The 55,730-nt window shown below is 51.0% G+C and overlaps 1 protein-coding gene across 3 annotated transcripts; it reads right to left on the bottom strand.

Annotated features, from left to right (window-relative positions):
• Nucleotides 1-358: 358 nt before the first annotated feature.
• On the bottom strand, nt 359-53,002 carry CTNNBIP1 (catenin beta interacting protein 1). Of its 3 annotated transcripts, none has more exons than XM_079697975.1 (6): nt 52,907-53,002; nt 30,106-30,190; nt 28,708-28,810; nt 19,578-19,696; nt 18,903-18,993; nt 359-1,089 (listed from the first exon to the last, which is right to left on the bottom strand). In XM_079697975.1, exons 4-6 carry the CDS (start codon nt 19,671-19,673, stop codon nt 815-817), a joined length of 462 nt encoding a protein of 153 aa, XP_079554101.1. In that variant the 5' UTR covers nt 19,674-19,696; nt 28,708-28,810; nt 30,106-30,190; nt 52,907-53,002; the 3' UTR covers nt 359-814. The 3 variants fall into 3 exon arrangements, with proteins under 3 accessions (XP_079554101.1, XP_079554102.1, XP_079554103.1); XM_079697977.1 differs by lacking the exon at nt 359-1,089 and adding an exon at nt 2,146-2,830; XM_079697976.1 differs by lacking the exons at nt 28,708-28,810; nt 30,106-30,190; nt 52,907-53,002 and adding an exon at nt 20,311-20,351.
• Nucleotides 53,003-55,730: the final 2,728 nt, after the last annotated feature.

Raw genomic sequence — 55,730 nt, forward strand, 5'->3', positions numbered from 1 at the left:
ACAAGCATTCTAAGACCATTGCCATCATACAGGATGTTGGGGTGTCTAGGATAGACGGGGTGCTCAGTGCCTGCTTAAGAGCATGGAGGGGGGAGGCCACGTCTGAGGATTACTGACCTCAGCCCAACTAGGACAATACTGGGAACCTCCAGGTCACAAAGGGGGCTCACCCTTCCTACAGACGTGTCAGCTGGGGTGGGTAGATCTGGGAATTCTCTCAAACCCCCAGCTCCACTCCAGGTCATAGACAATTCAACTAGCAAACATGGTGTTTTCGCCCCTCGTTGGGGAGGGTGGGCCCCAGCAGCAGAGTCCACGTGATGCGGAGAAATCAGCTCACGAGCCAAACTATTAAAAATCTTTATTGTTAATTATTTTCTTCAACAGAAATATTTTTAGTTGAAATACGAAGCCACAGCAACATTTCCACTTTTCTTCTGCAGAAGATGAGACAGACCAGGGCCATCGCAGTTACAAGAGGGAGGCCCATGACCCTGACAAGGACAGACTGGGGCAGGAACACACCATCAGCCAGGACGCGGACCCTTGACGGGAGCTACAGGTACAAGGAGAGGCGCCAGCAGGCAGCACTGGCAATGACAGCTGATCACAGATGTTACAACCTGGGTGGTGGGGAGAGACTGAACAAAACTCACCTTTCCCCAGGGGCTCAGCTGGAGCTGCAGGCCACTGAGCTGGGAACGAGTACAGACACACATGTGTGCGTACATGCACTGCCCCTCCTGGAGGAAGATGCTCTCAGGCCCCTGCTGGGGGCCACACAGTCCTCGTCCCCTGGGGATCAACGGCCTTTTCAGACTAATGGCCAGCTAACCAGGGTGGGGGCCCGTGTGTGTAGGAGGATGGGGTGTCCAGGTCGTGTCAAGTCCTCCGCTGGGGCAAGGCTCAGAGGAAGCTCAGAGCACAGTGTGAACGGCCACGGGGCCATGGGGCTCCCGGGGGCTGGGGCCCGGGACACGCTGGCGTTCAGCTCCCTTGCTCCACGACAGTCCCAAGCCCTGAGAAGGGGGAAGTTTGGCTCTGAGCGTCTTCTCCTGGCTCTGGGCGTCTTCTCCTGGCTCTGGGTACCTGGGGTGAGAAGGAGGCCTCAGCCATCTACTACCTCCAGGATGGGGGTGGGAGGTCGCGGTGGGGGTGTGGGGAGGCTTCCCCTCCCCAGGCCCGCATCTTCCTCCAGCTCCCCACCCAGATTCCACTCCTGCGAGAGATGCAGGGAGCAGGACAGGCCGCCTCCAGGGGGAGGAGGGCAGGTGGGAAGACTTGGGGCTCCTGCAGCCCTTCAAAGACCACTGCTCTGCAATGTCTTTCTGAGGGCGGGGTTGAGGGCCAGCCTGGTGGGACCCGCTCATTGAAGACCCAGCCAGCGGTCCCAGTGGGCACTTCATAAATAATGACACTGTCCCTTCCAGGCTGCCGTGGAGAGAGACCCTTCTGAAGGCAGTGCGGTGAAGGGCACGGCCTCGGATGAGAGAGCTCCCAGGGCTGGTCAGGACCCACTGCGCTGGCAGCACACACCTCGGGAGGAGGCTGGGGGAGGTGGGAGGGTGCGTTTCGCGTCAAAGGCCTCCTGGCCCTTGTGAGCCAAGCTGGGGCCTTTGTGTGGGTTCTGGGCTCTCGGGCAGAGACCTCTGCTATGTTTTGGGGTCTCTGAGCTGGGAGCAGCTCCTGCCCCTTATAAGAGGAGGCCCCCCGATGAGGCCTCAGGAAGTAGAATATGGAGGGAATGGCTCAGCGCGGGCAGGCTGGAGAGGCCCGGATGACGCGTGTGAGCAATTCCATTCTCACCAAGGGATGCTGGCTGGTTGCCAACTCATGAAGTGATGTGTGTAAATCCTGGCTAATGGTCACCTCTAAGCTCTGGGCTGCTCGTTCAGGACAACACAAACCTCCTCGGGGCCCTGTTTTCCAGCTGTGGGCCCTGCTTGGGCGTCCTAGGGGTCCCCTTGCTAATGGAGCCTGGTGTGGTCATTAAAGCAAAAGCACTCTCTAGGTGGACCCCCGGGCTGGAGAGGGCCTGCACGCAGCAGGGGGGTGGGCAGCCCATGGCAACAGGAGTCATGGGTGAGCCAATGGGAAACCAAACACACATATCGAAAGCCAATCAAATGCAAACACAAACAAAAACACGTCAAAGCAGCAGCAGCAAGCTCTTTGTGTAATAAATATTGCAAAGCGCACTTGGTTTCTTTCTTTCTTTCTTTTTTCAAGTCAAATATAACAACCAACGTCCCAAACCCTGTTTTCAACATTCAAAAGAGAGGAGCTGTTGCCATCAGCAGAACACCTGCAGCCAATCAAAGAAAAAAAACCGTTTCCCATTAGCCAGCCAATCAAAATCCTTTTCCAGTTTAAGCAGCCAATCGGACCTCTTCACGTTCCTAAAAAGTGACCGAAATAAAGCACCAGAGCTCGGAGAGCTTCCTGAGAAGCCATACACCGAGGCGCAATTAAAAAAAAAAAAAAAAAAAAAAAGAAGAGTCAGAAATAAAAATAAAAAGGTTTGCGTTGGTCGAGATTTAAAAATAAAAAGGTTTCTTCCCTCAGCCAATCATGAGTCCGTCCCTTTAAGCCAATCGTAACTGCACCACTGGTGTCTCCCTCGAGGATTCTGAGTGGCCGTGGGGCGGGACGGGAAGGGATGGGGTGGGGGGGTCGGGATAGGGAAGGTGACCCTCTGCCACTCAGCCGGTGAGGTCCACACAGATCTCCTGGCCTTTGCCAGCCTCCAGGGTATTCCAAGGGGTTTGCAGCTACTGCCTCCGGTCCTCCGTCTCCGACCTGGAAAACGCCATCACCACATCCTCTGCACCTGCAGACCAGGGCAAAAGAATTGCTGCTGGATGGTCCTCTGGCCCTGGGCTGCAACCTGGGACAAGGCGAGGAGGCTGCGGTCCCCGATGCAGTGTCAGTCCACTGTAGCGGGGTGCTTTCCGAGAACAAAGTGCTTCTGGGGAAGCCCACCTCCCCTCTGGGCCTGGGCCTCCCCTACAGCCGGCCAGGGTAGGCCAGCAACCCTGCTGCACGGCTGTGGGCTGCAGGCTGCAGGGGTGAGGCTCAGAGGCTTGCTCAAGGCTACACGGTGAAGAGGTGAGCGTGCCGAGAACACAGGCTGCTGTCCTGGAGCAGGGCTCTGCTTGTGACCCTTGCTCCAATGTCACTAAAGCTGGGGGCCCTTGGGAACCTCTCTCTTCCTTCTTAAGACTCCTGTTTTGATCCCTTTGGAGGATCTTGCTCATAATTCCTAACAGGCAGTCCTCTTTGCCCAAATCCAACACCTGCTCAGGGGAGCACAGCCAGGCCCATTTCCAGCCCGTGGTCGGCCCGGCTCCCATGGACAGATAATGGCCATAATCTTTTTGTTGTTATTTTTAATGGTGGATTTGAGGATTCTGGTCCAGGCACTCATGAAATCACTTCCTTTGTCTTGTTTTCCATAAGACAGGCTCTGACATGCAGCCAGAAAAGGCAGGAAGGAGGAGGGAAAGAGCCTGAAATGCTGACCTGCCTCCCCCACCTGAAGCTGCTGGGCAGGAAGGACTGAGTGGCAGACCATGCAGGGCAGGTGAGGTGACCTACAGGTCCCACCCCACCTCCTGGGCCCGGACCCTGCCTGGGCCCAGCCACTTTCTCCCCTTCCCCCCCACCCTTTTTTTTTTTGGCTGCACAGCATGTGGGATCTTAGTTCCCCGACCAGGGATCAAACCCGTGCCCCCTGCAGTGGAAACGCAGAGTCTTAACCACTGGACCACCAGGGAAGTCCCGCTCTCCCCTTTTTCTAAAGGATGGTTCTTGGTGGCACCCTGAACGTGAAGTGACAGTCAGTTGCCCATGGCCTTTTAGACAAACTTCTCTTCTGTTCTGCTGGAGGAATTCTTCCCGGGGAGGGGAGGATCAGAGCAGCAGAAACAGGAAAGGCCACTGAGGGGGGCGCAGGCAGCCGGGCGTGGTGGAGCTGCTGACATGTGAAACGGAGTCAGGGAGAGGGCAGGATTCCACCACGGCCGGCCCCCATCCCGGGGCGTGGGGTCGGCCACCTCCGTCCACGCTACAGGGAGTCACCCCTTCCCACTGGCAGCCTCGTCCTGACCTCCTTCCTAACTGCCCTGCCACATGGAGGAGGCATGCAGCCACGGGTGCTGTAGAAGGAGGGCCCGTCCACAAGGATATAACATTACAGACGTGTCCTTCAGTTTGGCAGCAGAGGGCCAAGGTGCTACCCAGGGGAGTAACCCTGCCACACATGCCCCATCTGCCTTGATGGGGTTCTGCTGTTACCAGCACAACCTCTACTCCTGCAAAGGGGAACGAGCTTCCAGAAAGGACCTCAAATCGTCCGACTCTCGGGATTGGGCTCCTTTGCTTGGGAAGCCCTACCAATCCTTCCCCTGTCGTCCCGGGAACATTCTGTTCTCGCCTCAGTCCTCGGACCACGCAATATCACTGCAGGCAGAATTTTCCTAGCAACCACAGAATCCAAGGTTACATCATACCCTGCACGGCAGCTGAGCTGGTTACCTAACAGATGCCGGCTTTTCCCGAGTGCCGCCTCTCCAGCTCGCTGAGCAGGAGGGGGCTGGAGAGAGACCACGAAAGGGGACTTGTGAGCAAAAGATGCAATGAACAGGGACAGCCCACTCACTTCTTTCCTTGCCTGTCTCGTGGGCTTTCTCAAAGGGACCTTGGGCCTCTGTGCTGAGCTGCAGGCACAAAAATAGCACCGGCTGCCCCAGGAGGGAAGAGTGAGTCTGCAGAGGGAATGGCCACTGGCTCCTTGGAGGAGCCCGGACTCAGGGGCTGCCCAGTGCGTGTAGCTGGGCTACACCCTGAGAGGTGGAGAAAGAAGTCACCTCCTCAAGGTCATGCAGGGACGCCAACAACTATTTAGCAAGATACCTGAGGCAGTGCTGCAACACCAGCTGGTGGCCCCCATCCCTGGCTGGGGTGGGGAAGGCTAGGAATCTGCAGCTCCCATTTATAGAGCCTCCCACTCTGCTGCTAGCTGGGTGCGGCAAGGGCCCACAGAGCTGCTGCCCATCCGTACTCTGTTCTGTTCCTAAAGGACTTGCTGTTTCCAAGGCCTCACCACCAGGGATCTGCTTTCCTCTGGGGCCCAAGAGGGGGGCAGGCTCTTCCAGAGCATTGTCTGACCTGTCCTTATCACTGGCTGGCCTGGTACTCATCACTCAACAAGGGCCTCACCTGAGCCCCACAGGCCTCCCGGCGAGGATGCTGCCCTTCCCTTTCCTCTTTTCCACGGAACTTGGGCCACTTACCTAACAGGGAGGGTGAGCTGCTTAGTTAGTTATTAAGATTCAAGCTCTTAGAGCTTGAGAGCCAGGAGGGGTCTCCAAGGTTAACCCTCATGGTCCCTCCTTCTCCCTTAAAGGCTAGGATGTGGGGGCTCCCTCAGATGCTCTCACTGTCCTGGAAACGCAGGGCTCACAACAGGAAGATGCTACAAGGAAGCCAGCAGGCCGAGCCCACTGCCTCTGCGCCGTCAGCTAGGTTTACTATCCCGTTTTACCGACAAGGCTGGTCCACCCCACTGGTACCTCTGCTGACGCTGTCTGGACTTGGGTTCAGAGTTTGTCCTTTCTGTTTGTCCTTTCCCACCAGATGCCGTGAGCACAGGAGGGGAGAAGATGACCAGTCTCTCGTGTTCCACACTCTCTGACCCATTAAAAGATAAAGAAAGCCAAAACCAGATGAAGACATCGCAAGGAAAGAGAACTACAGACCAGTGTCTCTTATGAATATAGATATTCATAATACCTATGATGTGCAAAAATACTCACAAAATACTAGCAAACGGAATACATCAACATATAAAAAGGATTATATACTCTGATCAAGTGACATTTATCCCAGGAATGCAAGGTTGGCTTAATATCCAAAAATCAATTAATGTAATATATCCTATCAATAGAAAAAAGGACAAAAACCATATAATCATCTGAATAGACATAGAAAACACATCTGGCAAAATTCAATACCCCTTCATGATAAAAACACCCAACACACTAGGAATAAAAGGGAACTTCCTCCATCTGATAAAGGGCATTTACTAAAAACCCACAGTTATTATCACACTTAATGGTGAAAGATTGAAAGCTCTCCCCCTTCAAGATTAGGAACAAGAAAACAAGGTCCACTCTCACCATTTCTATTCAATACTGTGTTGAAGTTTCTATCCAGGGCAATTTGGCAAGAAAAAGAAATAAAAGGCATTCCAATTGGAAAGAAGTATTGATAAAACTGTATTTGTAGATGACATGGATCTTACATATAGAAAATCCTAAGGAAGCCACTAAAAGACTTTTAGAACTAATAAACAAGTTAAAGTTGCAGGATATAAGGTCAATGTACAAAAATCATTTGTATTTCTATAAACTAGAAATGAATAATCTGAAAATGACATTAAGAAAACAATTTCATTTACAGTAGCAGCAAAAATAATAAAATACTTAGGAATAAATTTAACAAATGAAGTATGAAATTTGTACTCTAAAAAGAGCGAAACATCAATGTCTAAAACATCGCTGAACAAAATTCAACACAATTTCTATCAAATCCCCGCTGCCTTTCTTGCAGAAATTGACAACCTGCTCCTAAAATTCATATGGAAACGCAAAGGATCCAGAATAGCCAAAACAATCTTGAGAAAAAAGAACAAGAAAAAAGACCCACGCTTCTGAATTTCAAAACTTACTACAGGGGCTTCCCTGGTGGCACAGTGGTTGAGAGTCTGCCTGCCAATGCAGGGGACACGGGTTCATGCCCCAGTCCAGGAAGATCCCACATGCCGTGGAGTGGCTGGGTCCGTGAGGCATGGCTGCTGAGCCTGCGTGTCTGGAGCCTGTGCTCCACAACAGTGAGGGGCCAACGTACCGCAAAAAAAAAAAAAAAAAAAAAAAAACTTACTACAAAGCTACAGTAAACAAGTTTGGGTGGAATTGGCATAGATCAATGGAATAGAATTGAGAAGCTGGAAATAAACCCTCCCATTTATGGTCAATTAAGTTTTGACAAAGGTGCCGAGGGTTCAATGGGAAAGAACTGAACAAATGGTGCTGGGACAACTAGATATACTCACATGTAAAAGATGAAGTTGAACCCTTACCTTGCAGCATATACAAAAATTAACTCAAAATGGAGGAATGACCTAAATATAAGAGCTTAAGTTATGAACCTCTTAGAAGAAAACACAGGAGTAAATCTTCATAGTCTTGGGTTAGGAAATGGTTTCTTAGATATGACACCCAAAGCACCATCAACAAAAGAAAAAAAAAATAAATTGGGCTTTATCAAAGTTAAAAGGCTTTTTTCTTTTTTTCCCAATTTGGCCACACCACGTGTGCGATCTTAGTTCCCCGACCAGGGATCAAACCCGCACCCCCTTCACTGGAAGCACAGAGTCTTAACCACTGGACTGCCAGGGAAACCCCCAAAGTTAAAAGCTTTTATGCTTAAAAAAACACTATCAAAAAAATTGAAAAGACAACCTACAGAATGGGAGAAAATATCTGCAAATCATACATCTGGTAAGGGACTCCTATCTAGAATATATAAATAACACAACTCAATAATAATAAAAAGTCAAACAACTCAATTTTTCAAATGGGCAAAGAACTCGAATAGACATTTCTCCAGAAAAGATACATGAATGGTCAACAAGGGCATGCAAAGACGCTCAACGTCATCAGTCATTATGGAAATGCAAATCAAAACCACACTGAGACACCACTTCATACCTAATGGACAGCTGGAATCAGAAAGACAGACAATAACAAGCATTAGCAAGGATGTGGAGAAATTTGAACCCTCAGACTTTGCTGGTGGAATGTCAAATGGTGCAGCCCCAAGCCTGCTCCACCTGCAGCCTTCCCCATCTCAGCCGATGGCACCTCCATCCCCTGGTTGCTCAGGTCAAAAACCCTGGGGTCTTCCCGATTCCCTCTCTCACACACACACTCTACGTATAACACATCAGCAAATCCTGCTGACTATACTTTTAAAATGTATCCTGAATACATGACCATTTCCCCTAATACCACCCTGGTCCAAGCCACCACTACCCCTCTCACTAGCCTCCTGTACCCTCTTTTCCTGGATCTCCCCTCTCTGGACCCGAAGGGTCCATTCTCCACATAGCAGTCAGAAGGAAGTTCTTAAAAGTATGAGTCAGGGGGCTTCCCTGGTGGTGCGGTGGTTGAGAGTCCGCCTGCCGATGCAGGGGACACGGGGTTCGTGCCCCGGTCCGGGAAGATCCCACATGCCGCGGAGCGGCTGGGCCCCTGAGCCATGGCCGCTGAGCCTGCGCGTCCGGAGCCTGTGCTCCGCAGTGGGAGGGGCCACAACAGTGAGAGGCCCGCGTACCGCAAAAAAAAAAAAAAAAAAAGAGTCAGATCCTGCCACTCCTTCGCTCAAAACTCTCCAAAGGTGGCTTAGTCTAAGATTTCTCATCATACTCAAGGGAAACTCCAAACTCTACACCGTGGCTTCAAGACCCACCACGATCTGGCCTCTCACTGTCTTTTCACCCCTTTTTATATGCCTCCTCCCACCCCTCACTCCGCTCCAGCCACATGGGCTCCTGGCTGTCCTTCGGGCACAGGAATGTGCAACCCAGGACCTTTGCACCTGCGGTTTCCTTTGCCTCAATGCTCATCCCCCCAAGTCTATCTCACGGCTCTCGCACTTCATGCCAGTCTGTGTAAAATCACCTCCCCAGGCCCTCCCTGACCACAGCGTCTAACATAGTGATACAGGATGAATCGCTATAGATGAGGAGCCTGAAGCTCAGAGAGATGAAGCGACTCGGTGAATCAGAGGCAGAGGGAGGACCCGACGCAGGCTCCGAAGACCAGGCTACACTACACGTTTTGTCGTTTTCTATTAGGAAACGGAAGTAACAGTCCTGCTCCAGTTACCCTGAGCACTGAGACTGCTCAGGCCTCCTGGCAGAGACTGCAGTAATCCATCTGCTCCCATCAGAATGGAACCAAGACCCAGGATTTATAAAGCAACACCAGAGCAGCCCTGGGGTATCTTGGAGAAAATTCAACATGGAATCCAGAAGGCCAACCTGGGAGGAGCCCAGACACCCACCCCCTGCCCCCACCTACTGTTCTGCCAGGTGCCCCCCTAGTCCCATGGCTCCCCTGCCACGGGGGGGCAGGGCCAAGGCGCTGGCGAGGGCACAGCTCTCTGAACCAGGGCAGGGCACCGAGGGGGCCATTCCACCCCACGGCCCGTGCCAGCGCTGCCCCTTTAATGGAGTCCAGTCAAGTGACTGGGGAGAGAAAAATGACAAATATTCAGGAGCTTAGAAAAGGGAGGCTGGCCCCTAGCTGGGGGCGGGAGACAGACAATGGGGTCACTGGTCTGTCTGCAAGCTCAGGATGAATTCACACCAGCAGAATCACAAGCCCAGCCCAGGCTCCACACACCAGCACCATCCTCAGCCCACGTCCCGCTCACCGAAGGGAACCAGCACGCTGCCATCGGGAAGCCAGCTCACTACAGGGTGCTGGGGCACAGGGGGCAGGGAGCAGTGTGGTTTGGAGAAAGGCCCAGGAATGAGAAAGAACAGGAAAGAGGAACAGGGAGATGGCTGCAGCCCTAAGGTGATGGACGGAGTAAGGGGACGCCCAGCCTCTATTTCTCAGACCTGGCCGGGGACATCCTAGTGGAGCCCTTTGCCCTTTTCCAGGAAAGGCACAGACCCTGGAGCTCACATGGAGCTGGGCCCGGTTCCAGGGTGGACGAGGACCGCTCCAGACACCACCACCACGCCCTCTCCAGGAGGGACCCTGCGGAGAGAGAGACCAGGCAGCGGAAGGAAGGGATGAGGCCTCCTCGGGCAGCAGGGATGTGCTAACCGTGCTGGTCCAGCCTACAGCCCAGCAAAGCGCCTGGCTGCGGGGGGACAGGCTGCGGAGAGCTCTTCCAGTTCCTGCAAAGTCCAGCCGGGAGGAGGATGCTCACAGGTGGCTGGAGAGAGGCAACAGCCCTGAGAGTAGACCCTCCCCAAGAAACCAGCACAAGGTACAAAAGCCTGGGCCAGCTTCCAAAGCCTGCCAGCCCCAGCGCCCCACAGTTCAGGACACAGCCCGGTACAGATGTCACCAGAGAAAAGGGGGGGGACTCCCAGCACCAGCATCAGCCACAGGTGGGGACACCCACGTCACCCGATTCAGGGTCATGGGCTCCTCCAAGGGCGGCAGCCCCCCAGCCTCTCTGAAAGCCTAACGCCCACCCCTGGCCGGAGCTGAGCAGGACTACTCCATTCTGGACTCGGGGATCTCATGACCTCCTGACCTCCTAATGGGCCTAACACCTTCCAGTGAGGGCAAATGACTGGGGCCTGGAAAACTCCGAAATATGACCCCGACACCCCAGAGTCTCCCAATTCCTGCTGGAGGTTATCTCTGGAAGTTAACTCTGGCAAAGTTACCTTTGCATAGGGAGTTAACTTTGGCAAAAGTTCTTCAAAACTGTCCAGGGAACCCGACCTGCCAAGCCCGGGTTATCCACCATGCACACGGCTGACCGGCTGAAGAGGAAACACGGCCACATGCACCAAAGCGTCCAGGGTGATTCCCATTCCCGACGTCTGCCCTTTGTCTGACCACATGATTTGGGGCTTTGGTACTTCCTCTTTGCCCCCTGAGCTCACTATCTTGCTGTGCATACCAACCAGCATCTGCTACTCGGCTACCCACCTACCCGAAAACTGCACGGCTCAGCTACTGGCTCTGGGGTGATGAGCCAGGCAGCGAGGCTCCCGGCAAAACAGGTCCCAGACAGTCCTGCAAGGGCAAAAGTCTCCACGGGGGTGAGACTCGGGCACCAACCTGGACTAGGTCTCCCCCCAGACCAGCCCAAACCTGCTTGGCGGCATGTGCTGCTTTTAGCAGCCGTGGCCTAGGAGCCCAGGGGTGCTATACAGCTCAGCTCTGCCGCCCAAAGTTCCCAGAGGATGGCATTTACCCAGAGACAGACACTGGTCGCCATGGGGCAGCACCCCGGATCCACCAAGGTCTCAGCAGCCAAGGCAGGCTCCAGGCTTGGTGGCACCTACTGGGCCCAGGTGTGAGGCGGCTCCTGGCAGAGGTCCTGGGCCTCCTGACAGACCAACGAGGGCCTCCCCAGGCTTGGGCTCCCTTGGTGGATCGCGGTACCTGGGCCTGGGTCTGACCCCTGCCTACCCGTGCGATACTGGGCAAGTCCCTGCACATCCACCTCCGTTTCCTCACCTGCAAAGCACACGTATCCTGCCCATCTGACTGACCCGGATAATGTCCACAGCATAAAGCATCACAAACAGCATCTTGTGGGGTCACCCCTCAGGGTTCTGGTACACCTGCTCTGCTCTCATCCCACGTGCCCCAAACCCACCTCACCCCCCCATACCCCCCTGAGCCCAGCACACACATCCTACCTCTGGGCTTTCTAGGGGGGTTCCCTTCCCTCAGGGTCAGTCATCCTGTGATCTGCACCCAAAATTCTTTACGTGTTTGCTCCTGTTTCCATTGCCCTGCTGGGTGGCAGCTCGAGGCTGGGGACCGTCGCCTGGCATCCAGATCAATGGGCTACTGTGAGCGGGACTGTGCCATCGCTGGCCCAACTGGCCCTTGATGCTTTTCTCCGGGACAGAGGTCTGCCTCTTCTGGGTGTCAGGAGGTGGGGGCAGAGGTGCACAAGGGCTCGGAGGCCCCTGCTGTCAGCTCTACACAGTAGAACCCATCACGCTGGTGAAGGAGGGTCAAGGCGGCCCTTTACCGGCCGGAACCAGAGGCTGAACTGAGCAACCGGCCCTGCTCTTCAGCTCTTTCCCTTTCTTGGGGTTATTTTTTTAAATTAACTTTTATTGGAGTATAGTTGCTTTACAATGTTGTGTTAGTTTCTGCTGTACAGCAAAGTGAATCAGCCCTACGTATATATATCTCCCCTCTTTTTTGGATTTCCTTCCCATTTAGGTCACCGAAGAGTACTGAGTAGAGTTCTCTGTGCTGTACAGTAGGTTCTCATTAGTTACCTATTTAATACATGGTATCAATAGTGTATATATAGTGGTATATATGGTATCAGTAGTGTATATCGCAATCTCCCAATTCATCCCCCTCGACACGGGGTATTTTTTTTTCTTTTTCTGTGACACAAGTTATCATGTACCAAGTCTTCTGGTTGATTTTTCAGTCGGATTCAATGTATATGAGATTTTTGGGTTCAATTTTATTATTATTAGGTTACAGGTAATTCTCATGAAAGTGTTGATTAAAGTTTAAAAAGATTAGCTTCCCATCCCACTGACTGGAATTCTCCCGGGGCCTGACAGTAATTTCAGTCCAGAGTTGGTTATCAGCTGGAGCCTCTGGGAGAGAAGCCTCAGAGCCTCACGTGAGCAGATGGGGGTCCCGGGACACCGGCAGCTGGTCCGCACAGAGGGGGAGCCTCGGTCTACACAGGGATCTGACAGACCCCACTCTGTGCCAGAGCTGGACCACGGGGAAACGTGAGACTGTGAGCACAGCACGGACCCTGGCCCCTTGGGGCTCCTGACCTGACGTGATAACCGCTACAGGGAAGGAAAGATCCACAGGCAGCTCAGGAGTCAGAGGAGGAAAGCGGGCCGACGCTGGAAGGGCAGAGAGGGCGGCAGAGGAAGTGAAAGAGCAGAGGCCAGATGGTGTGGGAAAGGATTCCAGGAAGAATGCTGGCTGTAAAATGGAGATTGTGCCAGCACCCCACTCGAGGGCCGCTGAGAGGCTCAAGTGGGGTGGTGAGCAGAGGGGTGAGCTTGCTTGGTCCCTGGAAGAGCCGTGCACTGGGTGGGCCCTCCCCTTGGGCCGCTGGCTCCCTGCTGCGTTGCCCATGACCACAGCTATTTTAACAAGGTTCTCAGTGTAACCCTGAGACCAAATGACCTATTTTAGGCTTGCTGGCAGCGGACCCTGAGCCCGCAGCCTTGGCTTCCGCAGGGGAAAGCCGGAAGAGCCCTGGGACCGCCCAGCTGGCTCAGGCTGGGGACCTTCCCTGGAAAGTCTCTTCGAGAAAGAGTGTGATCAGACGGAGGCTGGAACAGGCCTGGGGAGCCAGCATGCCAGCACCGCAGCTCCAGGGCCAGGAAGAGGGGAAGAGAAAGGACGAGGGCTTCCTTAACAAAATGGGCCACAACAAGACAGGGTCCCTCCAGCCCTGGGACAGCTGGACAAGGGTCTATACGAAGCATGACTCGAGGATGGTAGTTCTGCAGGCGACTGACCACGAGGAGGCCTTTGCCAAGTGCACCAGGGGCCTGGAACTGGCACTCGCCGCATCCGTCCCGGGTGTGGTGCTGGGGCAGGGAGAGACCTGGAGCTCAAACAGAACCAGCACGTTCAAAGGCACCTGGAGGTGAAAGGCCCAGAAAAAGAAGGCAGCAGGAAACCCTTCCAATTTTCTCAGGCCCCCCTGGAATACCATGCTAACTGCCTACAGGACACCTGCTCCTCTGGTAAAACACTGTCCTGCTTAAAAATGCACATGGCCTGTAAGCCACTCCTAGACGGTCTTTGTTTACCACACCCTGGACCCACATGACCCGTTCTGTGACCTTGAGCATCTTACCCAACCTCTCAGGGCCTGTTTTCTCATCGTGAAAGTGGGCCTGTGACAGTGGCTGCCTCACAGGGCTGTCATGAGGATTCTCTGGGATAACTTTATATGCTACTTGACACGGAACCTGGCACATAGGAGGAGCTCAATAAATTAAATTAATTATAATTAATAGCAAAAATGAAAAACAAATATCGAGTAGGAAAGGATCAGGGGACTTCCCTGGTGGCGCAGTGGGTAAGACTCCTCACTCCCAATGCAGGGGGCCTGGGTTCGATCCCTGGTTGGGGAACTAGACCCCACGTGCATGCCGCAACTAAGAGTTCGTGCGCCGCAACTAAAGATCCCGCGTGCCACAACTAAGACCCGGCGCAGCCACAGAAAAAAAAAAGGTAAAGGATCGGTCAAAAAATGATAGCACAGCCACATGGCTGCATATCATGCGACTGCTAAAATGTTTTCTTGAAAATCGTTTGAGGACATGGTAAATTTATCATAAGTAAAAAAATGGATGTTAAAATGGATATTACAACGTTTACACTGTATGGTCTCAACTCTGTAATGAAAATACATGCATTTTTAAAAAAATCTGCTGGGAAATTAATGCAAGGGAATAGTGATTCTAGCTACATGGTAGGAGTCAATCCTCTAAGCTTTTCTGCTGTTTGTCTTTCCCAATGACTTTCCACAATGACTATGCATTCTTTTATAGCCAGGAAAAACGATCGACATATGTTATGGAGAGAATAGCACTGACAACAAGAAAGGCACGAACTCAGCATTCTGTTGAGCCTGCTTTGGAAGCTACAGCTCTCCGCCCCCGAGCCTACAGCTGGGGCTTCTCAGCAAGGCGACCTTCCCAGAGAAGCAATGACTGCCTTTGGTTCAAAGTCAGTCCAGCGAGGATGTCAGGTCTGCTCGGCCACCCTGGGGACCAGGAGACAAGCGCTCCATGTTCCTGCCTTTCGGGGGGACTATGGGCTCCCAGACCCAGAGCCTGGTCCATTCATTCACCCAAGAATATGCTGGCGCCCTGGGGGGCCCAGCCCCACAAATACAAAGAGGGAAGCCACAAGGGGCTCAGAGTTGGTCAAGAGATGGACCAGGAGACAGTGTGCGGAGTAGCAGGGCCGAGGTACACGTGTGTGGTGGGGATCACAGGAAGGCCTGGCCCTGCCTGTGGGAGGCAGGGGAGGGGGTGGGCTCAGGGCCGGGCTCCTGGCAGCCGAGAGGCAAATGCAGGGACGGAAAGGCGTGAACGCACGAGGCCTGAGATGGGAGCTGAAAGCCATTCACTGTGGCTGTTTGTGGAGCATGAGGTCCTGGTGTCGGGTGGGCAGGGGTCCTGCTCATCACGCTAAGGGGTTTGGATTTTATCCTCAAGGCAGTAGAGAGCCACTGAAAGATTTTAAGTCAGGAAGAGACCCACTGATGTAGCCTTCGATACTCACTCTGGGTACAGGGTAGAAAGTGCACGGAGAGGGCAAGACGAGAAGTCAAGGTGCCAATTAGGGGTTGTTTGTGGTGATCGAGACAAGAATTAACACGGGCTCAGACCAAAATGGGGGTTCAAACCAAGATGGGGAAGACAAAGCAGATGTGAGGAGCATTAAGGCGGGAGAATCAAGAGGACTTGGTAACCTCCTAGATACCTGGGGAAGACAGGAGTCAGTGGTTGGTCCCCAGGACACTGGGTTCATGGGTGGCACATCCTCACGACAGAGAATACAGGCGGGAGCACAGATCCCGGGGCGGGGAGAGGTTACGACCCTGGACCTGCTGAATGTGGGGCGTGTGCGGCCAGACGGCCCGTAGAGAGCGCGCATCAATCTGGGGGTCAGCAGGGGGTCTGGGCTGAGGGGGTGTATTTGGAAGGCGTCGACCAGAGCTCTGCTGGAGTCACGGGAGTGTATGTGACCTCCCAGGGAGAGCGTGTGGAGAGGATAGAATATGGAGAACACCAGCATGACCGTGGTGAGGGGAAAGGAGGCGCTGGCGGGGGGGAGGCAGTGAGCAGAGAGAAGCAGAAAATGGGGGAGGGGGAGGGGGGGTCTCAGGGAAGACAAGGGAGGGAAAGGAGGGCTTCCAGAAGGAGGCTTTCGAGGGTGGTCTTGGAACAGCACAGGCCAGGCAGGTCTACCCACTGTCCAGTGCAGTACCGGGGGGCCTGTGGGGCCCTCTCCTGGAACCATCTGGTGAGGCCCTATGGTGCAGGCCCGTGCACCAGGGTCTCCAGCACCTACCTGGTCCCAGCAGATACTGAACACGTGTTCACCGAGGGAAGAATGGGATGGGGGGCGGCCGGGAGGCGTGGGCTGAGGGATGCCCAGACTGCCGCTCTCCTATCTGGGTCTGGGGAGGGCAAGCGGGGCTCCCGGTACCAGACCCCTCCAGCCCCAGAGGGGAAGCGTGTGCGGGTCCAAGGTGGTGGGCAGGACCCCGGGACGGATGGCCAAGCACTGACCCATTGGTGGGGCGGCCTCAGGCCCTCCACTGAGGGCAGCTGGAACAGCATAGGTCAGAGTTGCGGGAGCCGGCGGAGCAGCGCACAGGCATTTGCTGAGAGACAGTGCCGCCTAGTGGCAGGAGGCGCTCACACCAGGCTTCTATGGGACGGTCCCGCCCATCACCCCGAATGCTCCTAGGCCTTTCTGGGCCTTTTTCATGCTGGGGTCCTGAGCACTGGAAGCAATGATCCAGGGCTCTTGCCACCTGGGTGGCACCTGAGACTCTGACAGCAACATGCCCTGTGGCATCAGCTGAGGTCGGCTCTGCCAACGGGGAAGGTGGGCAGGCTAGAATTTTATCAAAGCCCCATTTGGCCCCACGGCGTGGGCAGAAATGTAGGGTCCTGCTCTCAGGCTTGAACCTCCATAGTGGGAGAGACTGGACTGCTTGCTGTTTCGTTGGCACAAAGAAAATACAGTAAGCCTGTGAGGCTTGTCGCTGGAGGTGACTGTGGGGCGAGGAGCAGGCTGAAGGGCGGCCCAGCAGCAGAGAACCATCTCCCCAGAGGCTCTCACCCGGCTCCAGGTTCACTCCCAGGAGCCTGCTTCCCGGAGACAAGTACCCAAGGCCAGCCTGTCTGTCTGTGGACGCCCCACACCCAGGAGGGCCTGGATTCCAGGGCCACGAAATCACAACCACATGCCCACGGCTCACTCCTGACTGCTCAGCAGGTTCAGGCCAGGTGAGGTCACCGTGACCGCCTTAAAGAACTCAGCAGAGCTCATTTTTATTTTCAGTTGTTGGTTTAGCTGAGCAAGACAAAAAGAGTTCTCTTAAAAACACTTTTTAAAACTTCCCCTTTAAACAACAAGGTCTTACAGTATAGCACAGAGAACTATATTCAATATCCTATGAGAAACCATAATGGAAAAGGATATTTAAAAAAAGAATGTATATAAGGGTAAAACTAAATCACTTTGCTGTACAGTAGAAGTTAACACAACATTGTAAATCAACTATACTTCAATTTAAAAAAAAGAAAAAGAAAAATAGGAAACCAAAAAACCCATTCAGAATCTAAAAAAAAAACTTCCCTTATTGTAAAAGAAATGTATGCGCAATGTTAAAAAAATTAGTTTTACAAAAAAATGTGTGACTTGGAAAGTCAAAGTCCCTTATGTGGTTCCACCCTCTATCAAAATTTTCTATAAACAACCTGGTAAATATTCTTTCAGCTTCTTTTGCTCTATACACATACATCCGTGCGTGTGTGTATATGGGTGGGGGGTGGGCAGTGTATGTGGTGGTGTTTTCTACACTGACATACAGTTCTATAGCTTCTTTTGATTTTTGTCCCATTAACAGCTTTCTACTTAGAGGCATTCTTACCCCTGCAGCTCAAATTCAGGTTAACCCAGTGACCCAAGACCAGGCTGGGAGAAAAGGTGATGCCCCAGGGACTCAGAAGCCTGAGGGTTTCAAGTGAATGTGGTTGGCGAGCAGGGGAGAGGGACCCACGCTAAAACCCAGATCAGCCCTGGAGGAGAAAAGACCTCTCCCGTAAGAAATATCCCAGGACGGGGTTGGGGGGCAGACTCCACACCCTTTATCTCCTCCTCCCCAGCGGTGGCTGACAGCACAGCTGGCGCAGACAGGCTGCAGCACGAGGGTGGCCCGGGCGAGCGGCTGTCCCCGGGAGCTGCTGGGGCCACGGGAACACCCTGTACATTTCTGCTGACTTGGGCACACAGGCTGGGTCACACCCAGCGTCAGAGCTCGGGAACCGGGCCCTGCGCCAGGGCAGAGCCCTGCGTGTGACATCCAGGAGAACAAGGGCAGCCTCAGGAAAAGCGGTCCCGTGTGCCAGGTCTGCTCACCTCCCTGGCCTCAGGGATCAGCAAACACGCCCATCAGCACTCTGCTCCTGGGAGCCCACTCACACCAGACAGGCCACCGGCTGCATGATTCAATGGCCAAGAATTCCAAGCAATTGGAAATTGGTGGTCAGGGTCCTGGGCTACAGGGTCAGGATAAGGCTTCCAGAAAGGGAGAGCCCATTTAGTGCCCAGCAGCTTCCTGTGGCTCCAGGACAGACAGACAAACCCAGCTCTGCAATCGGGCTGCAGGTTTGCATCCTGGGCCCCCCAGCAACAGGCTGCAGTGGCTTATTGCTTCTGAACCCCCGTTTCCTTGCCTGCTAAGTAGAAGTAATACAGCTGGCAGCTCGAGCCTGCTAGACAATAAACACTCAGTATTACCCACTACCATTATTACAACTGGCTGAGGGTACTCAAAAGAGAAATAACTCCCTTGGGCACATGGAGACCTCCAGGGCCACTGGAGCCACCTTCCTGGGCACAGCCAGGAACACAGCAGCCACCGTGCAGCCCGCACCTAGAGCAGGCCCTTGCACACAAGGGTGGTTTCCTTGTCCCTGAACAGGGTACTGGGGGAGGGGGGGTGCAGGGGGCAGGCAAAGGCTGAAGAAATACAACCACCAGAGCCTCTGCAGCTACGGGGCCCCCAGACACCTCCGTTTCTTCCTCTTCCTCCCCCAGGCCTAGAAAGGGATCCCCCCCACCGCCATTACCTGATCGGGTCCTTGGCTCCCAGCTGGGGAAGGAGAAGGGACCGGCCTGGAGGCTCTGGAGGCTCTACGTCTAGAAGCTGCCGCCACCCGGGGCTCAGCTCTGTGGGTGAGGGAGCTGCAGCCCCGAAATCTCTCTCTCATGGACCACCCATCTGGAAGGGCTGGAGCTACGCTTTCTAAAGGAACCACAACTTGCTGTTGCTGGCCACGCGGGCCCTCGACTCACCCTGGTCGATGGACTCACCCTGGTCGATGGAGTGCGGGGGCAGCTGGCTGAGCTGGCTGTTGACCACCCCCGCGTAGGTGCGCAGGAACTCCTCCTCGCTGGCCGTCAGCTGCAAGGGCGAGAGGGCTGGGTGAAGGGTGGCCCGCACCCGCTCCCTGGGCCTCTGCTGTTGAGAACTGACCTTTTAGTTCCAGGGTGAGCACCCTCTCCCCTCTGCTCCCACCCCTGAAACTTGGTCCATGGGACCCACAGGCCTTGGCACCGGGATCAGACTGGGGACGGGGAGTCCAGCGTAGGGCAGGCCCTGCTTGGGGAGCCCCTCCCTCTCCTGTTGAGAAGGGCCACTGCACATCTGCTGCCCTCTCAGTGGCTGTCCTGACCCCTGGTCACCCCTGGAAGAAAAGACTCCCAGGAAAGGGGAGGAAAGGAAGGTGAGGGCCTTTAGGATCCTCACCCACTTGGCCCAAACTTGGCACAGGGGGTGGGAAGACTACCCCAGCAGGGCCTGCCGAACTGGACATGCTGGTGCCTATGCCCGGGAGGGAGCCTTGAATTAGCCACAGTCAAGCCAGAGGCCTGGCATCCCCTTCCCCAGACCACAGCTGCTATAGAAGGTGGTTACAGCCCCTCTGCCCGCCTGCATCAGGCACCCTCCCTGGGGGGACTGCTGCTCGACGCCCCGAAGGCACTCACGTTGGAGCCCATCTTCCTCAGCATAAGCAGCACTCGGACTTTCTGCTGAATGTACATCTCCTCCGGACTCTTCCCGGGGGCCCCCTCGCGGTTCATCCCCTGGCCAGCTCTAGGGACTCCTGCAGAGCGAGGAGAAGCATGGGGTGGGGCGGTGACAGGACGACACATACCCGCATACCGGCACGAGTTGTCAGGCCGCCCATGCTGCATCAGGGGCTCGTTTCTGAGAGCCCAGAGCAGGTGGCGAGTTGCCCGTTCCTCCCTCATGCCTGCTGGCCCGACAGCCAGACTGAGCAGGGATCTCCCCGGAGCAGGCGCTGGTGGCCAGCCCCCTCTGTGTGTGGAGCTGTCAGGCCCAGGTGGCTGAACTGACCCAGACTTCTGGCCAGCTCTACCTTCCAGCCACCCCTCAGCAAGGCTCCTGCTATGAGCCCAGGAGATGTGCTGCATGAAACCCAAAGTGTCCCCGTCTTTCAAAGCCAGCAACTTTCATGAGGAGCAAAGTGGCGTGATCAGAGGCAGCCGGCTGGGGCCTGTAGCTGGAGAAGCCATGGGATCAGTACCCAGCCCCCAAACACCAAGACAGCTCCCTCTGCAAAAGTCCCTGACGAGCTCAAGAGGCTGCCTCCTGGGCTGGGCTCCAAGGAGTCCCTCGATGGGGACGGTGAGCCCGGGGCTGCAGGCACACTCACCCGCCCGGGCTCGCTGCCGCCACCCTCACAAGCCCACCCACCTGTCACAGGGTGGCTCCTGCACGCGGCAGCTGCGTCCAGGTGCAGCAGGGACCCGACCTGCAGAAAGGTCCCAGGAGAGAAGTCCCAGGGTTTCCTCCCTCCAGGAGGAGCTGGGGGGGAGGAAGCCGGGCGTGGAGGGGTTTGGGTTACACACTTGTAACTCCTGGATGAGTCAGAAATAACGCAGCAGCTGGTGGGGGTGGAGCCCTGGCAGCCCTGGTGCCAAGGAGCTGCGCTCGGAGGACCAAGGGAGCCGGGCTTGCGGGCCAAGGACACTCCTCACACCGTCCATCCCTCAGGGGCCAGCAAGCCTTGGACCAGCAGGCTCTCCCAGGTGAAGGGCCGACTCAGAAAGGCGCCAGAGCCCTGGGCAGCAGCCTCCCTGGAGGCTCCTGTCAACCGCTCAGTCCCCAGAAGCTGACAGGGGCTCCGGCCCTAAAAGCCTGAACAATAGGGCAAAATGTGTATTGCGTAGCAACGCAGCTGTGTACTCAATGCAGTGCCGTCTCCTTACAGGGCCTTCCTTTCCACCACCAAAGCCCAGGCTCCCGCTTCTACTGTCTGCTACCCTGTCACCTCCTCCTGGTCCAGAAAAAGGTCTAATTAACCACTGGTAACCAGGAAGGAGGGGTGAGCTGCCTGCAGAATGACCTCTGGTGAGAGGCAGCCAGCCGTCCCCTGGGGCCAGGTGCACGAGCACAGCAGACAGCCCTCAGTTCCCAGCACAGCTGAGTGGGGAGGCTCGGTTCTGGGGGATCACTCCTCCTCCTGTCCACCCCTCTCACTTCCTTCCACTCCACCACCCAGTGCAAGTAGCCGGAATGATCTTTTTATTTTTTTTAATTTTTTTAATAAGTTGTTTGTATTTTTTTTATTTTTTGAATTTTATTTATTTTTTTATACAGCAGGTTCTTATTAGTCATCAATTTTATACACATCAGTGTATACATGTCAATCCCAATCGCCCAATTCAGCACACCACCATCCCTACCCCCCTGCGGCTTCCCCACTTTGGTGTCCATATGTTTGTTCTCTACATCTGTGTCTCAACTTCTGCCCTGCAAACCGGTTCATTTGTACCATTTTTCTAGGTTCCACATACATGCATTAATATACAATATTTGTTTTCTCTTTCTGACTTACTTCACTCTGTATGACAGTCTCTAGATTCATCCACGTCTCAACAAATGACTCAATTTCGTTCCTTTTTATGGCTGAGTAATATTCCATTGTATATATGTACCACAACTTCTTTATCCATTCGTCTGTCGATGGGCATTTAGGTTGCTTCCATGACCTGGCTATTGTAAATAGTGCTGCAATGAACATTGGGGTGCATGTGTCTTTTTGAATTACGGTTTTCTCTGGATATATGCCCAGTAGTGGGATTGCTGGATCATATGGTAATTCTATTTTTAGTTTTTTAAGGAACCTTCATACTGTTCTCCATAGTGGCTGTATCAATTTACATTCCCACCAACAGTGCAAGAGGGTTCCCTTTTCTCCACACTCTCTCCAGCATTTGTTGTTTGTAGATTTTCTGATGATGCCCATCCCAACTGGTGTGAGGTGATACCTCACTGTAGTTTTGATTTGCATTTCTCTAATAATTAGTGATGTTGAGCAGCTTTTCATGTGTTTCTTGGCCATCTGTATGTCTTCTTTGGAGAAATGTCTATTTAGGTCTTCTGCCCATTTTTCGATTGGGTTATTTCTTTAATACTGAGCTGCATGAGCTGTTTATATATTTTGGAGGTTAATCCTTTGTCCGCTGATTCCTTTGCAAATATTTTCTCCCATTCTGAGGGTTGTCTTTTCGTCTTGTTTATGGTTTCCTTTGCTGTGCAAAAGCTTTGAAGTTTCGTTAGTTCCCATTTGTTTATTTTTGCTTTTATTTCCATTACTCTAGGAGGTGGATCAAAAAAGATCTTGCTGTAATTTATGTCAAGGAGTGTTCTTCCTATGTTTTCCTCTAAGAGTTTTATAGTGTCCAGTCTTACATTTAGGTCTCTAATCCATTTTGAGTTTATTTTTGTGTATGGTGTTAGGGAGTGTTCTAATTTCATTCTTTTACATGTACCTGTCCAGCTTTCCCAGCACCACTTATTGAAGTGACTGTCTTTTCTCCATGGTATATATATCCTTGCCTCCTTTGTCATAGATTAGTTGACCATAGGTGCTTGGGTTTATCTCTGGGCTTTCTATCTTGTTCCATTGATCTATATTTCTGTTTTTGTGCCAGTACCATATTGTCTTGATTACTGTAGCTTTGTAGTATAGTCTGAAGTCAGGGAGTCTGATCCCTCCAGCTCCGTTTTTTTCCCTGAAGACTGCTTTGGCTATTCGGGGTCTTTTGTGTCTCCATACAAATTTTAAGATTTTTTGTTCTAGTTCCGTAAAAAATGCCATTGGTAGTTTGATAGGGATTGCACTGAATCTGTAGATTGCTTTGGGTAGTATAGTCATTTTCACAACGTTGATTCTTCCAATCCAAGAACATGGTATATCTCTCCATCTGTTGCTATCATCTTTAATTTATTTCATCAGTGTCTTACAGTTTTCTGCATACAGGTCTTTTGTCTCCCTAGGTAGGTTTATTCCTAGGTATTTTATTCTTTTTGTTGCAATGGTAAATGGGAGTGTTTCCTTAATTTCTCTTTCAGATTTTTCATCATAGTGCATAGGAATGCAAGAGATTTCTGTGCATTAATTTTGTATCCTGCAACTTTACCAAATTCATTGATTAGCTCTAGTAGTTTTCTGGTGGCATTTTTAGGATTCTCTATGTATAGTATCATGTCATCTGCAAACAGTGACAGTTTTACTTCTTGTTTTCCAATTTGGATTCCTTTTCTTTCTTTTTCTTCTCTGATTGTCGTGGCTAGGACTTCCAAAACTATGTTGAATAATAGTGGTGAGAGTGGACATCCTTGTCTTCTTCCTGATCTTAGAGGAAATGCTTTCAGTATTCACCATTGAGAACAATGTTTGCTGTGGGTTTGTCATATATGGCCTTTATTATGTTGAGGTAGGTTCCCTCTATGCCTACTTTCAGGAGAGTTTTTATCGTAAATGGGTGTTGAATTTTGTCAAAAGCTTTTTCTGCATCTATTGAAACGATCATATGGTTTTTATTCTTCAATCTGTTAATATGGTGTATCACATTGATTGATTTGCGTATATTGAAGAATCCTTGCATCCCTGGGATAAATCCCACTTGATCATGGTGTATGATCCGTTTAATGTGTTGTTGGATTCTGTTTGCTAGTATTTTGTTGAGGATTTTTGCATCTATATTCATCAGTGATATTGGTCTGTAATTTTCTTTGTTTGTAGTATCTTTGTCTGGTTTTGGTATCAGGGTGATGGTGGCCTCATAGAATGAGTTTGGGAGTGTTCCTTCCTCTGCAACTTTTTGGAAGAGTTTGAGAAGGATGGGTGTTAGCTCTTCTCTAAATGTTTGATAGAATTCACCTGTGAAGCCATCTGGTCCTGGACTTCTTTTTGTTGAAAGATTTTTAATCACAGTTTCAATTTCATTACTTGTGATTGGTCTGTTCATATTTTCTGTTTCTTCCTGGTTCAGTCTTGGACAGTTATACCTTTCTAAGAATTTGTCTATTTCTTCCAGGTTGTCCAATTTATTGGCATAGAGTTGCTTGTAGTAGTCTCTTAGGATGCTTTGTATTTCTGCGGTGTCTGTTGTAACTTCTCCTTTTCTATTTCTAATTTTATTGATTTGAGTCCTCTCCCTCTTTTTCTTTTTTTTAAAATAAATTTATTTATTTTATTTATTTATTTTTGGCTATGTTGGGTCTTCATTGCTGCGCGCAGGCTTTCTCTAGTTGTGGCGAGCGGGGGCTACTCTTTGTTGTGATGCGCAGGTTTCTCATTGCGGTGGCTTCTCTCGTTGCGGAGCACGGGCTCTAGGTGCCCGGGTTTCAGTAGTTGTGGCATGCAGGCTCAGTAGTTGTGGCTCGTGGGCTCTAGAGCGCAGGCTCAGTAGTTGTGGCGCACGGACTTAGTTGCTCTGCAGCATGTGGGATCTTCCCGGACCAGGGCACGAACCTGTGTCCCCTGCACTGGCAGGCAGATTCTTAACCACTGCGCCACCAGGGAAGCCCCCTCTTTTTCTTGATGAGTCTGGCTAATAGTTTGTCAATTTTGTTTATCTTCTCAAAGAACCAGCTTTTAGTTTTATTGATCTTTGCTATTGTTTTGTTTGTTTCTATTTCATTTATTTCTGCTCTGATCTTTATGATTTCTTTCCTTCTGCTAACTTTGGGTTTTGTTTGTTCTTCTTTCTCTAGTTCCTTTAGGTGTAAGGTTAGATTTGAGATTTTTCTTGTTTCTTGAGGTAGGCTTGTATAGCTATAAACTTCCCTCTTAGAACTGCTTTTGCTGCATCCCATAGGTTTTGGATCGTCATGTTTTCATTGTCATTTGTGTCTAGGTATTTTTTGATTTCCTCTTTGATTTCTTCAGTGATCTCTTGGTTATTTAGTAATGTATTGTTTAGCCTCCATGTGTTTGTAATTTTTTCCCTGTAATTCATTTCTAATCTCATAGCATTGTGGTCAGAAAAGATGCTTGATATGATTTCAATTTTCTTAAATTTACTGAGGCTTGATTTGTGACCCAAGATGTGATCTATCCTGGAGAACGTTCTATGCGCACTTGAGAAGAAAGTGTAATCTGATGTTTTTGGATGGAATGTCCTATAACTATCAATTAAATCTATCTGGTTAATTGTGTCATTTAAAGCTTCTGTTTCCTTATTTATTTTCATTTTGGATGATCTGTACATTGGTGTAAGTGAGGTGTTAAAGTCCCCCACTATTATTGTGTTACTGTTGATTTTCTCTTTTATAGCTGTTAGCAGTTGCCTTATGTATTGAGGTGCTCCTATGTTGGGTTCATATATATTTATAATTGTTATATCTTCTTCTTGGATTGATCCCTTGATCATTATGTAGTGTCCTTCCTTGTCTCTTGTAAGATTCTTTATTTTAAAGTCTATTTTATCTGACATGAGTATTGCTACTCCAGCTTTCTTTTGATTTCCATTTGCATGGAATATCTTTTTCCATCCCCTCACTTTCAGTCTGTATGTGTCCCTAGGTCTGAAGTGGGTCTCTTGTCGGCAGCATATAGATGGGTCTTGTTTTTGTATCCATTCAGCAAGCCTGTGTCTTTTGGTTGGAGCATTTAATCCATTCACGTTTAAGGTAATTATTGATATGTATGTTCCTATGACCACTGTCTTAATTGTTTTGGGTTTGTTTTTGTAGGTCCTTTTCTTCTCTTGTGTTTCCCACTTAGAGAAGTTCCTTTTAGCATTTGTTGTAGAGCTGGTTTAGTGGTGCTGAATTCTCTCAGCTTTTGCTTGTCTGTAAAGCTTTTGATTTCTCCATCGAAACTGAATGAGATCCTTGCCGGGTAGAGTAATCTTGGTTGTAGTTTCTTCCCTTTCATCACTTTAAGTATATCATGACACTCCCTTCTGGCTTGTAGAGTTTCTGCTGAGAAGTCAGCTGTTAACCTTATGGGAGTTCCCTTGTATGTTATTTGTCGTTTTTCCCTTGCTGCTTTCAATAGTTTTTTTTTGTCTTTAATTTTTGACAATTTGATTACTATGTGCCTCAGCGTGTTTCTCCTTGGGTTTATCCTGTATGGGACTCGTTGCGCTTCCTGGACTTGGGTGGCTATTTCCTTTCCCATGTTAGGGAAGTTTTTGACTATAATCTCTTGAAATATTTTCTCTGTTCCTTTCTCTCTGTCTTCTCCTTCTGGGACCCCTATAATGCAAATGTTGTTGCATTTAATGTTGTGCCAGAGGTCTCTTAGGCTGTCTTCATTTCTTTTCATTCTTTTTTCTTTATTCTGTTCCGCAGCAGTGAATTCCACCATTCTGTCCTCCAGGTCACTTATCCATTCTTCTGCCTCAGTTATTCTGTTATTGATTCCTTCTAGTGTAGTTTTCATTTCAGTTACTGTATTGTTCATCTCTGTTTATTTGTTCTTTAATTCTTCTAGGTCTTTGTTAAACATTTCTTGCATCTTCTCGATCTTTGCCTCCATTCTTTTTCCGAGGTCCTGGATCATCTTCACTATCATTATTCTGAATTCTTTTTCTGGAAGGTTGCCTATCTCCACTTCATTAAGTTGTTTTTCTGGGGTTTTATCTTGTTTCTTCATCTGGTACATAGCCCTCTGCCTTTTCAGCTTGTCTTTCTGTGAATGCGGTTTTTGTTCCACAGGCTGCAGGATTGTAGTTCTTCTTGCTTCTGCTGTCTGCCCTCTGGTGGATGAGGCTACCTAACCGGAATGATCTTTTTAAAAGCCAGACGGATGACATTTCTCCCCACTCCAAACTACTCCAGGATACGCTTCACGCCTTTGCCAGGATCCCACATGGCCAGCCCTGCCTCTTGCTCCCACTCCTCCCCTCTGTCTCGCTGGCCCTTGGTCTGTTTCTAGGACCTGCCAACAAGCTCCTCCCCAGCAGCCTTTGCACTGGGGTCCCCAGGCTGGAACTGGCTTCTTTTCCGCTCGCTTAGATGCCATCCTGGTGAGCCTTTCCTGACTGCATGACCGAAGCAGGTCATGTGCCCCACCCAGGCCCTCTTGGACACACGGTCCCATCACATCCCAGTTTCTTTTTCTTTTGTTTTTTTTTAGGCCGCACCATGCAGCACGCAGATCTTCGTTCCCCGACCAGGGACTGAACCCGTGCCCCCTGCGTTGGGAGCATGGAATCTTAACCACCGGACCACCAGGGAAGTCCGTCGTCCGCTTCCTAGAGCACCTGCCGGGGTGCTCGCTCACTGTCTTCCTGCACCTGCTGGAGGGCTGGGGCCGTGGCTGCTTCGCTTGCCCCGTCTTGCCGCAGACCTGGCCCAGTTGGCTGAAGAGAGAACCCAGACAGCCTGTGGGGTCTGGGCTTCCACCCCCCACCATCTCCACCTCACTTACGGTCAAATGCAAGTCCCTAATCCAGTCTCCATAACCAAATTTAACTTTTCCAAAGACTCTCATTCCTGAGTATTTTGTGTGCCTTGGGCTGTCGTGTTCTCCGAGGTCATCTGAAATGCTCCATGAAGCCTTCAAATTAGGAATTACGGCTTCCAGGGGTAAAAGTCTTCTGATTCTGTCTCGTGTCCAAGGGCTAATGGTCAGTTGGCCCTCTCCTTGTGGAATACAAGGGACTGGCCACTAGGTGTCGCCACACACAAAAGAACCAGAGCTCCAGGGCCACACCCACCTGTTCCCTTACCCCCGTGCTACTGCCCCCTCACCCCCCACCCCCTCGGCCCCCAACACATGCCCCCCAAAGGCCCTTCTGGTTCAAGGCTTCATAGTGGTCCTGCTGTCACAAACCACCCCCAGTCCTGGGTCCCAGAGCAAGCTCTATCCCCCCATTTAGGGGTCAGCTCTACCCAGGCAAGGGTATGTCTCTGGTTTTGCTGTGCGTCCCAGGACCTCGGGACGCTGGCTTCACAGAGGTTGAGAGCCCCTTCCTCACTGTCCTTTCCTGACCAGCCAAGCTTCCTCCAACAGGGGTATGAGGGCTCAGAACCCACAGGAGTGTGTGTGGGTGCCCGTGTCAATCATTTTACACGGGGTCTATTTCACAGTACTTTGCTCCTCCAAACAATCCTACCCTTGGCGTCCTGTACAGACCGGTGCTGTTGCACTGTAGCTCCACTATCCCCAGGGACCCACCACACTCACAGTGTGATTACCAGGGGGCCTCACACACCCAGCCGTGGGCCTGGGGTGTCGTTGGTCCCTGAATGGGTCTTTGGGGCCAGGTCACTCCCTGTTCACACTTCCCTGGCAGAGACCAGTTCTTAAATTGTTTCTCCTTGCATTGGGAGGACTCCTGCCATTCCCCAAAATTCTGGTCTTCTAGGATTCTTCGAGCTCTAGTGTGAGCTGACTCCACCCTGCTGCCTGACAGACAGAACACCCAGGGATGGGTCAGGGCCGACTGTGGCGTGAACACGTGTTCCTGCCCTCCACACTCCAATCCTGATGGACGAGAACCTTGGGACCTGTTTACATAATTCCGTCCTAAACAGAAGCTGCATCAAGGGTGCCAATGTGAAGGAAATAATTGAAGAGAATAAATCACAATCAACCCAAACAATCAACGACCTTTCAGTCGCTGGTATGCTGCAAGTGTATTACAGTGTGTTTGAGTTTGGTGCCTATACAAGCGAACATGTGGTTAAGTTTTCATCACAGTTTTGACACACATCAGATTAACTTCACTTGAGAATTCTTATTCTTCCCTGCAGGGATCAAGAACTGGTCTCCACTAAAATGTGTCAAATTACCTAAGTCCAAACCGCAAAGAATTTGGACACAATAATTATTCATTCAGTCCTCACCTGTGAGAGCCGAAGGTAAGGTAACGTTGCTTCTCAGTTATGGTCTCCTGGCGACCCCATCAACACACCACCGCCTAAGATGGTGGAGCTTCCATCCTAAATCCTAAGAAAATCCCTCAGTGTTAACTGCCCAAGTCAGAGACAGACCTGCTCCCTCTCTTAAGATATAACATTCTGGAAGCTAAACAGGGAGAGGCATACATGAGCCAAAAAATAGAAAATGGAAAGAAACAGGCAACTATCAACTATGCAAACGAAAGGCGAGGGGAGAGACTCGTGGCTAAGTGGATGTTGTGCCACAGATATCCATGGCTTATGCGAAAGTGGGCACGATTCCAGAAAATTACACCTGATTGGGACAAATGCACTTCAGAGAAATGGAGGTCCATACATTCACTGCAGACACACAGATGCATTCACCCCCCCACACCCCTTCCACACACTTCTGTTGGTTCTGAGCCTGCATCTCTGTTGAAGGAAGGTTGGTAGGTAAAAGACAGTCAGGAAGGGGTTCCCAAGCACTGGGAGGGACGCATACAAAGTGACAAATGTGGCTCGTGGCCTGGGAGGCCGCACCGCATTTTCTGGGAGGCATTGAGGTAGTCCGTAAGATACCACGTTCCTGCCCAGAGATTAGAGGGACCTAATCTCTATGCACATGAGTTCCAGCTTGGAAACAGCTGATCTCACTTTGGAAGAATTGGGAGGTAGTGCAGGAAAGACCCAGAGAGCAGGACATGCAGAAGTCAGACCCATTCTGATAAACGACTTTGAAAGCTGGCCTCCCTTTGACAGGCAGGGGGCTGGGGGTGGGCGCCCAACTACAAACACAGCCACCTGCACTCCTTTTTATTTATAAACGTAAAGCTAATGCTGTTTAACACCCACACTTATGTAAATTGGAATATACATTTATACCCAGGGTGGTCTACCACCTGCTTGTAAATGCTGCCTGACCTCAGGCTTGGCCAGACAATGTGGGGGGGCCTATAGGTACACAAGCCACCTCTCCCCCATGGGTCCCAGCACTTGGCTTTTGTCCATTAAAAAAAAAAGTGATATATTTTAAATGTTCATGTTTTAAAATGTACATTTTCATCTGTACAATGTTTACATTGCATGAAAATACAATGCCATATAACTGTGTGATTCACAGAGCTTATATAAAATATTAATTCAGACCTTACACATCTTAACAGCCTAAAAGACATCAGCAGAACCAAAACGCTCACTGTTAAGAACCCACACAGCTGAAGCAATGAGCATTATCAGGGACGATGAAGAAAAGATATGAGATGTGCTAGCTTCACGGTCAGCCCTAGAGCCGGTACCCAAGGCCCTCTCCTCAACGCCGTTCTATGGCCACTCTACCAGACGTCCTTCCCCTGGGATCCTTACCTGCTTCTGGAAATCACCTTCAGGAAAACAGGTGCTCAACTGTGACGGGCAGGTTGTGGCCGGGGAGAAGGAGGAAGGTGCAGCCCTGTGGAAACACAGAACCCAGGTCACGGGAGGAGCCAGGAGGAGCCCACAGCCGGTGCTGTGGGATACAGGCGGATGGCGGGAAGCTTGTGGCCAAGGGCCCTGCACGGTCCAGAAATCTCTGTATGTCTGGCCAGCCCAGGAACTTGCACCAGTACCCTGGGATAAGGTGCTGACTGCAGCTATGCACTGTCATTTCCAGCCAAAGCAGGTCACCACACACCCTCCTCCCCTTGGGTTAGTCACTGAGGCCGATTGAGAGCCGTGCTGGGAGATGTCGAGGACCAGAGTGAATCACTCCCGGGCAGCTGATGGGCAAGTCCTGCACCTGCCAGAGAAGGCGTCCCACCCACCAAACAACACAATGAGCCAGGCACAGCTACCTCGGCGCTCCGCCCACTTTGTGCTCAGACTTGCATGGTGTTTGTGTGCTTGGGGAACATCTGTAGTTGTATATGGAAACATAAGTTTACACACACACACACACACAGACACACACACACCACAGATGTAGATAATTTACAACCTCCTAGTCTGGCCACAGGTCTGCTTGCCCCAAACACCCCTTCTAGGAATCAGAGAACATCCTCTTCTCTTCTTTGGCCTTCCACACACACCCTCACCGTCTGGGTCCTCTGCAGGTTGACCGGGCAGGAGGGAGGCTGCTAATGGTGGGTGGAGGTGCAGGCGGCACGGGCTGGAGTCTCGCCTGCCTGCGGCAGCCCGGCCACCCCTCCGCTGAGGCGCGTGGGCCTCGGAGCACTTGGTTTAAAGGTGGACTCCTGGCTCTCAGCCCTGCGGTGAGGACAGATGTCTTTGGATAATTGAGAAACCTATTCTAGGGGACCAAGGGGAGCTCTGCAACCCATCTGTCTTCAGCAATCTCTGCTACTCACTCACCCAAGAGGCTGAGGAAAATGTGCTTTCCAGAGGAAGTGAGATTTAGAAGCCTCCCCTACAGGGGGATGCTGCTCTGACCCTGGGTCTCTGGTCTGCAGAGCCCTTTGACCAGTGATGGCCCTGGGATGGAAGAGCAGTCACCCGCCACTGCCACCCCGCCCCACCCTCAGCCTACCCTACAGGAAAGACATTTACAGCGATTAATTGCTCTTTTATTCCTCTAGACATCAAAGCACTGAAATACCAAGGATCCCTGGGGAACCCTCTACCCAAGTCCCCACATTCCTTCAAAAAGAGATGAAAAGAGACAACCTTCTCCCACTTCTGAGGGGCTTTAATTTCTCCAACTATCACAACAGCCAATTAGCCTCCTACTGTCTACAGGGCTTGGACTGTCCAAGAAGCAGAGAGGAACCTTGGCTTCACGACTTGAAGGAGAGGGCGCCTATGGGATGTGGTGCCTCCTGATGCGACCAGCTGGGGACTCACACCAGCTGTTCCATTTGCCACCCGATGATCAGGCCAATGTTCCCAATTTACAGAGGAGGAAACCGAGGACCAAAGCTCCTGGGGCCCCAGAGCCGGTGGAGACAGTGAGCACGCTCCCGGAGCCAGACTCTGTTCCCCGTTCTACTCTGTCGATGGTCAGCTGTGCAACTTGAGGTCAGTCACTGCCCTCTGAGCCCTCCAGTCTGCCACTGGTCAAAAGGAAATCAGGACCTCTACCATGTCCTCCCTCGGAGGACGCAAGGAGATGAGGGCTGGCTTCATGAGCATGAGGCCTGGGCACCAGCACAGGTCCAAGCACTCACAAGGGCCCTACTCTTGGGTTAATGCTCTCCTGTTGCCATCTTACAATTCTGAATAATTTTTTAACAAGGGGTCCTGCATCGGGTGCCACAAACTATCTCGCCAGTCCAGAATGAGGGAAAGGATGTCAAGCGCTCTCAACTGCCAAGGGGCCCGTAACCTTAAGTAGACATGACATGGACTCAGGAAAGATTTACTAGAATAAAACCTCTCTAGGTGAACACAGCCCTGTGTCAGGCTCAGGAAGCAGGAGATACAAAGGTGGGGCTGTGACACTAAGCCTGCCTTCCAGGAGCTACCAGAATGGCTGAGGAAACCACACTGCACAAGGCAAATGGAAAACACCACAAATAATACGTAACAATGAGCCAAAAAGATAGGTCAGGTTAAAAACACAAACACTTCCAAGAGTGCCAACTGCATGTAACGTGCCGTGCCCAGCACCTCCCCCTGAGCAGCTCAGAGGTGAGAGGAAAAAACCCAGGGCCTCGACCCAATGTAGTTAAAGTGGCAGAGTAAGGGGACGTGCAAAGCTCTGTGACAACACAGAGGAAGGGGAGGGACCAGCTCCCAGCAGAAGACCCCGAAACTGGGTCTTGAAGGATGAATAGTAGGAGTTTGCTGGTAGAGAAGATGGGGAAGGGTGTTGCAGGCAGAGGGAACAGACATTCTTTGAACAAACAATTACTGAGCATCTGTTTATTATATGCCACGCCCTGTGCTGGGCATTGAGGACACACAGGCGAGCATGCTTGTGATGATGGCTCCCAGTGAGCAGGGGAGACAGGCATGAATCAAGTCACATCCTGGTAAACGGAGCCTCAGATGGTGATAAATGATGGGGGTCGGGGGTCGGGGGTGGTAAGTGCAAGGTGCCCTAGGACGCGCAGCTGGGAATCTGACCTCACCCTGGGGGCAGGCACCCTTGGAGGTGACTTCTGAGCTGTTACCCAGGTCAGGAGGAGTTGGGTTGGGGGACACACACACACACACACACACACGCACACACACGTGTAAAGGTCCTCAAACAGGAAGAGACTGGGCCTTTGGGAAAACTGGAGGAAGAAGGAGCAGCTGAGGCCGGGGAGGCAGGTGAGGGGCTCAAGGTGCTGGACCACGTGGGTCTCGGGGGGGTGAGGAGAGGTTCAAGCGGGAGAGTCGGGTAAAGCCTGAGACCCCTGTGGCTGTGGCGTGAGGGCTGCGGTGTGAGGAGAGATGGGGAGAAGCTGGAGGGGAGGTCCCTGCTGGGCCAGGTGAGGGCCGGGGCTTGGGCTGCGGGGTGACGGAGAAGGGACGGTGAGGATGGGAGGGCTTGGGACACTTCGGCAGGTGGAACTGCGGGACAGGAGCAGTGTCGGAGCCTGGACTGCACTGCGGTTGCGGGAGGGGGTGTGGGTGTGATGTGCCAGCTGCCGGTCTGCTGGTGACGGCCCTGAGGACAGGCCAACAGCTGGGGCTGGGCTCCCAGGGCCACGGAGAAGCCCCTGGGTGGAAACAGAGCAGGCTTGTCCTTCAGATGAAGTCGGTACCACCGTGCACATCCACAAAGTGTTCTGGAGACGGAGTCAGGACGTGGTGACTGACCAGATCCGGGAAACATCTGGGGCACTTCTAGGAGACGCTGCGCTGGATGGGGCGGGGGGCTGGGGGGGCACTTTGGGAAGAAGGAGCAACATGGGTGACGGCGAAGAACTGACATCCTGGCATGTCACGTACCAGCCGTGTGGCCTTGGGGAACGCATTCATTCATGCAATCAACAGACGTTCTGAGCACTTCCTGGGACTGGGATACAGCAGTGCAAAAACAGGCAAAAGTCCCTATGTACATTCTAGGGAGAAGGGAGAACAGACAAAACGAAATAAACAAGAAGTAATCGGTGGGTAAATAACCTAGTAAGGAGGAAGGAGATAGGTACTCTGATAAAAAACCGAGCTGGCTGAGAGGAAAAGGAGGTGTCGGTGGTCAGGTGAGCGGGTGAGCCAGGGGAAGCCTGGGGGAGCTGGACTGGGGCCCTGGGCGCAGCGGGAGGGACACCAGCGAGGGGAGGAGGGGGAGGGGAGCAGATCAAAGTGGGGATAAGGGTGGGGGGGGTGCGGAACAGGACCTCCTTCCACGTTCCACGTGCTGCCCGGAATGCTTGGTTTCTCAACCTCAGCACTAGTGACATTCTGGACTGGATAGTTCTCTGTTGCGGTGACTGTGCCACCCATGGGAGGTTATTTAGCAGCATCCCTGGGCTCTACCAGCCACAAGCACCTCCCCCTTGGTTGTGACCAAGCATGTCTCCAGACTTTGCCACGTGCTCCCTGGGGGGTAAAATCCCCCCCAGGTGAGAACACTGCTTTAAAGAAACAGCTGACATATATGCTGGCTTGCTGTTGGCCAGGCGCTGTTCTGAACCCTCCACGTATATGAATCATTCAGTCTTTGCAGCAAGCCTCCCTATAAGGTTTTACAAATGCAGGCACTAGTCTATGCTCACCCAGCTAGCCCGTCCTAGTCTGTTCTGGGGCAGGATTCAAACCCAGAACGTCCAGGCTCCCCCCCATGCTACACTGCTCTCCAGTAAACACGTAAGTGAACAGAAACGCGCTCAGCAGAGGGAGGCAGCCCTGAGCCTCATCTGCAGCCCGGGCTGTGAGTCCCACTTGGGGCGGCACCTCAGGTCCCCCAGCGACATCAAAGCTGGGGCACCAGAGAGAACTTCCACAAGCTCCACTCTCAGTAATTAAACCGCAACCTCCCAGACTCTAAGGCCTCGTGAGCAACCACCTTAATTAATAAATTCCACATTTCGGCCTCCTCCACCTAGACCCAGGCTCGGCGTTCTTGAAGCTCACTCCACCAGCAGGAGCAAAACAGGTGTAATGACGGCTCTGCTGCTCAGGCAGTTTGCAGGACGCAGCACCATTCTTAGGTGATGAGCTTGGGATAAGGAATTTGTCCTGGGGTCACCAACCCAAATTCCAACCTGCCCCAAAGCTCCTTCCTGCTCTGTGAAGCCAGGTGAAGCTGCAGAACAACAGTGATAATTACTGTGGTTGCTAGAGCATTCCTAAGGGCCAGGCACAATGTCAGGCCTGTTCAGCACATGGGGTCCTCATGACAAGCCTGCAAGGCAGGAATTATTCCCATTTTATAGACGAGACAACCAAGGCTCAGAGAAGGTAAGTAACCTGCTCAAGGCCATGGAGCTAACAGGTGACAAGCCTGGATTTGAAAATCCATGCTTTCTCTCCATCCTATCAGCCCCATCCAGTTCAGAAGCTGATAGAAACATTAGCCATTTTATTTTATTTTTTTGGCCACGCCCCATGGCATGTGGGATCTTAGTTCCCCAACCAGGGATCGAACCTGTGCCCCCTGCACTGGAAGCACGGAGTCCTAACCACTAGACCGCCAGGGAAGTCCCATTAGCCATTTTAACTGAAATTGAAATGAAAACCCACTTTACAGGGAAAAGGCAAGCCAGAGCCCAAAATAACTGCTAATCAGAAAATGAAATAAGGCAGTATAAGAAATAAATACAGGGAATGGTTCTTGATGGAATCCAGGGAGGGGAGAGGTGAGGGAGTCATAGGCTGCTATTGGGCAACTGGAGAAAATTTAATAGTGACTATTTATTAGATATTAGTATTGTATTAACGTTATATGTGTTGAATGTGATGAATATATTGTAGTTATGTTGGAAAATAACCTGGTTCTTGAGAGATACAGGCTGAGTATTTAAGGGTGAAATGTCTCAGTGCTTGCAACTTACTCTGAAATGGTTCTGGAAAAAAAGTGTGTGCATGAGTGTGTGTGTATATGTATGCATGTGTGTGAGTATGTGTATGCATATATGTGCAAGCATGTATATGTGAGTGTGTGTGTATATGTCAGTGTGTATGTGTGAGTGCTGTATGTATATATGTGTGTATGTGTATATATGTGTGTGTTTGTATTAGTGTGCATGTGTATATATGTGTATGTGTGTGTATATGTGTGTGAGCGTGTATGTGTATGTTATTGTGTATGTGTATGTATGTGTATGTGTGTGTTTATGCATGTGTGTGTATGTGTATGTGCATATGTGTGTATGTGTATGTGTGTGAGTGTGTACATGTCTGTATATGTGTTTATGTTAGTATGTGTATATGTGTATGTGAGTGTTTATGTGTGTATGTGAGCATGTATGTGTATATGCATGTGTTTGTGCTACTGTGTATGTGTATATGTGTATGAGTGTGCATGTGTGTGTATGTGTGAGTGTGTTTATGTGTATATGTGTGTTTGTGTCTGTGTATATGCATGTGTTAGTGTGTACATGTGTGAGTGTGTTTGTGTGTATGTGTGTGTGAGCGTGTACGTGTATATGCATGTGTTTGTGTTAGTGTGTGTGAGTGTGTGTGTGTGTGTGTATGCGGAAATGTGTGTGAGTATGTGTGAGTGTGAGTATGAACAGAGACACAGTGCATGAGCAAATACGGCAAAGGTTAACACTGGTGAATCCAGGTAAAGGGTACAGGTGTGTTCACTGCACTATTCCAAGTTTCCTGTAGATTTGAAATCAAAATTAAAGGTCAGGAAAACGTTAAAAAGCCCCTGGGAAGTGGCGTCGCAGCAGGAGAGGCTGCAGTTGCTCTGGAGGCCCCAGGGCGGCCCTCATCCGCGGGGGAGCAGCTGGGAAGCCCAGACACCAACAGGCCCTCCTCCCCGGCCGCAGGTCTGCTGCACAGGAGATTCTGGCACTCTCAGTCTCAACACCCACCCTCCCAACACCTCCTACCTCAGAGCTGCCACCTGCCCCTTCACAGCAACAGGGCACTTTCTCTTCCAGGTGTGAGCCGCTCTGATGAAAGCCCTTCGGTGAACTTCTCGAAGCGTTAAAATCAAATCCACATGACATCATTCAAAACAGCCCAACATCCAGAGCACAGCCACCCTGCCTGGCTGCCCAGACAACAGGGGGAAAGGCATCCACACAGAAAACCACAGTCAGCCTGGGAAGGGGGCTTCGGGGTGCACTCTCCTTTCCGTGGCCTGACTCCCCTCGGAGAGAGCCTGCCAGCCACTCTTGCACATGGAGCGTCACACAAACCAGAGGACACGGGGGCAGGCACAGACCTGCACGCCAGATAGGAAGGGACTCCCTCCACTGCACCCTCGGGCAGGGGCGGGCAGGCAGCCCCTGGCCACCCACCACGGTCCCTGCTTGGCGCTTGTTCTCAGATGGGGGCACTTGGCAATGTCTGGAGAAAGGAGGATTTTTGATTGTCACAACTGGGAGGCTGCTCCTGGGAAGAACCACCTACAGTGCACAGGACGCGCCCCATCCCCCCAGCCCCACGCCCATAGCGCCGAGGATGAGAAGCCCTGCCAGGTGGCCACCTTCATTACCACTTGCACCAGGCTCATTCAGCATCTCTGGCCTTCACATCTGCTGTACCCTCAGCCTAGAATGTTCCTCCCTATTTACTGTTCACTGTTCGATCGTTACCTTTTTGAAGCCTGTGTTTGCACACTCACCCAAATTTCCTCTACTCAGAGCACTGCACAAGCACTGCACCTGGGTGTCTGAGCCTCTATTTCCACCTCCAAACTGGAAGCTCTCTGAGGGCAGGCCACAGGGTGGTTTAAGTCCTTCTTGGGCCCAGGTATGCTCACAGACATATTAAAATGGACCCAGGGACCTCCCTGGCAGTCCAGTGGTTAAGACTCCGCGCTCCCAATGCAGGGGGCCCGGGTGCGGTCCCTGGTCAGGGAACTAGATCCCGCATGCCGCAACTAAAGATCCTGCATGTCGCAACTAAGACCCGGTGCAGCCAAATAAATAAATAAATAATAAATAAAATGGACCCATATCTCTCATTAAATAGAATTCTCCTATAACTCCTATGAGTAGAGGGAGCAGATACTTTTTCTTTTCAGGTCTCCAGTATTTTTGGGGACCCTCGAAAAGCTTGAAGACCGTAGGCTCTGTGCTGAGGAATCTGGTGGGTTCCTGCTGCTGTCAGTCACATCTGGAGTCCCATGCACAGTTAAGTGAATGAACAGATTTCAGATTCACCTGGGAACCACGAAGGAAGCCCCCAGCCTCAGAATGTCCTCACCTCAGAGAACCTAAGACATCAAGGAACTGAAGGAGCCTGCATGTACAGACTATAAATGTTGATGTAACTGGATTGGTAAAAGGCGTCTGTTTAAAACTTCTGGGGACTTCCCTGGTGGTCCAGTGGTTAAGACTCTGCGCTTCCACTGCAGGGGGCCTGTGTTCGATCCCGGGTCAGGGAACTAAGATCCCACATGCAGCGTGGCCAATAATAATAATAATAATAAAAACAAAAACTGCTGGTTAAAAAAAAATTTTTATCCTGTGATTTTGGCCTGATTGGTAGAAAAGGTTACCCAGGGCTCACTGTCTCTTCAAGTCCTTTTTACAGCTAAGCAAGAGTACCTGGCAGGCCTGCTCTGACAGCCTCTGCGGTTCAGCCAGCACAGTGCAAACAGGAAGGGAACGCGGAGCCAGGGGAAGTTTCCTCGGCTGCGCTGGGACACTCGGATCCCGGGCGAAGTCCTTAAGCTCTGTAGTTCTGACCGAGGGACGTGCAGGTGGTGGTTTTATCCCTGCACGGTAGGGGGACAAGGACAGGAGGAAAGAAAGGCATCTTCTGACCTAATTTAAAAAGAGATTCTTTTTTCCTTCACAGAGAACAGCTGGAGCCCTGGAACCTGGCCAAGCCGGAGCCTGAGACCTGAAATCAGGAACCAGTGCGCCTACAAAATCCGGCTCCGGATTTTCCTCTGATTCAGTCTGACCTTTGGCCTCTTGCAGGTTCCAAGGGGGTGGGTAATGCAGACTCCAGAGCCCTTGGCTATTTATGAGTGGATGTTAAGGGCAGGCACTCCCACTCCTGGGCAGGCTCTCTCAAGCTGGACGACCTTCACCGCGGGCTGAGCAGCACCTGGCGGTGTCAAAAGCTCACCTGTGCAGGCTGGTGGCAGAAGGACACTTTTTCTCTCCTGTGACCTAGATCAACATCTGAGATGCCCCCAGCGTGCTGACAACCCACCACCGCCCCCCGCCAAAGGGAAAACTCAATCTGCATTGCTGGTCAGCCTTCTTAGGGATTGGGCTGAAGTCAAATTTGGGCCGGAAGGACCAGTTCCAAGCCTAATAATCCCAGGGAAGGAGCCTGGCCAGGTTTCACAGACCTTGGGTCACCTCCAGAGAAAGAGGCCAGAATGGAAATTTTAACCCACGGAGGCTCCATCAACCCCACTGCCCACAGCTATGCCAACTCTTGCAGGGTCACCATTTAAAACGTTAACTAAATTGGGAAATTTAAAAGTTGTTGTTTTTTGGTGGCGGGGCTGTTTTTTTTTTAAAGAGGAAGGGGGAAAACTGACACAGTGCTGTTTATTTATCAGGAGCTACATAAGGTCCCTTCACTCAGAGCCACGTGGGCTCGTTCACACCAGCCTCCTGCCGAAGGGGACAAGCCTTGTTCTCAGGGGCAGGCCCAGACAAGGCGGCCCAGGTCTTCCGATGCCTGCCAGCAGGTGGGTTGCTCAAGGACCACCGCCCTCTCCAGCTCTGCCCCCACTCTCCCTCCATCCCTTCCCTCCGTTGAAGTCTCCTATAATTGGTTCAAATAAATAAGTTTCCCGGACCAGGCTCACTGCATCCCCTCAGAATGGGGCCAGAAAGGCCTCCAGCTTCCTGTTGCGAGAATTAGGTCATGAAACCAATTGGGCTGCTCGCAGGGCGAGGGCTCAGTCTCCCTGGGGTGGCCTCCAGAGCCAGCCCCCTCCTCACTGCCCAGCTCCGGGGATGGCTGCCCTCAGGACCCAGCTGCGAGGCCCCAGGCCTGGCCTCCTGGGTGAAACTTTTTGTAAACTCTTAAGAACATAAGTTTTAGGATTACTGCCTCCTCTTTCCTATAGGCTTTCAGCATACAGGTATGTGCTAATGTGCATAAAAATAAAGCTACGTTTGATTACCTCGAAAACATATCCATACTATTGCAATACACTGCAAGCGTTCATTACACCCTCACGTCACATAAGCCACACTGTTTGTTTGTTTGGATAACTGCTTCTGCTCCGTGACACAGGCCGTGACCTTCCCTCTCCTTTCCCTCCAGCCACCTCAGAACAAAAAATAATCCAAGGAAGAAGGAAACCTCCCCCTAAGAGGCTGCTGAACACACAGTTTCCTTCCTCCCTAAATGTTTAACAAGCTAATAATCAAAATAAAAAAGATTTTAAACAGAGGCAACTTCAGAATCTACATGTGTTCATTCCATTAACTTGCTGGGGAAGTAGCATGAAGATGAGAACTTCTGATGGGTCACAAAACTCATCCAGTCTGGAGACAATGACGCTGGAGGCTGGAGGGGAAGGGAGGGAGGATGAGGGAAAATGCACAGGCTCTGAGGAGATGGGAAAACACAGCGCCCCAAACAGCAGGAACCCACCCACAGTCACCTGCTCAGGGCCAGGGCCACTGTGGAAGAGCTCAGGAGAGTGGGCAGAAATGGATGGGAGGCCTTAGGGGCCTGTGTGAAAGCTCTAAGAAAGAAACTACCCCCAGTTCCAATGGGCTGCACACAAACACCCAGACCAGTGTAGGGGAGGAAAACTTTCCCCTTCTTCCCTTTAAGGTCTTTGGTTGGTCTAATAATTAAATTGACAGGAGACATTAAGAAGAGAAAAACAAATTTAATTTCGTACATATGGGAGCCCCAAAGATATGTGGCTTGAAGTAGTGACCAGAGCAGGCATCTTTTATATCTTTTAGACAAAGAAACGATAAATTTGTGAATTGACAAGACAAAGAAGCTTGGGCTTGGGGTAGTAAAGTAGTGAGGAAGTAACAAGGTTTGTTTATACAGCCTTCTCAGCCTTGAATCCCCTGGCTCTGGTGATAAGGATGCCTTCTACCCCCTGGTACAGGGAAGGTACCTTTCACATGGGAGATTTATTTCCTGCTTTCAGGGGGATAAAGGAGGGTCAGAGGGCCCTTCTTTCACTGGCTGTTTCTCAGAAAACTATAATTCAAAATAATCAATAGGCCAAAGTGGTATATTTTGGGATGGCATATTCTGCTCCCCACCCACTCAGCATGCCCAGATAATCCAGTTCAGAAGCCGAAGCCCCATCATCCATTTGTAATGACATCCTCCACCCCCAAAGCCACGAAACCATTAGTCACCAAGTCACAGAGAGGGAGAAGAAGCTCCCAGCAAAACTGGCCTGCAAGCGCTCCCCTGGCAAAAAGACTCCTGGTTTTACAGGCCAGCTATTCACCTCAGACTGTCAAATTTCATAAAATGAAACCCAGGACCTTTCACAAGCCCATATCCACAAAATGCAAGCAAAATCTGACCTCTTGCAAAAACTCTCAGCTGAGAGGAAAAAGCTTATATGGAGGTTCGGGAGGGAGAGAGGTTAGTTACACTACACATTAGTTTGATGGTAGTCCTGAGGATTAAGACTTTAAGTCTCAGAGAACTAAACTTCCTTGCAAATTTACCGGAGCACATGACACAATGTTAAAACAAAACAAAAACAGAAAATATAGGCACCAATGCACACTGCTTCTTACCTGCTTCTAGAAAAGTCATGTAACTCTGCCAGAAAGATACTCAGTCATGACTTCCAAGTCCCAAATAGAATAACTCACCCAAAAAAGAAGTTCCAGGACTTCCCTGGTGGCACAGTGGTTAAGAATCCGCCTGCCAAGGCAGGGGACATGGGTTCGATCTGGTCCGGAAGATCCCACATACCGCGGAGCAACTAAGCCCGTGCGCCACAACTACCGAGCCTGCACTCTAGAGCCCACGAGCCACAACTACTGAGCCCATGTGCCACAACTACTGAAGCCTGGGCGCCCAGAGCCCGTGCTCCGCAGCAAGAGAAGCCACCGCAATGAGAAGCCTGTGCACCGCAACAAAGTAGCTCCTGCCCACCCAAACTAGAGAAAACTCGTGCGCAGCAACGAAGACCCAATGCAACCAAAAAAAAAAGAATTTTTTTAACTAGTTGCTGAGCATTTAAATTTTCTGTCTTTTATTACTGTTATTGTTTTTGAATATTTTTTAATTTTTATTTTATTTTATTTATTTATTTTTGGCTGCGCTGGGTCTTTGTTGCTGTGCATGGGCTTTCTCCAGTTGTGGTGAGTGGGGACTACTCTTCGTTGTGGTGCGCGGGCTTCTCATTCTGGTGACTTCTCTTGCTGTGGAGCATGGGCTTCAGTAGTTGTGGCATGTGGGCTCAGTAGTTGTGGTGCACGGGCTTAGTTGCTCCACGGCATGTGGGATCTTCCTGGACCAGGGCTCGAACCCATGTCCCCTGCATTAGCAGAAAGATTCTTAACCACTGCACCACCAAGGAAGCCCAATTTTTTTTTTTTCTTTTGGCTGCAGGAACTCAGTTCCCCGACCAGGGATTGAACCTGGGCCATAGCAGTGAAAGTGCCGAATCTTTTTTTTTTTTAATTTATTTATTTGGCTGCTCCAGGTCTTAGTTGTGGCATGTGGGATCTTTAGTTGTGGCATGCATGCAGTATCTTAGTTCTCTGACCAGGAATCGAACTCAGGCTCCCTGCATTGGGAGCATGGAGTCTTCGCCACTGAACTGCCAGGGAAGTTCCGAAAGTGCCGAATCTTAACCACTAGAGCACCAGGGAACTCCCTCTCTTTCATTGCTATTAAGAAGCTGTATTTTCCTACATCTTTATGCTTTTGTCTGTCTATAGGATAAATCCCTACAGTCTTAGTTGCTACAGCAAAGGGTGCATGTGTTTAAATGTTTAGTATTTTGCCAAGTTGCCCTCCATGGACATGGTGACCTTTTATGTGCCCACCAAAATTGTGCAAGAACACCTGTTTTCCCCCATACCTTAGCAGAAGTTGATTTGTTGCTAATCTGATAGGTGGGAAGTGGTATATCATTATAGTTTTAATTTGCATTTCCTGATGAGGAAATAGAGCATCATTTCAGATCATTGAGAGCAATCTGTTATGTTGTTTGCCCATTTCTTTCTTGGGTTGGCAATCTTCTTCTTGTTGATCTACAAGTGTTCTTTATATATTAAGGCAGTTTGTCCTATGGCTGTGATATTTGTTACATGTATTTCCCCAATTTGTCATTGTTCTCTCGATTATATTGTTTCATCCATGTAGAGTTTTCATTTTTATGTAATCAGATTTTAACATCTTTTATTTTATAACTTACAGATTTCATTTCATATTATTTCCTTCTCCCACTGTTTTCTTTTAATATACTTACTATTTTATACTTTTAAAACTTTGCTCCATAACTGAGTGATCCACAAACCCAGCCTCACCAGAAGCGGGGCAGGTTGGCATTGTGTGTCTCCAGTGGGACATGGACAACGTCAGCTACAATCATTTCTCTCCAAAATGTTTACCCTTACTCCAATTCTAAGGAAAACCAGACTAATAGTCAATGGTCCTGGACTCTAAAACTACGTTGTTAATGTCGTGATAGACAAAGAAAAGCTAGTGAACACTCTAGGCTAAGGGAGAGGAAAGAGCTTGGGAACCTAGTGAAGTTGAGATCTTCAGTTGGATCCCAGATTAAAAACTGGTGCAGGCCAAAGTGAGGGGCGTGGTTGGGAAAGTTGGATGTGGGCTGTACATCAGAGAACACTGCTGGGTCAATAGTAAATTCCCTGGGGCTGAAAATAGTATTGGGATAATGTCGGAGCATGGCCTTAGGAGGTGCAAAGTATCTGATACCTGCAACTTGCTTTTTTTTTTTTTTTTAAATAAGGGCAGCTCTTCAGCTTTCTTTTTTTTTTAATAAATTTATTTTTGGCAGCATTGGGTCTTCGTTGCTGTGCGTGGGCTTTCTCTAGTTGCGGCAAGCGGGGGCTACTCTTTGTTGCGGTGCGTGGGCGTCTCATTGCAGTGGCTTCTCTTGTTGCGGAGCACGGGCTCTAGGAGCACGGGCTTCAGTAGTTGTGGCACGCAGGCTCAGTAGTTGTGGCTCGCGGCTCTAGAGCACAGGCTCAGTAGTTGTGGCACATGGGCTTAGTTGCTCCGTGGCATGTGGGATCTTCCCGGACCAGGGCTCAAACCCGTGTCCCCTGCATTGGCAGGCGGATTCTTAACCACTGCACCACCAGGGAAGCCCATAACTTGCTTTCAAATCACTCAGTATAAGTATAACCAATCAAAAGAATGCCAGGGAACCACTAAAAGGAGTGGCGTAGCTGTAAATGACCTCAGACATTAACTTAATGGCTCTGTGTCTCAGTTTGCTCATCTGCAAACTGTGGACAATAACAGTCCTTAGTTCACAGGTTTGTTGTGAGGAATAAACGCATTAACATAAGCAAAGCACTTTTAACAATACCCAGCACAGGGGAAGTAAAGCGGTATTAGCCAAATGATGACGACGACGATGATGATGGTGGAACAGAATGAGTTCCAGTATTTACCGTGAAGTGAAAAAAGTAAGATGCACAACAGTGTGTATTACAGCGTGGAAAAAAAATAGTGCATGTCGGGCACGTGTGCAGTCAGCGCGTACCTGATGCACTTGTACGTGTGTAGAAGGTCTCTGGTTAAGATGCACAAGACATTCACTAACAGACGTCTTTTTCGAGGCGTCTCGTTCAGGGAGGGAGGAAGACTTAGTTTTCACCAATTAGCCTTTTGAGTTCTGTACTATGTATATATTACCTACTCCAAAAAATCCCAACGGTATATTTTTTAAAGGACGTGGAACGGGGTCAGAAGAGGAGAATAAAAGATCTCCTCCACTTTGGTGGCTGGTTGCCGTGGCTGATGTCGAGCAGCCAAGCTCTGCCGCCATCGCTCACAGGCCTGCGAGAGCTCTCCTCCTCGGAGACGGGAAGTGAGGGTGGACAGCCAGCGCCCGGAGCAGACGTAAAGTGATGGCTCTCGGGTGGCAGCAGCAGCTTCCCTGGGGTAGGGATGAAGGACTCCGCCCCTGTGCTGGCTGACTCTGCCCCACCACGTCCCACCGTAAGCTCCGGAAGGCTGTTCTGTGTAGGAAAGTAGAGCCAGGGCCCTGGGAGAGACACCCGTAAGCCAGCTTACCAGCCTGTAGGCCCCACCGTGCTCCCCCTAAAAATCACCAGCACCCCATCTTCCTGCAACTCCAGCAATCGGCTGTGGAGCACATGGTGGGAAACGGCGCTCACAGAGGTCTGAGATCACAGCTTAGTGGACCTGACCTTGGCGGTTTCTCAATCACTGCTCCTTCCTTAGTAAGTAAGACTGCGTCATTCAGGGGCTCAGAACTACACCCTTACCAGTTAAAATCGCCAGATCATCTCGGCAGCACCCACAGCCTCGTGTGTTTAAACTGTCTTCCTCCACCCCCCGCTCCCACCAGCCCCGCCACATGAGAAACATAAAATTATAAATGGAAAATCATTCCAATGCCCTCTACCTGGAGAGAATGGAAGAAACCTAGAGGGTCCGAAACACACTTTAGTTCATATTCCTGCAGCAGAAGGACATACTGTGAGGACAAGGGTCAGGATGGATGGTCGGTCGGAAGCCAGGGCTGCCTGGGGCAGGGGGCGGGGAGGCCTTGGTCTGGGCAGGGAGGTCAAGGCTAATCCATCTCTTTGGAAACTGGGCCCCTGGTTTGCCAGGTGATTTAGCTGGAAGAACAAGGGTGGGGCCCACACTGTGAAAGATGTCTGAATCCAAAAGGGACCCTGACCTCCGAAGGAAGCCCCACTTGCGGAAGCCCAAACTGCAGAACGACAAGGCGGTAACTTCATCTGTTTTGGAGTTGTTATTCAGTTCAGGGACACGGACCACAGGATTCCAGCAGCAGGAAACATGTGGGTTGGATACTCAGGAGATACTCAGGCTGAAAAAGCCTTAATTGGAGCTGGTCTCCAAAAGCCTCCCACCCAGCTCTCCACGTGGGAGAGGAGATGGAAGTGGGTCACATTCTCCCAGCTGAACCGGCATCACCGTGGGCTCCGACCACACATGAACAAGTCCAGGGGCACTGAGTGACCTGGTGTCCTCGCCAGGCCGGCCTTTTCCTCCTGATCAGATGCTGGATGGTTCTGAGGCCTTCCAGACTGAAAGGGCAGCTGGTCAGCACCAGGAAGGCAGTGACACTGCAGGGGCTGGTGAAAGTAACATTGCCCGGGAGCGGAGCCCTGTCCTGGCACCTTCCTCTCACTCTGGATGTGGGCAGGCACCTCTGCCAGCCCTGTGCCCTCTACACCCCAGCTCTGGCCTGAGGGCGAGTGGAAGAACACTGGGTGCTTTTGCAGAAACCGCTGGGCCTCCCTGACCGCGCTCTTTGGAGGGACCCTGAGGCCTGTGGCTGGACAGACCTGGGGAAGAAAGAGCCCCCCCGACTCTGCATAAACTGACCCCAACGGGGGCTCACAGACACAGGTGTCCCTGGCATCATGCCGAGAGCACCGATGCAGCCAGCCCCACGGCCTGCCTGCCTCCGTATGCCTGCTTTCCAAAGTTGGCCAAGGGAGACCTGTCAGGCAGGCAGGGAATTCCGGAGAGACAAGCACTGATGGTCTTCTCATAAGAAAGGCACTGGATTGATGGCATAACTTCAGAAAGCTGTGGGGACTTCCCTGGTGGCGCAGTGGTTAAGAAGCCGCCTGCCAGTGCAGGGGACACGGGTTCGAGCCCTGGTCTGGGAAGATCCCACATGCTGCAGAGCAACTAAGCCTGTGCGCCACAACTACAGAGCCCACGTGCCACAACTACTGAAGCCCGCACGCCTAGAGCCAGTGCTCCGCAACAAGAGAAGCCACTGCAATGAGAAGCCCACGCACCTCAACAAAGAGCAGCCCCCGCTTGCCGCAACGAGAGAAAGCCCGCGCGCAGCAACGAAGACCCAACAGAGCCATAAATAAATAAATAAAATTTATTTGAAAAAAAAAAACAACTGTGGAAAGAGCTCAATGCCATGATCATTCTTCCCTGACCTGAACTCAGGTAACAAAGGGTTAATAAGCCTTTAAGTGGAAACGTAGTTCTTACTAACTGGGACTGCCAAGGTGCTAATTGTTTCTACAGATGCCCACACTAGCACAGCTTTTGTTAAGTGTGACACACAAGGGCTCTAATCTACTGACTCTTCCCCTGCTCTTCTGGGAAGCCAAACACACCCCTCCACCGTAACGTCCGTCCAGGGCAGGTACCCGTGCGGCTGATGTGGACATCTGGAAATTATATCCTGACTCTCCTCCTGAGAGTTCAAAACACTCACCAACACGTTCTTGCTTTATTCACACAACTCCAACTAGATAATAAGCCTCTTGGCCCTAGACTCTAAGTTTTGTATGATAAGAACTAATTCTACCCTGCTCACCAGAGTATTCCCAGGGCCTACCATGGGGCCCAGATCGTAATAAAAGTTCAGTAAATATTTATTACTTGAATCAGTGTGTCATTAGAAGGAAGGAGGAAAGGAAGGATGAATGGAAGATAGTCATCACTTCTTGTTATCTCTGTGTTCTTGGTTTATATTACAAAGACATCACAGCCGGGATTAGAAACCAAGCCCTATAACCCCCTTCTCTGCCCTGCCATCAATGGTCCTCGAACCTGTTATGATGCACAGTTTACATGCCTGCTTCCAGAAGCTTCTACAGAACAACACGAACATGAAAAATGGAGAAACTTTCATGACCTTCAATCCTTAAGAAACTTCGGAAGGAGGAAAACGATGTTTGTTCCAGCTATGCCCACCACAGAAGGACACCTTTCCCTCTGGGGACTGCTGTCTTCCCCCTTTAACAAGGCTCTGTGGAGGATCAGGACATAATCGGTCTTTAATAACAGAGTATAACAGCAGTTAGGGCTCAATGCCCTTTCATAAGAGAAATTCAAAAGCACTTTGGCCCAAACATCACAATGCCCCTGGGAGCTATTAAGGCACAAGGATCATTATCCCCATTTACAACTGAGGAAAGTAAGGCAAAGGGAGGTTACTTAGTTTGCCCAAGGTCAGATGAGACAGGGAAAAGGCATAGGATTCAAACTCTTTGCAGCAGCCAGTGCGCTAACTCTGGCCACCCTCACAGAGTCACCCACGCTGGGCTTAAGGGAGATGTCTTTTCTTCTCTGTTGTTTCTGCTGAAAGGCAGCATCTAATATGGTGCCCAGAACTCACACACAGGAGTCCCACCGACTGGGTCTGAATCTTGACTTTGTTCCCAACTATCTTCACTTCAAACAGCTTATTGTACTTAACCTTTCCAGGCCTCAGCTTCTGAATATGCAAAATGGTAATAATGCTACTTATCTCAGAAACTACAGTGAAGACTAAATGAGAAAAAGTACAGAAAATGTCATCATTCATTTTCTCATTTTCTAAATGAGTTCGTATCACTCTCATAATTAAAAAGACAAAAAAAAAAAAAAAAGAACAACAGTAACAAGAGAAAAAGGTTGCACCCACTCCGGGTTTAGTTTTGACAAGGAGACAGGCGACACGTGACTAACAAGCATTTCCGATTCGGCCACTGAAACAGGCCAGAACCCTGAGAGTGACTTGCAGCACAAAAGTCCTATTTGACTCCTACCAACTCTCACCGGCCTCTCAAGGTCAGCAGAGCAGGTTGGCATCACGGACACTGACAGACAAGGGGATGCCTGAGTGAGGATTTGAAAGGCTGGCCAACTGCCCTCAGTCTGAAGAGGCCAACTTTGGATTCCTGGTGAATTGAACTCCTGGGTTTGAAACTCCATTTCTGCTGAGCTTCCAACTCCACTCAGCCCAGACTAAAGACAGCCAATGCTTTCTAGGTACCACCATACTTGGATCAAGTGATGTGCAGGAGTGTAGATCCAATAATGATACAGGAAGTGTTCAGAGGTGACAGTGTGGCCTGGTGGTACTCAGCAGGGGACTGGAAGAGAAATGGGGATGGGGTCGGGGGGGGGGTGGTGGAGGAAAGCTGCCCAGTCAATCTTGGTACACTTCCAACAAAGACACTGTGACAGGGAATTCCCCGGCGGTCCAGCGGTTAGGACTCCCGTGCTCTCACTGCTGGGGGCCTGGTTCAATCCCTGGCCAGGGAACTAAGATCCTGCAAGCCGAGCGGTGCAGCCGAAAAAACAAAACAAAACAAAACACTGTGAAGACACTGTGACATACAGGTATGTGGGGGTCCTTGATGCACATAAGAACAGCAGCAAAACTCCAAGGTTATGCCAGAGTCACTACCATGACAAGAAGCTTTTCCTTATGCAGAGAACATAGGACAAGCCGCTGTACAGGACAAGATGCTAAGAGCTGGCGATGCTCATTCATTCAACTCAAGAAACATTGACCGATTACCTACATACTCAGGGGGGAAAGATGGCTTGATGGAATCTGCAGGACACAGAGACACACACACCTGGACCTTCCTTAAGCTAGCTGATGGATCCCATATCTCCTGAGTACCTAGGTCAGAGACACGAGAAACCTGAGGGGAATAAATGCAACACTGCAGGCCTCCAAAAGCCTTCCCAGGACAAGGAGAGCCTGCTCACTGCTCTTCCAAGTATCCGGGTCTTTCTCCTAGAAGGACCCCCAGGAAAGATTCCTGTGCAGTGACCTCCCACTGTTCAGAACTGAAGAGTAAAATCCAAACTCCTCACCGTGGCCACAGACCCAACTCCTGCCACCTCCTCACTCAGAACACTCCAGCCGCCATAGACTTCTTGCTTCTACTGTCCTCTCTGCCCATCAGCTGGGTCTCCATTCAAAGTTACCTCCTCAGAGCTCGCTAAAGTTATGACCCAGGCACTCTCCATCTCATTGCCCTGTTTTATTCTCCGTGCATCTCTTTTCACCATCCTACATTATTTTGTTCACTTGTATGCTTGTTTACCGTCTGTCTCTCCCACTAGAATGTAAACTTCATTAGATCACGTAACTCTGTGATCTTGTTCTTGGCTATATCCCCAGCATCTACAACAGTGCCTGGCACACAGTAGGTGTTCAATAAGCCATTCAATTTAAGAAATATTTATTGAGTGCCTACAAAGTCTAACTGTAGACCAAAAAAAAAAAAAAAAAAGACAAAATCTCTGCCCTAAGAGAGCTTAAATTCTGAAGGGAGATAAAAAGCAGATAAATAAATAATGGTGAAATAACAGCTACTACTTCAACCAAGCCATACCAAGGTGCTCAGTGCTGTTCTAAGCATCTAATAGGTATTACTTAATTTAAGCCTCCCAACAACTCCATGAAGGAAGTATTAATATTTTATAGATGGGGAAACTGAGGCACAGAGAGGTTAAGTTACTTGCTGAAGGTCACGGAGCTCATGATGGCAGAACCAAGATCCAAACCCAGATAGTCTTGGTACGAAGTCCATGCTGTGATTAAGAGCTATGCTTCCTATCTGCCGAGTGTCGAGTAACTACTTGGTCAGCACCCTCAGCAGCTGTTCCTTGTAGGCAGAGCTGGAGAGAGAGCAGACCCATCAAGGAAGGGCTGTGAGCTCGGTGACATGGAGTCTGCCGGGTTGACCCCCATGGTGCACTCTGGTTGAGGAGGAATCTAATGAAAAGACATGGACAGGGTCAGGATGCCTGGGCTCTAGTTTTAGGTGCTGTGAGACACCCAGGCAAGTCAACCGGTACTTGATGAGTGTACTTTTGGGGCAGGATCTAGATGCTGTGAGGGATGGAAAAGCTGAATCCAATAGAGACCCTGGCCTCAGAAAGCTTAGGGTCATGCAAGTGCATACGAAGCTGAAAGAGAGGTAGACAGTGACGGATGCCATTAGAAAATGTACAAACTGCTATGGGATTTCAAAAGAGTTACTCACTCTCTAGGGACCACAGGTGTCCAACCATAAGAGGGGCCCGGCCCCACGGTCCTTTAGCTCGGGTGTGTTCTGACAGCACAGACTTGGAGCAACGTGGAGATCAAGTTTTATTCTGGTTAATGGTTCAAGTTCATGGCCACTGAGCTGCTCTCCCACCCACCATGAGATCAGTCCCAATATCTCTGGGCAACATCTTACAGCAGAGGCAGGGCAATAACGCTCTCATTTAAATAATGCAGCCGGATGTGGGAATGAAGCCCAGTGTGTTCTGCCCTCCTCCTCCTCGAACTGATTTTTAAGCCTACAAAGCCTCTTCCCTCAAGGAGGGGGTGGGTGACGCTTCTGTGAGCACCTTGTTAGAACGTGGAGACTGCTCCCCATTCACCCTGTTCACAGCAGTATCTCTAGAGTTTAGCACAGTACCTGGCCCACAGCAGGTGCTGAGTAAGGTGTGCCGAGCTAAACCTGAGCATGGTCAGGTCTAGAAATTCTCTGCCAGCAGTATAACTCGAAGTCGGTGTTCCCTGAAGTTTTGCTTTAAAGCTCTGAGCCTCTCTCAGGGGGAGCAGACTGGTTTTACCTATTCACTTCTGCTCCCCCTACTCTGGTCCAAGCCACCATCATCCCTCTGCCCGGAAGCGGCAACAGTCTGTCTCCCAATTAGCATCCCTGCTCCTTACAATCCAGTCTCAATAGAGCAGCCAGAATGATCTCTGAGAACAAATCAGATCTTCTCACCTCTTTACTTAAAACCCGCCTGTGGTTTCTAACTGTGCTTGGAATAAAATCCAAACTGGCTCTTCCCACCTTCACAGCACTTACCATGACTAAAATTATTTTGTCCACTTACTTGTTTAAACCCTCCTCTTCAGAAGGTCAGCTACAGGAGGGGAGGGGCTGTGTCTCTCTTCACCACTGTAGCCCCCGGTGCTTGGAAGGCTGCCTGACACATACACAAGGACCACTCACTCCACCAGGAAACCATGAATGACACACTGGCATTTAACAGCCAGCACCTTTATTTATAATTCAAAGTCCTGCTTTAAATCAAAGGAAACTTGGTCTCTCTGGACACTTTAATGGCCCAAGAGATCAGTATCACTTAGAGTCTAAAGCCAGGAACTAGAGCCCAGTAGTTGTAGCAGGGAGCTAAGAGCCAAGATTCTTGGGAGCAGAACCTCGGGACAAACTCTGACTTGCCTCCAGGTCCCTTGCCCACACACCCTGTGCCTCAATTTACCCAGCCGTCGGCCAGGCACACTTCCCTAAGTAGTGTGAGTGACAGGAGACAAAGTAATTAACAGCTATAGTGTACTTAGATTCTCAGATAGGAGGTGCTGCCAGCCTCACATCTCGTTATTCATAAAACTCTTCATCTGCGGCCAACACAGGCCTCCTGGGCCTTCCCGGGGCTAACCTGACAGCAGGTACTGCTCAGACAAGTTCAGCACACACGAGAGAGGCAGGCATGCGGGGCCTAACAGAGGTTGGGTATCAGACCTAAGTGTCTCGGTTACCAGGTTCAAGATAAAGGAAAGTGGTCGGGGTGGGGATGATGGAAAGGAGGCGAGAAGTGCAGTCTGGGGCTCTGAGTGGTTAATCTTGCAGGTTCACATACACACGCCTGCCATACAGGTGAGACGTATGCCTACAATGTGCACCGTCTAGGAACACTCACTAGGAGAGGTGGGATGGGGACACGACAGTTCAACCAGACTAGGGAGAGGAACCGTGGCCCAGTGACCAGACCTTGGCAGCATTTAGTTTGGGAAAATATGGGAGGGCTCTATACAGAGGGTCAGGATGCTGAGAGCAGGGCGCAGGTGAGGGAAGAGACAAGAGGGCACGGGACCTGGAGTGCCGACAGACGGTGACAACCCCGCCAACGCGGTGGGGTGAGCAACAGAGTGGATGGCTCGGACACCTGTGGAGGCGACCCCCGGGGTAAGGGGGGTTGAGGACCGCTGGATGGTGGTCTGCCGCGGGGGCGGCGAGCGGCAGGAGCAGCGGGGGCCAGGTGGGGCAGGAGGCCCGGCCCAGACCAGGGCGCCGTGCCGGGGGTCCGGCCGGTGGGTCCGAGCGGGGTCGGGGGCGCCCTCCACGGCCCCTCCCCGAGAGACAAAGGGCCGGCGGCTCCCCCGAGTCCCGGCGCGGCGCGGGCCCAGGCGCTGAGAGCGAGGGCCGGCCTCGGCGCTTACCTGGGCCGCCCGACCCGGCCGGGCGGGCGGGGGCTGCGGGTCCGAGAGCGGCGCGCGGCGGCCTGTTCCGGGGCGCGCACAGCCCGAGCAGCCGCGGCGGCAGCAGCAGCAGCAGAAGCAGGAGCGGGAGCAACCGCCTCAGCCTCCGCCTCCCGTTCAGTGAGTCACCGCGGCGGGGAGGGAGGGAGGCGCCAGGCCGCCGGGGGAGGGACCGGCGGAGGGGGCGGCATCTGGCTCCGCTCGGGCGGCGGAGGCGCGGCCACGGCAACGCCCCGGGGGGCCGGGCGCCGGGGGCGTGACCGGATGATGTGGTGGGCGCGGCCAGGAACACCCTGTGGCTCTCATTGGTTATATCGACCAGAGGGCGGGGATTCCAGTTGAGTGGGGGGGGGCTGCGGAGGGCTCGGGCACGCTCATTGGGCCCCTCGGAAGGGGGCGGGACCAGTGACCCCGGGGCGGAGCCACGAGATAGGCAGGTGGAACCCGGTCGCGGGTAGTGGCCGAGCGGCTCTCAGAGCAAAGGGGTGGAGCGGGTCGGGGGTTGGCAGGGGAGGAGGGGCGGGGGCTCGGATGAGGAGGCGGCCTGAGGGCGGAGCCCGGGCTAAGGATGGACCCGGCGTTGCGGTAAAGCAACTCTGCCTGTCCCTAGCTGCTCCAGAAGCACAGTGATCCCGTAAAAATAATGGCCTCTCCCACGCACGGGTCTGTGTTTAAAAATGGGAGCAGCCAGATGGGGCGGAATCCTTGGTGAGACCGATTTACCCAGGACCCCTGAAAAATTTGAAATGGACGAGGTTGCAAAACATTTAGAGGCGTGGTCTTCCTGCGTCTTGGAGCTGGGAGTATTGCTACCTTTGAAGCAGTTAGGCCCACTCTTGAACTGGGGGCCTGTCTAACCTGGATCCACCGAGCCCAGAGAGCCCAGGGATGGTCCTCTGTGGGTTAAACTTAGAATACCGTTTGTATTGGTAGTGAGTGCATTTTTCTGGGGAGAAGGGTGCCCTTGATTAAAATGTTTCTATAGAAAGTCTGACTATGTCTGCTAATCTGGCTCTGTCTGGAGAGAGTATAGAGAGAAACAGCCCCTTTTAGGCAGAATGAGAATTGCTCTGAACACCCACCTTCCCTTTTAAAGGGACGCGTGTCTTCAAGTGTGGTCTCACTTTCAACATTTAACTTAACAACTGCATGGGGTGACACCAACCACAGTTTAGAGGCCTTACTGCCCCGCTTTCCCCAGCCTTTTCACTCCTTTTCTGTCCCGTCCTCTTCCACTCCCCTCACTTTTCTTTCCCTTCCCTATGCAAGGATACAAGATACTTTTTTTTTTTTTTACTGTATTTATATCCTCCAATGTCCATATTGCTCTTTTGATTTAATAACTGTTTTTAGTTACAATTGAGGAATACTTTAATTTTATCAAAAGTCATGAGATTATGAACTTTTAAAGGCCAGAAATAGATTTTAATGATGTCTGTATCTCCATCAGCTTCCAGACTACCACGCCCGTAACAAGAGCTCAAGCAATATTTCCCAATACAGTTACTAGCTTGTCTCTCAAGTTTCCTACCGCATACCAATACAACAAACTTACATATTCAAGTTATTTTCATGTAAATATTGATGTTTAAACAAATGAATTGGGACTTCCCTGGTGGCAGAGTGGTTGGGACTCCGAGCTCCCAGTGCAGGGGGCCAGAGGTTCCATCCCTGGTCGGGGAGCTAGATCCCACATGCATGCCGCAACTAAAAGTTTGCATGCCACAGCTAGGGAGCCGGAAAGCCGCAACTAAGGCGCCTGCCTGCCACAACTAAGACTCAGTGCAACCAAAATAAATAAATAAATAATTTAAAAAATAATAAACAAATGAGTTAAGGGACTTCCCTGGTGGTCCAGTGGTTAAGACTCCACGCTTCCATTGCAGGGGGCACGGGTTTGATCCCTGGTTGGGGAACTGAGACCAGGGAACTGAGATTCCCACATGCGAGGAGGGAAAAAAGAAAGGTATATGCTTAAGGATAAATGTGGGAAAGGAATGCACAAAATGACAAGGTGTCAGTGTGAAATAGTGGATGCTTTTCCTTTTTTCAAAAATTTCATAAATATATTGTTTCTATAGTTCAAAATTACAATAAGTTCATCAACATAGCCGGGCCCTTAACTACCCCATCAGCTCAGAGTTGGAAAATTCTGCATTTCTAGATAGCAGTATTACTGCAGGATTAACGCAGGATGAAACACTGAAGGCTTAGGAGGCAGGAAACATCTGTTAGTTCTGACAGCCCAGCACTGCCTCTGCCCTTTGGGGAACTGCTCCTCCCCACCGTCTACCCACCAGAGGCGCTGATGAGGTTACCAACTATAGTATTCTACCCTTTCCCCTCAACAACAAAAAAGCAAACAGGGGAGACATGAACCCAAGCTTGATCAATTTAAGTGCTGCGTTCTCTTGACCATTGGCTAAGAAGAGGATGTGACTTGAGCCAATTGGAGTCTTTCTCTGAAACTTTCTGAATTGGAAATGAAGGGAAGCTCTTTCTTTCCTGTTGGATCAAGAGCTGTAAGGATGTGACCTCAAAAATGTTAGCATCATCCTCCACCCATCCCATGGAAAATTCTGAAGGAATGAGGCAACGTTAGTGGACAGACACAGAGACCAAGATTTGGAGGGAAGGAAAGTGAAAGGGAGAGAACCTATCATGGTGTGTTCCATGGTTTCAGTAGACCTTGCACCAGTTCTGCACAAACCATCTCACACTTAATAGGTCCCCAAATCTGCCTTTCCTCTGTCAACAGCTGGCACCACTCCACCAAGTTGCTTAT

The sequence above is a fragment of the Hyperoodon ampullatus genome (genome assembly GCF_949752795.1).
Source record: "Hyperoodon ampullatus genome assembly, chromosome: 2".
Taxonomy (NCBI): domain Eukaryota; kingdom Metazoa; phylum Chordata; class Mammalia; order Artiodactyla; family Ziphiidae; genus Hyperoodon; species Hyperoodon ampullatus.

Coding starts and splice junctions, on each gene's coding strand:
- CTNNBIP1 (XM_079697975.1), bottom strand. CDS start 19,673: ATGAACCGCGAGGGGGCCCCCGGGAAGAGTCCGGAGGAGATGTACATT. Junction 18,994..19,577: donor TGAGGAAGATGGGCTCCAAC/GTGAGTGCCTTC, acceptor TCGCCCTTGCAG/CTGACGGCCAGCGAGGAGGA. Junction 1,090..18,902: donor CCCGCACTCCATCGACCAGG/GTGAGTCCATCG, acceptor TTCTCACCCCAG/GTACCCAGAGCCAGGAGAAG.